Source organism: Squalius cephalus (genome assembly GCF_949319135.1).
Source record: "Squalius cephalus genome assembly, chromosome: 12".
Lineage (NCBI taxonomy): Eukaryota > Metazoa > Chordata > Actinopteri > Cypriniformes > Leuciscidae > Squalius > Squalius cephalus.
Genome location: NC_137133.1, coordinates 12,990,382 through 13,051,329, shown reverse-complemented (window position 1 = coordinate 13,051,329; position 60,948 = coordinate 12,990,382). Strand labels below are relative to the sequence as shown.

The following is a 60,948-nucleotide window of genomic DNA, read 5'->3' as shown; positions in this document are numbered from 1 at the left end:
ATACAGCTGGATATTAACTAACATTAATAAAGATGAATAAATACTGTAACAAATGTATTGCTCATTGTTATGTATATTAGGTCATTAAGTTTATAACATAAATAACAATAACAACTAGTATTTAGTTAATGTTTAGCCTATGCATTATTTTAGTATCAGATTATCAGTACATTATAAGGGACACTATACCAATTAAAAGTTTTGGGGCTGTAGGATTTTTTTTATGTTTTTGAAAAAAGTCTTGTGCTCATCAGGCTGCATTTATTTGATCAGAAATGCAGTAAAAACAGTAATATTGTAAAGTATTATTACAATTTAAAATAACTGTTTTGTAATGGAGTATTACAACCATTTACTCCAGTCACATGATCCTTCAGAAATCATTCTAATCCTGATTTGCTGCTCAAAAAACATTTCTTATTATAATAAATGTTGAAAACAGTTGTGCCGCTTAAAATTTTTGTGGAAACCGTGATACATTTTTTTCAGGATTCTCTGATGAGTTGCAGTTCTATAAAATTGAAATAGTACATAAAAAAGATGATTTCAAATTGTTATAAAAACTAAATTTGTGTGTATAGAGGCACTGAGAAAGAATCAGAAAATTGAAGACATTTTTTAAGACATTGATTAAGTGCTATGAGAGGCCGATTAGGGTGAAACCACTGACTCACTGTCTGACTGTCATCAAACAAATCTACCTATTACACATCTGCATATCTCACATGCATATGCGACATATACTGTATGTCACACCCAAAGTACAGTAAAAGTGACGTTTGATGATGACTTCCAATGCCCCCAAACAAATTTTAGCGGCCCAAAAACGTCATGTTTCAGTCAGAAAATATTGTAATACATTGAGAGACTGCAGAGTGGGGGAAAGGAAATAAGAGAGACCGTCACATACCTGAGCTCAGCAACTGAACAAACCGAGCACAGAGTGATCTCTCTTACCACACAGGTGTTGAATTACATGCATGCATCGGTACTCATGCAGGCAGAGCACATTACGTCAAACAAAGGAGTGCTACACAATACTGAAGGTTTTATAAAGCAACATTTGGGAGAAATCTGAAAATAACTCTGGGAGTGAAAGTGGTTTGTGGTTCATGCTTGGGGTTTGGAGGCATCTGGGACATGTTCTGTCAGTGTGTATCAATAGCAGCTGTACGTTCACAGTCAACAGTTATCACATCTCATCTCACACTTGGTTTAGTGACTGGTATCTCTTTCTCTTGCTTTCTCTGGTTCTCTCTCTCTCTCTCTCTCTCTCTCTCTCTCTCTCTCTCTCTCTCTTTTGTCTTTCTCTTTCACGCTGGTGTTGTGCATTCAGAATTGCAGAATTGCATCAATTTAAGTTCCTCAATTTCAATTAAGGCAGCAAACTGAATGCATAATTTTAAATCTTAATTGAATTTAAGGAAGTTAAAAAAGGGAATAAAACTGCTGTAAGTCTAATCTTTCTCAATATAATAATAAAAAATGATTAACATTTCTATATTAATTACAAATACTGTAAATACACAGCTAATGGAGCGTTTCCAAAACATGAATCAACAGTTTGTATTTATAGTTATTTATAACTTTCATTATCACTGTTAGACTTTTCTGTAATTTCTACAGTAGTTTACTTTAAATAAACCCCCAGTATTATACTGCTATTTCTCTTTACAGTAAATAACTGTGATTCCCATTGCATCATGGGAATTTTCTGTGACGTCTAACACCACATACAGAGACTTACTGTATTTTTTTTATTTGCTGTAACGTTATACTACTGTATTTGACGTAACGGCCTCTCTGGCTGGCACCATTCCATCGTGCTTTTTATTTCCTAATTTTTGCCTTACACCACATGTCTATAACGCTATAACAGTCAGAGCTGGACACATTGAAGCGACCGGGCCGGACCATTAATGCAAAATGTAAACCTGTTTGTCCCTTGCCAGAAATAGCGCGAGCGCTTGGACTCGGAGTAACGTTACCGTCCGTACGTCAGAAATATAACGGCGCATCACTATAACTACACTGTCTGGGATTTGTCGTGTAACGTTACAGTGTAATATCACTGGGACTGTCTTTTGCTGGACCGCGCCGTTCGTGTCTGGCCCGGGGAAGAGACGGAATTCACTTCACCGAGAGAGAGACCAGCAAGCAAGGTAAAAAAACATTCTGTGTGTGTTGACAGGAATGTGCCCAGTTTAACCTGTTATACTCGTCAACATGGCGGTAACTTAACGAACTTTACCACAGTAAACTGCGCTAACGTTTCATTTTACAAACTTTGTTGTCGAGTTAAAATACACCAACGAGCAACGCTTAGTTTACGTTAACAATAAATTAACTATGTGAAATTCTGTTTTGGTTGTAGATAATGTTGGCCTACTGATGAGAAAATAACATTGTATGTTAGCTAACGTTAAGTTTTATTTGGCTAGCTGCCACCTTTCTAGTTTTAGCATTAGTTTGCAAACTATAACATATTATAGTTTTTTTAATGGAATTTAATATACTTCCATTTTTGTATGTGTTTAAAGGCAACTGCAACAAAGCGCCAATTCGCGCCAGTGACTTTAGCAAGATTCCGGAGATAAGTTAACATTAGGCCATTTGTGATATATTTTGACATAAGTTTGCTGAAATGATTAGCCATATGTGATAAGTGCTTTGGAGCCACTGGTGCAGACTAGGTAGTAGCATACAATATCTTCATTCTTTATTCATTCATTCATAACTTTATATCAAATAAGTGACCTTTGCATCATGTCTAACTTTATATTTATTACACAGCAAATGAACCAATCAGAAGATGGACAATTTTCTATGTTCAGTCTCACCAGATTAAATGTATTCAGGTAAGCACTGCACTAAAACTCTCACTAATTCATTCATACCAAATCTAGCATTCTAAACAACTTAAGTTTATATTTTTGCATTATTTTGATATTTTATTAGGCAGAAGACTCTCTGCAGTCCCACCTGAACAGGAAGGTCCTAACATCAGCGCACAGGTGGGTTAACTACTGTAGGAAGAAGAACGGTCATCACTCAGTGATTTCTTGCATGTGTCTTAATGTATATTTGTCTCAGACAGGGAGGACCCCTTCACTGCAGATGAGCTGAAATGGGCTAAATCATCAATGTCAGTCTTTCTCTCTATGAATCTCAGCATTTTTGGACAGAATTTAGGATTTGTAAGTATTAAAATTTAATCTGAAATAATTTAATTTAGTTCAGTTGAAATGTTTGAATATGCTATTGCCAAAGCTGTTTACAAATACATATTCTTAAGTTATTGTAAACATAATAATAAAAATGTAAAAAAAGGAGGTTAAAAATATTTTGACACTAATATTTATTTCTCTCTCTCTCTCTCTCTCTCTCTCTCTCTTACAGTATATAGTGTTGGAACCGCCTCTCCTCTGATGGACTGAGTACATTTGTGTTTGTGGACACACATACAGATCAGGGAACATTCTGATGTTGTCAGTCAAGTTCTGAACAGGAACCAATCTTTGGAGAAGTTCATTTATTCGCAAAGGTGGACAAAAACATTGAGTTGACTTTTTAAAGATTATTTTGATGATGATTTTTACTCGTAGAAGTAGAAGTAGACTGAGGGGTAGACAGTCAGACATTGATAATAATAAGAAATGTTTCTTGATAATCAAATAGACTTCAAAAACATTAAGACACTTAAATACTTCTTTTGGCCACCAGTGTACATGAATCCAACACATTTTTGTAAATAAGTGAAATTATTTTGAAGGTGGGGTTATGTGTCATGTATTGTGAAAAGAACTGTGTTTTGTCCTGTGTTGGACATTTCCTTTTTGACTGCTTAAAAATGTATTTATATTCTGCAGTTTTATGAATGTAATGGTTGATATTTCATTATAATACTTGTATAAGCTAAAAAACCAATAACTCTACATTCATTTTGTCAAATGCTAACGTTTTGTTTATGATTTTATGTATGATTTTAATAATGTGTGCAGTGAAGGACATCACATAATGTGTTAATTTAACACGTTTACACATCTTTGTGCTAACCTTTCTGACATATTTACTTTGTTAAAATCATTAACACAATGAATGAGTTAAAATTAACACAAAAAACGTTGTCCCTAAACTCACCCATTAATGTGTAAAAATTTCACACATTTCCAGCATTGGCAGACTGTATATTTTGTGATATATATGAAATGTTTTAAATAAAAAAATGGTATTTTGTAATAACTTTGTCTAAATTGGTTTTTTATGTTAGTAGTATTTATGTAGGATAAAAATGAAATTAATTATATATCAAAATCATGAAATCTAATTTAGTACAAATAAAAAATAATTACAGTAGTGTACTGATCAGCTTCATTTTTACAGTAATGCACTGTATTACACAATTACAGTACCATACTGTAAAACGGTAATGTACTGTACATCTTAATTACAGTAACTTACTGGCAACACTGTTTTAAGTTACTGTAAAAAACCCTTGAAAAGTCTAACAGTGTTGTCCATATGGTGCAAGGACACTTTGTTCCCAGAATGCTCTAATTTATTTTTGTCAATATTTAGTTTTATTAAGACTTTTTGTGGTGCTGTATGGCAAAATAAAATCTGTATTAAAGACTGTAGACTGTATTATATTTAGTTCAAGAATAACGATATTAGAGAAATATGTCTAATCAGTTGACAAATTAAAGTTACAAATATTTTACATTACACTGGCAAAGTTAATAATGTAATTGGTAAAAAAAAAAAAAATAATAAAAAAAAAAAATCCTCTGATGTTCCACTTTGAATTTCTTGTGTTTCCAATTCCAATTCCATTCATCTCAATTTACAACTCCTACACTGATAGTGAGGAATTTCTTAAATTCAGATTTTTGCCCCACCTTGATTCGTACACACATTTTCTCATGATTCAGCTATAATGACAAAACTTTGTGTGATTTTCATCTGTCAGTCAGATTGCGCATCAGCAGGTGTGGCAGGTGCACACCCAGAGTCAAGAGAACCTTCAGGGCTTCAACATCACCCATCACACAATGTTCATGTCAATGTTCATGTTTACATCAAGAATATCAGGATCATTATTTCTTATCACATACAAAATGGGTGTTTTCATTACACAGTCACCCCACCGAATACAGAGTTTGCAGAAAGACTGAAAAAGTATTTTCATGAAAAACATACTCCAATAATCCTTGCTTTATTTACATCTTTGAAAAAAGTATGTTTTACAGTGTAGAACAGAATAGAACATTACTAAATGTACTTTCATGTGGAAATAAAGAGGGCATTATATGCCTCCCACTCCCACTCACCATGCCTATGCCATCCAGTTCTTTGGCCCCATCTATGCTGGCCCCCTTAGCCCTTCGGCTGCTCCTTCGTTGGTTCCACCAAGCAGTGTGGCTCCACCTTGGGTTTCCAGTTCACCAGCTCCACCCTGGTGTTTCGATCCCTAGCTCCACCTCAGGCCTCCGAGCCCTGGACTCCACCTCATGCTGTCGACCCGTCGGCTCCACTTTGACTCCACGCTCCCTCGGCTCCATCATGGCAAGTCATCCCTCAAGCTTCGCCGGGCTCCCTCACCCCTTCCAGCTCCATCTTAGTCAGTCATCACCCTGGATGCGCCACGGACATCCGGTCCTCTGGCTACGCCTATGGTCCCTCCACCCCTTCGGCTCCACCGGGCTCTTTCTTCCCTCCGGCTCCACCGTTGTCCTCGCTCACTCCGGCTCCGCCTCAGTCTGCCAAGTCCCCATCTCCTCCTTGGCCCCGTGAGCCTCCCATTCCGCTCCTGGGTCTTCGTCTCCTCAGATCCGCCTGGGTCTCTATCACCCTTGTCTCCACCTCAGTCGGTTGGGCTATTGTCCCTGGCTCCTCTCTCCTTTGGTTCTGCCATGTGCCTGCGTCCTGATGGCTCTGTTTGGGGTAACTCCCTGGCTCCTTCCACTGTCATGTCCACCCTGCCAGCTCGATGTCCTCCTCTTCAGCCCCCTCCCGCCCTCCTCTCTTAGACTTGCTTTTGTTTGTTGTTTTTTTGTTTCCTGTTCTGTTTCCGGTGTTAGTATTTGTTACCCAGGTTATTCATTGTTTGGTTAATGCACTGCACCTGTTTCTCATTTCCTTTCATTGGTCTACATTTGTAAATATAGCCCTCTGTTTGTAGTGTTCTTTGTCCAATAGTTATTTGCGGCTATTTTAAGTGGTTGCTCTGTTTTTGTATTTGGAGTGTGTTATTTTGAGTTAGTTTTCATTCAAATCTACTGTTGCATCTAGATCCAGCCTGTATTTCATCCTTGCTGCAACACCTTGCTGAGTGTTTGCAAATAAACAAAACAAACAAAAAAAAAATCTACTGCTATGATAATTTCATTTTCATGCTGTCATACAAATCTCTGCTGAGAAAAACATGTGCTGTTTTGAGCATGAGTGAAGGACAACATTTCGGAAAAGGATAAAATTTGGTCATGGGGTGGAGACTGATAACATGCAGTTCACCTGGGGCATGGGTGCTCCTCAGGACAGGTGTCGCAATAACATAATTATTCAGTCAACAGTGTTGGTGAACCAATGCTGAAACCATCCATCTTTGCTGTTTAAGTTGTACCTATGGAAACACTGTCTTCATTCTGAGAACATTCCCTTAATATTTTCTCCAAGCAATTTCTGTTGACTGACTTGAGCTGATATTATAGTTTTTTTTTTTTTAGAACTGCTTTACAGCAGAAATGTTAGTGTTCTCATATTTGAAGTTTGCATTGATTCTGTTATATGTATTGTATAAAGCACCAAGGTGACTTGACTTGATGTGTTTCAGAGGACACATTTGGCCTTGAAGGCTTGCTGTGAAGGCTATGTTGTCTTGTAGACAGGTTATACTAGTGTACAAATAATTAAAATGTATCAATTGATAATTCTTTTACATCAATTCCACTTACTTATTGACAAAAAGCGGTTCTTTACAATGGCAAATATGCCTTTGAAGACATTAAGACTTAATAAATTAACATTCACAGTGATTCAGAACTAAATAGGCCAATTATCCTTTGATAAGTTCTAATTCCCTTACAGTGCATGTGCATAATTTAGTCACCTAACAAGATGTCAACACCATGAGCACTAAAGGAGAAGACAATGGTTTCGCCCTCTCAGCAAACTCTCTCTTGATAGTGTCAGACATCTGTGTGTCCTGTAGTAAAATGAAGGTAGTAAATGTATAACAGTTCAGTGAGCTGTTTGGCTGCATGTGTGCACAATAGTACAGACTCAACACTACTGACAGGACTCTGCCAAATTCCTTTCCACCGAACCCGACCCATCCTCCACCTCCCCTTCACACAAACACCATCACAATTGCAACATGCTCATCTCCAGGCTGTCATGCTTCCACACACTCCAGTAAAAGGGTCTAAAAACACGATAAATGATCTCCAGGAACAAGAAATACAACTTTCTGTGAAAAACACTACCTGTCTTTGTCCATTGTTTGTTTCAGCTCATATCACTAGTCCCTTTCTGTTTTTCAGCAAAGAAAGTCTAGCCTAGTTTTTGAAAATGACACTATCATTAGGCTATAGCCTGAAATGTTATAAGAAATAATATTGCGTAAATAGTCACTTCAAAACAAAGTTCAAATAACGGTGCTTTACACAGAAACTTTCTTTTCTTTTCTTTTCTTTTCTTAACCTGAGAAAGAGGTGCTCAATCTTCAGAAATTATGATAATCAACCTCAGAAGGCCAGACTAAATATTATATGAGCTTATTAATTTCAATTCAGTTTATATTAGATCTGCCAATTTTGCAGCTTTATTATAAATGAATGAATGATGAATAAGTAAACAATAAACAAACAAACATAAATAAATAAATAAATGCATATATTAATATAAATTTGTGTCATATGGTAACATGGTTGTGCAAATTTTGGGACAGCTGTTTTTTTATTTTTGGTATTTTAATAAAATAATTTAGTTTTTTTCTTTTTTTTTAATTAATTGACATTTATTTCAACAGACTGGTGTGTGGATTTAAATTATTGGAAAAGGTCTGGAAGGTGCGACCCGGTTAAGTTAATTTTATGGCCAAATAATTATCTCACTTACAGTACCAGTTTGTTCAACAAAAGCATGGGATTTAAGTCTCATGTTAAATTACACCATATTGAAAGCACGTAATAGTATCATTATTTGTGTTTTATGATGTTTTTGTAGCTCTCATGAGTCTCGCTCAGTCATCTTTTTCAGTCTGAGTCACTCTCTTATCAGTGTTTCAAGAGTTTGGTTGAAGGGAAGCATGTATCCTGTCATTTTATTGTTCTAATTTTCTACTTGTTTTTCACCCCGTCCCCCGAATTCCTTAAAGACTCTGCATACTTCCACACAAGACTAAATGCATCCCAGTGTCAGACAGTGAAAATCTGAAGCCATGCAGTGACACAGAGCCACAAAAACATGAAAGGTAATAAATTAAAATGAATAAATCACGCCCCACGTGAAAAAGGCGTGCACATGTGAGTGGTTTCAAGCTGGGATTGCTTTTTTTTTAAGGTCTTAACGGGTGATTAAATGCAAAACCTAAAAAAAAGTTTCTTTTATTTGCTGCAATGATGACTGTATAATCACCCCCTGCACTCCACCCAAAAAGATGGAGATTGATTGTGTCATGCATTAATCATGTCTGGAAAGTCAGATGGTATAACAGGTGAAAGTCTACTCTGTTAAAGTATAACCTCCCTCTCTCTCTTTCTCTCTCTCCTACACACACAAACTCAGAGGGAGTTTTAAGGGGCAGTTTGGGGTGGAGTTTAAGCCTCCCAGAGCTTCCCAAGCTAAGGAAGTCAGGGACAAAGCGTAGTTTGACCTGTTTAGTGTACTCAAGACTCACATTCAGCCCTATTGATACATCAAGTGAGAGGTTGAGGCAATGCCACACCCATGATAAAGACTTCAATGACATGAGAGCTGTACCGCGCCCAGAGGACTTTATCCAAGCTCGTCTGTGAGATACACGCAGTGTGGTGGAGTCCAGAGAAATTCAACCACTGTAGATCACATACACACAAGCAGGATGTATGAGCGCGTGCTGTTCGCGGTCTGGCTGTTTACTTTGGTAAGTTGCATTTTGTTGCGTTGAAAGTTAATGTCGTCAATTGTTTTTTGCTTTGTACTTTTATTTTTTAGGTCGTATAAGTGTATTGTGTGGGCCTACCTGAATTCTTACCGTATCCTTGTCGATTTACCTTGGTAACCATAGTTTCCGTTAAAATGCTAGTTAGCTGCCCAAGTGCCCAATGCCCTGCCCTTCTAGGCTACACTGCAAATAAATATTTTCTTAAACAAATCTAAACGCTATTAAAATAAAATAGGCTATTATTAATTTAGAAACGCTATTAAAGTAAAATATGAATAATTTAGAAACACAATTATTTAAAATTGATAATTGTTTTCAAATGTTTGCATAAACGTCAATATTTTAATCGTTTTATAAGTAAAATAAACATAAAATGTATCATTAAAACAATATAAAACATTTTGACAACAAGTAAATATATCTTGTTGTAAGGATACATTTTCTGATCATTATAATTTTCATTCTCAAATAAATGTATATTTAGTTTTAAGCATGTTTATAAATCTTTACTTTATTTTACTTTCTTCTGATATTAGAATATTTCTTTCATTATAATTTCATTTTTATTCATGACAGTTGTGGTTAATACCATGTGATCACGTTTTATTGAAGTCAATAACTGTAGTATATGGTAATTTGGTTGAAACATTACCCAGATAGCAGACCACCACTGAATCAACATTGAATCAACATTAATGCATTAACCAAAATGAGGAGCATGAATGTGAATATGAAAAAAGTGTTGAATGAGGAAACAGATGGATTCAAGTTGTCTAAAATGAAGCTGACCAAAAATCAACAATGATTCAGTGTTTGTCTTTTTCAACACTGAAAATCTATTTGAAAAATGTATAAATAAATAAATAATAACGTTCTTGTAGCATAATAAAGTACTCACTAATTAGTTATCTGCAGTTGAATAGTCTGATTGATATTTTTCCCCCTTCACCAAATGGTTGGGATAATTGGTCTACTTAGTACCACCCATAAATTCAAATATTTACATTTAATTAATTTGCTTTGAAGACTCAGTGCTATTGTAAATGTCGTCATTCATTCATTCATTCATTCATTCATTGACCACTAATGTTGATTAATGAGAAAGGTGATATATGATTATCTAATGTTTCTCATTTATATAACAGAAACAATGTCCATGATGGGTCAGTTTTTGTTAATGATGATTCCACTAAATCCCAAATGCAGTGATTTCTTGATATTGTTATATACATTGTGGTAAACAACATTTTTATTTCCTGCATGTTTTAATGACATATTTTTTATTGCCTCTTTGTTTGGCATCAGTAAAAATCACATGAAGACACAGTCACAGTAAATCTTATCACAGTAAACATTCTACTAAAGCAACATTTTCAAGTCTGTAGATCTACAGGTTCCACTAGACAGTTGGGCTGATTTCAAGATAAGATAAAGCTGATATGTAGCCTATATCTGTCCGAAACCCATCACATTACACCATGAAATGAGACAGAATGCCCTTGAGCAGCATGTAGAGTACTTGATGTTGTTTACTTAAAGCTGGTTTTGTTGTCAATTGTTTAGCTATGTTCTTATTATATTTGTATTAGTCACCTGTCATTCTTGATTAATGTCAGTGATTGTTTCGGGTTATCACTGCTTGTTTGCCACACATGTAATGCCTTCATACTATGCAGCTGTAGGCATGAATGTAACAAGTAACCGATAATCAGAGGTGGTAATTCATATAATGTGGTGGACAAAGAGTGTAAAACAAGAAAATAAGACACTGATTAAGAACATGTTTTTTTTTTTTTTTGCAGTGTAAACCAATCACTCCAATACAGAATAGTATGTAGTAGGCCTATACTATTACAACAATGAGTAGCCTATATAATGTTTGAAATATTTGTATAATGCAAATGATTCTGATGTATTAGGATTGGAAGTCATGGTTTAAGCTTCATAATTGCCTTGTACACGTGAGACTTTTGCTCAATCGCACTGTGGAATGTGATTCTCCCCTTTATTCTTCCTCTCACTCACTTTCAATTCTTCCCTCAGGTGCTGTTTCAGAGCGCTGAGTCTTGTGAGTTGAGGCCTGTGCTTGCTCAGGTTCCTAAGAGACTGCCCTCCGGTTATGTCATCTCTGAGGGCAAAGAAGAATGTACGTTTTCTGGTTTCACTAATCCTTTTTGTCCGAATGACATGAATTGACCTAGTCTGACTTTCTACAGATTAAGCTTTTCCTTCAGTTGATGCAGTTAATTAAGCTACATAATATAACAGTAGCTAAGTTAATTGGTTAGTTATTGGTAAAAGAATTGCTCTCAATTTGCTCCCAAAAATGACATTTCTGTCATTATTTACTCACCTTCATGTCATTCCAAACCTGTGGGAATTTCTTTGTGACCTTCAAATGGACACAAAGCAGCATTAAAGTATCCCAAAAGTCACATGAAAATGAAAGGTCTTTTGTTTCTATTTCGCTTGAATTTATTTTTATTTCGGTTTTAGTTTAAGTAATTTTAGTACTTATTTTATTGCAATTAGTTGCTTTCAACTTATATTAATTGTATTGTATTTTAGCTTTATTTAAATTAACAAAAACATTTTTAGTTTTAGTTAACAGTAATAGTGATACTTTTATGGCGCAACCTTTTTGAAGCTTGAAAGCTTTAGTGCACACTCATAGGTAGACACATGCCCACAACAATAGATTCAAACTACTTATGGTTTTGGAAAGACATAAGGCTTAGCTGTGGAATAGTTACCTGATGTTACTATTTTTTTTTTTTTTTTCACAGTGACCCTCAAAGGCTGTGCGGCCAAGCCCGTGGCCTTTACTTCCAGCGACCCTGACTTCGCTGTAAATACAGATGGAACCATTATCACAGTTCGTGGTTTGGTGATTACAACAAAACGGTTTTCTGTACTGGTGCAGGATGAGAGCGGCTTGGATTGGAGGGTAGACATTATCTTGTCCTGTAAAGATGAGGTAAAACTACAGTCTGTATTTCTTTACCATAAACCATATGATCTGGATCAGTTGCATAAGTAATGTTTCTCTACATGTCCTGGCTTCAGGCATCTCAGAAGTCCAGCGGTGTGGCTCACAAGCGCATTAAGAGAAGATGGAGACCGTTGCCTTTCTCTATTATTGAGAATGACAGCCCTCCATTCCCAAAGGACCTGGAGATGGTGAGACCGAGTAACATTAGCTACATCTCTACTTAAGTCATTCTATTACTCCCTTCCAGTTTCATCCTCCCTTCCTTGATCTCAATTTGACCTTTTGTTATACTTCTTGTTTTTTTTTTTTTTGCTTACTGTACATTGCTGTGTGTCTCTTCACAGATTGCATCTGATTCCTCTGTAAATTACACAGTGTATTATCAGATCAGTGGACAGGGTGTTACGACAGATCCTGCGGGCCTATTCCTGCTGGACAAGACAAATGGCATGCTGAAGGTGACCAGGGCCGTCGACCGTGAGCAGTACCCACAATACAACGTGAGGCTCTATATTCCAGGCCTTATACAGCAGCAGCTAATGTTTTGGAGTATGATTACAGCATCAGTACAACTGAATATGTCTGCTTCTCTCGTCCCTCTTGTTGTAGTTTATAGCTCGTGTGTATGACCTAAGTGGCAGGGAAGTTGATGCATTTCTGCCCATCACTGTGAATGTGGAGGATAAGAATGACAATGCCCCTGTGTTTATTGGAGGTCACTTATTCTCTGTAGAAGAACGGTGCAGAGCAGGTAAAGAGACATTTTCACCTATCAAGTCCAGACCATACAGTATATCACACCAACATCTAAAGATCGAAATAAGAATTAATATTTTAGAAATTTATAAAGCCTGTTTTTAGGGCCATTTAAATTTTTACATTATTTTCATAACAATTCTTATCACCGTAATATAAAAAAGATGATTTTTCTTATATTCTTATTAATATATTCTCATAAACTCTATAGTACTTATACATCATGGTAATATTTGTTTTGCCACCTTTAATATATACTTTACTTTAAAAGTAAAGTATATATTAAAGGTGGTGAAACAAATACTAATTTACTACTACTTTAAAACAAATAAAACTACTTTAAAATGATTTTGATAAAAGTCATTTTAGTACTTTAGTTCAACTTAAACCTGTGTTATTTCAGTTAGTTGCCAAGTTTTTAAGTTTAAATAAGTTTAAACCTATGTTCAAATTTATATTTTATTTTAACTAATTAAAACAATTTTCACAAAATATATAAATGGTCCAAAATATAAACGTCATTATCTTTATACTGAATAAATTTTTTTCATACATATATATATATATATATATATATATATATATATATATATATATATATATAATTTCTTTTTTTTATTACTAATTTATTTCTTATTAATTTTTTAATGATATTTTGGGGTGAAATATGACCCAGCCTTTTTTGACAGGCTTTGCTAGATTTTTGTGAGATAACTCTTGTTCTAACTGAGAAATGCAGTAAATTATACTGAACCAAACCTGAATAAACTGACAGTGATTTTTTTTTTTTTTTTTTTTTTTTTGGTTGCATGTTTAAGTATATTTGTATTCTGTTTTTCAGGTACTCCTATTGGACAAGTGAATGCCACAGATAAAGATCAGGCAAACACCACACACACCTTGATCAAGTTTACTCTGCTCAATGCTACTGACATGTTCTCCATTGAACCTTTTACTGGAAAATTGACTGCTAAAACCAACACTTTAGACAGAGAGGTATTTTTCTATCCTTCAATAGATCCATGTGTTAGTGTGTTAGGGCTGGTGTTGCATCTACAATGTCTTTCTGTGTTGTATTTTCAGATGTATTCAGTCTGGGAATAATGTACTGTAAATGGTAATGTTTTTTGTTCCTCCCACTCAGGCTCAGGACAAAGTCTTTGTTAACATAGAGATCAGAGATATGGGTGGCAAACCTGATGGGCTCTTCAACACACGGACAGTTGTGATTACTCTCACAGACGTTAATGATAACCCTCCTACCTTTAAAGAGAAGTTGGTATGGCCCTTTTATTGTCTAAACAGCAATATAAGAAAACAAGTTAATAACTAAACAAATCAGAACAAGAATAGCACTGTAAAGCTAACATTTTGAGGTATTTTCATAATTAACATCTACAACTGGAAGGCTGTATGTCGTAAAGTGTGGTATCTATTGTTTAAATAATCAATCCAATTTTTTTTTTAAACAGTACAAAGCCAACGTCAAGGAGAACCAAGAAAATGTGCTAGTTACTAGGATCCCAGTGGAAGACAAGGATTTGGTGAACACCGTCAACTGGGCGGCCATCTTTGAGGTCACCAAAGGAAATGAGAGTGGACAATTCAGGATGGAGACGGACCCCAAAACCAACGATGGGCTTCTGTATGTCATGAAGGTGAAATAATTCAAATATTAGTCTGTAGAGAAAGTTACCAGCATCTGAAAATAACATTTTTGGCAAGAAATAAGCCCCATATGTCCTTGATGAGTCAGTTTTGCAGAATTTGCACTTTGCTAAGTTCGTTTTGCGATAGCTTCCGCAGAGGGTCATAGTCATTATCTTGAGAGCTCTTGTTCACTCTCTGACAGGGTTGTGTTGGTTTTATTTATAGCTGCTCTGCACGGTTAGCTCACCATTTTAGGGCTGTGTGTGAAAATGCTTTTCTGTTGGATATGCATGTGCAGTCCAACCACACCTTGTTATACAAAGTACATCCACCAGACAGGCAAACACAAGTTCTGCTCTTCAAGGCAGAGCTTTTGACAGCTCTTCACAGTATTTATGCTATTGAGAACAAGTTAGTTTTGTGTAGAGTAGGTTCTCAGTGTTCTCATTCCCCTTATGCTCCCCTTTCAGGGACTGGATTTTGAAAAAACTCCAGTGGTGAAGCTGGAAATAACTGCCCGTAATGCGGTTCCACTGGTTGGGACTGATGCCTCCTGGTTCTCTGTGCCATTAGAGCTCACTGTAGGAGATGAAGATGAAGGACCAGAGTTCAACCCTACCATTCTATATCTCAAAGTCAAGGAGAACGTTCCCAATGGAACTGTCATTGGAACCTATAAAGCTCTGGACCCAGAGACCAAGAACAGCAATGGAATAAAGTATGTTCTCTGATGATGTCGGTTTTGTTTTTAGTTAACAAAATCATTATCTTTAAAGCAACACCATACACATTCAGGTGGTCTTTTGATATTCTATTCTGTGTTGCGCTCTGACTAGCAAGAACATGCCTAATGTAAATGCTCCCAAAGACATGAATTTGAAAACTTTATGCCACATTTTGAATGTACTTTCTCACTTTTCTATTCTATGTGTAAGGTACTATAAGGTGACTGACCCAGGTAACTGGATCACTGTGGTGGAGAGCACTGGGGAACTGAGAACAGCCAACACTATAGACCGAGAATCACCATTGGTCCACCAGGACCAGTACAACATAACCATCAGAGCAGTGGATGATAGTGAGTCTGGACAGTCACATACTTGAATCAACCTTAAGCCATTAACTTAATAATCTGTGGACATTCAGCACAAAACACACCTATGCAGAACTGAAATCTTTGTGTATTTGTACACTCTGTACCCTTTTGTTCTATGAATAAGGGTGTGTGTTTTCTCTGACTGTTAATGAAAGACCATTTGGTTGGGTGTGGTTGGGTAGAAATAGCTCAAGGCCTCTGAGAAGTTTTCGTCAGAGTTTTGGCGTGATGTAACATTTCTTTCTTACTGATGATCAGCATGTCCTACCTGATAGTACATGTTCTAAACACTGACTGATGTTGAATGAGATTCCAGGAAGAGCTGGAGTACATTCGTCTCTCTTGAACTCTTAAGCGCCATTTATCTCTGGACGTCATCAGGTTGCTTTTCTGTAGGTTGCTAATGGCGTTCTTGCTGCTTGATGACCTAATTTTATTGGTGGGCTGTGAAACTAGTCACAGCTTTTTAGAAACGGATCACAAAAAATGATCCATGTATGTACGTATAACCTGTTAAAAAAAGGGTGATTTTGTCACATTGTGACACTTTAAAAAGTTACAACTAGTCATAATTGTGAGATGTGAAGCCATAATTGTAAGAAAGTCGCTATTTTGAAATATAAACTTGCATTTATTATAAGATTCAAAGTTGCAATTTTGAGATGTTGTCAGTTACAAGAAATAAGACTACAATTGTGAGATATAAAGTCACAATTAAGAGAAATTAAAGTCGCAATTACCTTATTTTTCATTAAGATTACATTTTCTCAGAATATTCCATGCCTTTAAAGACAAATAATCAAGTCTGCTATGGTGTGTGTCTTTACAGCATGGTCAACTAATTTCACATGGGACTCACTGAAATCTCTTTTTCCTCAGGTAAGAAGGCAGGAAAGGGGATGGTAATACTCCTGATCGAGGACGAGAATGACAACATGCCTGTGATTCCGGGTACTGACCTGGTCATCTGTAGTAAGGGTGATGCGCTGAGCTCAATTCTGGTTGAAGCTGTGGACCAGGACAAGCCACCGTTCTCCACTCCCTTCATTTTCGAATTTGGAGCAGAGCATGATGGGAAGTGGAAACTGAAGGATAAAACAGGTAAGGATAGAGGGTAGTGATGTTTCTTGGGGCTGGGGGTTACAGATTTAGAATTTGATTTATCAGCATTTTCTTTTTTATTATTTCTCAATATTGCTATAACTTGACAAACAAAGGCTGATAAACTGAAAGCATTAATGCTGCAGAATGATCACAGACATCATGTCCTCCTCTGATTTAGATTCCTCCGTGGTGCTGGAACAGGCAGTGCCCTTGCCAAATGGTCTTTACTCTGTCCCACTCATGGTGAAGGATCTGCAGGGATTCGGGAAAGAGCAGACCGTGAATGTGCGAGTGTGCTCCTGTGAGAGGGAGGAAAATGGAGCGGGAATATGTGGGGCTCGAAGTGCCTCTACCTCTTTGGGCAGTTTGGGCGTCCTTGCCTTAGTGCTCTCTAGCCTGCTGTTGCTACTGTTATGTGAGTGCCCCCTTCTGGCTATGACCACCATTTATTACATACATGCAGTATATTTGCATAGATTTACATAAACTTATATTTATATATAGATACAATTTTTAGGTAAGAATTTTGTAATGTTTTTTTATACAGTAAAAATAATTTGATAATTTGAAAATGTCATTTATTCCTGTGATTGCAATGCTGAATTTTCAGCATCATTACTCCAGTCTTCAGTGTCACATGATCCTTTAAAAATCTGATAAATCTGATCATATGTATGTGCGTATGTATGTGTGTGTGTGTGTGTATATATATATATATATATATATATATATATATATATATATATATATATATATATACATATACACATACACATACACATACACATACACATACACACACACACACACACACACACACACACACACACACACACACACACACACACACACACATTTGTTGAATTGGAATTTTATCATGGATTTCAGAATTTCTTGGTTTTCTGTCTTTCAAGATTGATGAACTTTTGGCTTCAGGATAAAATAAAAACAATTATCAGTTTACTAATGCAGTCTTAGACTTTTAGACTCTTAGACTGACTCTCTTTATCTCACTGCCCTCTGTTTTTTTTTTTTTTTTTTTGCCATTTCAGGTCTGTTAGTTATCTTCATATGCAGTACTAAGAGAGACAAGCTGTACCTCACTGATGATACTGGAACAGGAGGAATGCTGCTGAAATCCAACACCGAGGCTCCTGGTGAAGAAGTGGTAAGAAAAACACCTCCTTTTAAATGGTATAATTAATCAGAGAAACCACAAGGAAACTTTAACCATATTTGTGTGAATGCCTTTCTCTCTTTAGAAGGAGGGAGCTTTGATGATAATTCCTGGGACAGATGCCATGGACGGGTCACACCAGAGTGGCACCATTAAAAATGTGACTTCATCTGCAGGAAATATCGGGCAGCAGTTTTTCCAGGGAGGTGGCGTGTACAACACCACCACTCAAGATTTTGGGACAGAAAAGTACTACACATCCGGACGCTATGATAACAACCTGTATGGCAACGCCGGGTTCCAGAAATTCTCAAATATGAATATGAATACTCTCGACACATGGAATACTAATGGCCGCTACTTGGACAGAGTGAGCTTAACTTACATGACATTTTTAAACAAGTTAACAATAATATATGAAGAAATTTTCACCAACACCTGTACATATGTTTAATACAAATCTAACATAGTAATTATTAGGGCTACCCCTGACTAAAGATTTCAGGAAGAATGTTATAAGTAACATTGCTAACATTGTTGTACATTACAGAGAAATACTAAACCATTTTACTGAGCCTTTAAAATATGAATTAAGATCTAGCGCATGCATAAAGCTTGCCGCGATGAATAACAGAAAGGAGAATCTTTAAACATTTTAATAATGTATCAATAAACAAGTGTTTTCTGAGTCAGGGTTGGCTGCAAAGATGAAGTTGACAATGCTGACTGCAGTGGATGCACCTTTAGATAGAAGTGGACATTAAGTTAAAGGGTTAGTTCACCCAAAAATGACAATTATCCCATAATTTACTCACCCTGCATGCCATCCTCCTTGGTGTATATGACTTTCTTCTTTCAGATGAATACAATCTGAGTTATATAAAAAATATATATTGGCTCTTAAAAGCTATATAATGGGAGTGAATGGTATGATTACAGTTTATAAAGTGAAACATTTTTTCTTTTTACAAAAACGCATTGCTTCACTTCAGAGGGCCTTTATTAAACCCCTGGAGTCGTATGGATTACTTTTATGATGGATGGATGGATGCGCTTTTTTGAGCTTCAAAATCTAGCAACCATTAACTCCCATTTTAAAGCTTGGAAGAGCCAGAATATTTTTTAATATAACTGTGTTTGGCTGAAAGAAGAAAGTCATATACACCTAGGATGGCTTGAGGGTGAGTAAATTATGGGATAATTTTCATTTTTGGGTGAACTATCCCTTTAAGCATCATGCCGTAAGCTCAGTACTAATTTCTTCTACACTCCACACAAACACTTGGATATGCACCTTATATGTTATATAACGTTAGAGCGAGCGGCCACTTAAAGTGGCTAACATTACGCTACTACTTGCATGTTTCAAATGATAAGCCACCTTTGAAGTCAATGCATGATAGGCAAATGTTTGGATTTTCTTCACAACATAATTACCACATGGACCACATAAAATTTGGTCGACTAAGGCTCTTCTCGTCAACTATTCGACTGATCGACTATTATGAGGGCAGCTCTAGTAATATAATCTGACTAGCAAAGTAATGTTATTTACACATTCATTCACACAGGAAAGTCATATTTTACTTTTTCATGCCCCACTGAAGATGTTTTCATGTGACCTAATTTTGACCCTTGTTTTGTGACAGAAACTGGCTTACTTTGGAGGGGAGGAGGAGGGGAGGTATGCGGACGATCTTCTGAAGACTTATGGTAATGAAGGGGCAGGCTCTCCTGCAGGCTCTGTAGGATGTTGTAGCATCTTGGGTGAACCGGAATCACTGGAATTTTTGAACACTCTCGGTCCCAAATTCAGACCACTGGCTGACGTCTGCTACACGACAAATAAAAGCGGAATCTAAAACAAGAGGTGACTGAGACGAGAGAGCGCCGTTTGCTGTTTGCTAGGGGCCATCGAAACAGACTGCAAAAAAAAATCATATTCTTAATCTGTATTTTTATCTCATTTCCCAGTAATGTAAACATCCTCAAAACAAGATGAATTTTACGTGAGAAATAACATTTTCTAAGAACATTTTCTGAATATTAAGTCTAAATCTCCTTAAAATATGATTAGATTTATGTAAAAGAAAAAGCAAAAAAAGAGTGTTTGACTCCATAAGATATTTTCTCTAAATTAAGTCTATTTTAGAGAATTTTACTACTCAAGTAAATTTGTTTTAGAATGTTTAGTTATTATTACTGGAAAAAAATACTGATTTAGAAAATTACCATCACAGTACATGTATTTCTGCTGGATTTATCAAGTGTGTGTGTGTATCTGTTAAGTTTTTGAGTGTGTGAATGATGCAAATAAGCTTTTTTTTTTTTTTTTTTTTTGCTACATTTTGCTCTGCTTTGCAATCCTCTTCCTCACAGACCTGATGAGGGACAGTTTAAATATTAGTATACAGAAGAGACATTATTGTCTGCCCGATCAATTGCATTTCTCAGTCGTGTGAATTATCTGTGTCTATATTGACAATTCCATGATGAAGTCTGCTCATAAACATTTTTTGGGCATCGTGTGGAATTTCAAGCGCTCTTCAGCTCCAAAAAGCACTGACACCTGACATCAACTCTGGACGCTAAACTCATCCTTAGGCCATAATGTATTACTGGAGTTTTTGTGTTATTTTCTACATCCTGCTTAGGCAATTATTTTGAATTTCAAAGAAAAGAAACCAAATATGTTGTATGTAAGTCACTTTATACTTCAAATGAAGATGTAGGTTAAAGAATTGGTAAAAAAAAAAAAAAAAAAAAAAACTACACTTAGCAGTACCTTTTTTTTAGCTCTTTGATATTTCAGTTTTGTTCTGACAGCACATTTTAAGTTTTTTTGTTGTATTTGTGGTAAACACTATATTTAGAGGGTTGTTCTGATTGTAGATCTATTAAAGGGATGTTCTTTGTAAATATTTGAATAAAATTCATTACAGACATTTTATTATTGTCTAATGCTGTCTTTACACTGCTCAAGGCGGCACAGAAACTTCAACTGCAGCACATACGAAGAGGGCAAAAGTGTAGTTACAGAGAACTTACAATTGCAAAAATGATACAATGAAATGAATGTGTTAAATATAACATTTTGAATATAAACGATATGTTATACATACAAAAACATGAACATACTGTGTAGCTTCTACTTATGTAACCACCTTAAGTATTTGTATTTGCTTAATTTTGGGAAACTTTTGCTAAATTACTAAGAATAATATAATAAAGTATAATAAAAACATACTGTTCCTCACTATTTCGAACTGAAGAAATTGAAACCCATTCTGAGACGTGATGGCAATGTCTGGTTCTTGAACGAATAATTTTTATGATGAAACTGTTGAATCTGTTCACAAACCGCAATTAACTATTTATTTGCAAAATGGGCTAAAGCTGTTATTGAGTTAACAACTCGCTGAATCAATGATCCGGTCAGAGCCTCCAGTTAACAACTTAAGTGAATTGTTTTATGACTGATTCAAAATAAGTCCAGATTGAATGAATGATTGCATTAATATTAAGTAACTAATTCTAACTTTTAATCATGTTAATGATGTGTCATGTGCATTGTGTTTATTGTTTATTTTTGTCATACATGTATACATATGTCCACATTTGTGTTTCATTGCCTGTACAGGGTAGGTTACTTTACGTAAGAACTGTAAATAACAAACCTGTGCCCAATGAATCTTCCCACCAGTTTCAATATAGCCTATAAATATACTATGTTAGCATAAAGTTCTTAAACTGTTATCAAATGCGTTCAACTTAAAAAAAATAAATAAAAAAAAATAGAAAATACTTGTGTGTTGTCAAGTCTGCTGAAGTCATTTATTAGCTTTGTGTGTTGAGGAATAAACTGAAAGTTCACAATTCACTGATTGGGTATAGTAGTGAATGGAAACTTGTTTCCACCACGGAATAAAAAATACTTTTAAAAAAAAGTAATTTTTTATCTCACAAATCTGCCTTTTTATTCTTGCAACCGAGTTTAAATCTCACAATTCGGACTTTATAACTCGCAATTGCATGTTTATACCTCATAATTCAGAGTAAAAAGTTATAAATATGGTATTGCGAGAAAAAAATTCTGAATTGCAAGTTAGCCTATCTGTCAATTCTGATGTCTTTGTCTGAATTGTAAAATATAAGGAAAAAGGTCGCAATTACCTTTTAATTGCAAATTTATATCTCACAATTCCGATTTTTCCTTGTAGTTCTGAGTTTATATCTCAAAATTCTGAGGAAAAAAAAGGCAAATATTAAAACAGTAAAAAATAATAATAATAAAAAAATAAATAAAAATAATCGCAATTACTTTTTTTTCCTTTTTTTTATTCTGTGGCGGAAACAGGCTTCCATAGTAGTGCATTGCACCTAATTTTTATTCAGCAGTTAAAGGATATACAAATATTAAGTGTATTACTTTCACTTCTGCTCTGGGTTAAGTGAGATCAAAAGTCCAGGATTGGATTTTCTCCCACAGCTCTCTGATCTGAAGCCCTTTGCTTTGTGCGAGACAGGGCTGTTAACACGCGGTGACTGAGGTGGTGTTGCTGAGTGCGTATGTCTGTTGTTACTTAGTGTGTCATCCTCAGTGTCCCTGAAGTCCAAGCCTAATATCAGTGCCAGTGCCCTGAAGTATCTCGCCAAGGTCTCGGCCTCAGAAAATGGAAGAATTGATTCAACATTCAATGAAAAGTCTGAGTCAGGCAAATTGCCAAAGAATTTATTCTTTATTCAAGGAAACACACCGAGTCTGAATGCAAAGAGGCCTCCTTTAAACTGACAGAAAGAGTTTGAAGCAGAAAGGAATCATGTTAGTCTCAGATTTCATACAGCAGGTAACCAGAGAAGGAACTGAAGCGGCTTTGTGAGTCCCTCTTGCCTACTTCACTGTTGTTCAGCCGAACATACACCCGGTCTCCAGCTTTCAGCTGCAGTACTGCACTGTTGCTTGCAGTATCTGTATGCAGGACGTCCACTGCCGCTGCACTCGCCACAATCTGGAACACACAACCCCCGGAAATGATCAGATTTTTAAAGGATCTTGTGACACTGAAGACTGGAGTAATGATACTGAAAAATCATCTTTACCATCACAGGAATAAATTACATTTTAAAATGTATGAAAATAGAAAACATCTATTTGAAATTGTAGTAATATTTCACAATGTAACTATTTTTTACTGTATATTTTTATAAAAATAAATTCAGCCTGGTTGAGCATAAAATACTTATTTCAAAAACATTTTAAATCTTACTGACCCCAAACTTTTCAACTGTAGTGTATTTTATAATTGTACAACGCTTAAATATTTATGTATGCCTGTATGTATGTATTTATTTTGTCTTATGCATGAAAATATAAAGCAGCCTTTATATTGCTTATATTTTATCATCTTGGGTAATCTTTGATAGAAAATCGCTGCAAAATGGATAATGTTAATAAGATAACCTCACCGTTTGGTCATTAAGAACCAAGTCCACTCGTAGGTTTTGTCCAGACTTCATAATGTGAAAGCTGAAGTAGTATACTCCCGCTGTTTTACAGGTGAAAGCTCCGGTCGATGAGTCATAACCGGCTCCCAGATTAGTTATCACATCGTTAAACTTTAGCACATCATTCTTGCTGAAGGCTTCCTGCAGCGCAGCACTGAACGCTACACCTCCCTGACTTGAGGAACCTATACCTGAGGGTCCAGGTTGGCCAGGAGGACCTGCTTTACCTGGAGGTCCAGGTGGACCCGGAGGTCCTGCTGCAGATGAGGTGAGAGGGATGACAAACCCATTGCTCCGGTCATGTGAACGATCTGAGGAAGGGTCACACACGATCCTGCAGGATCCAGGGAGGGTCTCACAGATGCCTGCTTTGGTCAAAGACAGAAACGTGAGGAGAACCACTATGCAGTGCTTGACCATGATGAAGTACGAGAGAGAAGATGATGAGACTCCAATGTGAAGCCCATGGAAAAAAGTCATACAGATTTTAAGCTGTGATTGATTGGTTGAGTTAGCTGGTCTTATGATGAAGTTGAGAAATTGTTTGTCATTTGACATTTTTTAACATCAGCAAAAAACTATTTTATGCTGCATTAACTTCCCTACAAGTCTTACAAAACTGTTGTTGTGCAACAATGCTCTCAGAAGATGCAGACCACTGACATTTCTTATAGTTGCACAAGTGATGAACCAATATGAAAAATTTTGGTACCGAAATGCCAATAATTATTTTAATGTTGTGGCTGAGAACTAATAAATGGTAGATATTAAAATTATATACTATTTTGTCTTAATAAATGAGAAATAAAACACTAAAAACTAAAATCAATTTTAAATGCGACAAGTGAGTTTAGGTATCATTCACAACATTACAATGTACAGCTTGAAAATGAGAGATTATTTAGCAGTGCTATTAAATAAGTAGAGTTTTTAATGATTAACTTTAAGTGAGCATTAAAATATGACAAATGTAATCTAAGGCCCTGTTTACATCTGGTATTAAGATGCATTTTGGGTTCATCGGATCACAAGTAGACGAGAGAGACACATAGGCCTACCGTTTAATCTGTCTCTCTTATCCACTTTCAACCACTTCTATCCTGATTTCTTCAAGGGGAGGGTCTATGGGCGGGTAAATGTATGGGCTTTTTCATATCTTTCGATCTAATGCAAGAAATAAGCTCACGCAATTTACATATGGAACACATGGAAAGCAGCTTTTGTTTCTGCGCATTCTCATCCTAGGGCGTCATATACTGACGCTTTTGACATTTCGTCTACATCGAACGCACATGGCACCCTTTAGCGTCAATATGACACGCTCAGAGCTTTGTTCGGTTATGGGTAGGTTTAGGTCTGGGGTAGAAGGTCAGTCTCATATTGACGCTAAAGGGTGCCATGTGCGTTCGATGGAATGCTGTGAGTGAGTGTTAGAAATCAGGAATGGTGAGAGAACATTGTGCTTGGTATCTTTTTCAACTCCAAACCAAACTTGGGTCTCCTGCCAAAGTTTGCAAACAAATAATAATAATGATAATAATAATATAAAAAAAACTCTGTTTAATCATTATAGCATGGGGGGAAAAAAGAGATGGCTTTGGGTAGCTAGAGATGATTTACAATTGTCAGAATGTTGCAGGAATAATTTTGTTAGTGATGTAAATGTTGAGCATCCATATGCACAGATTCACAATATATACCCTCAGCACGTCTTTTAGAAAATGTCACTGAAAATAAAAATTCCCAAAATGTCAGCTTGAATGTCAAGATCTACAGCAAACATATTCAAACACATTCCACACACACATAAACCAACACAGTCACAACATATATTAGAGCAGCATGGATTATGTATATAAATGAAAGGAGCCTTATACCTCTCAGAGTGTATTTTCCAGTACCAGCAGCCATACACACAACCACCAGAGGTCTGACTCACCTCAGTACTCACACTCGCGCGCACACACACACACACACACACACACACACACACACACACACGTACAGTACATATCTCCTAATGAACAGTCTGTTGACAAACATTCAGAACAAAACTCATCTGTTAATGAGTGACATCATTTTGAGTATTTTTGCATAGTCCTTTTTACTACAGTAGGTTTACAATATTGAACTAGATTACATGGCTTGTCATTTTTATTACTCAATTTCTACAGTAAAACCCCACTGGATATTGTCAATTCACTCCCTGAAGCACATACCAATTATATATATATATTAGGGCTGTCAAACGATTAATCGCAATAAAAGTTTGTTTTTACATAATATATGTGTGTGTACGGTGTATAATTATTTTCTATATAAATACATACACATGCATGTATTAAGAAATATTTGCATGTATATACTGTGTATATATATTTATATTATATATAATTTATATTATATATAAATATTTTATATATAAATAACACATTTTTCTTAAATATATGCATGTGTGTGTATTTATATATAGAAAATAATTATACTCAATATACACACATATATTATGTAAACACAAATATATTATGTAAACACAAACTTTTATTTTGGATGCGATTAATCGCGATTAATCGTTTGAGTTCAGGAGATTGTCTTGACCAGGACCACACCCCTAAATGCATTGAAGCAACTGCCATGTGATTGGTTGATTAGATAATTGCATTAATGAGAAATTTAACAGGTGTTCCTAATAATCCTTTAGGGGAGTGTATATATATATATATATATATATATATATATATATATATATATATATATATATATATATATATATATATATATATATATATATATATATTAGCATTTGTCTTGTTTTAAGAATACATTTTAATCAATTTATGCATAAAACAGGAAAAAAATCATGGCAAGAAATTTTTGAAATATAAGAAATATAATATACTATAATACAATGATAATACAAATTCGGTTTATCAACTTACCTTGTTTAAGAATATGAAAAAAGACAAATATACTAATCAAGAAAATGTTTTGCCGTTTCAAAATATTGACTGTTACAAATAAGTTTATTTCCTTTCACAGAAACCCCTCAGGCTTTCAGTTCTGTAATGCTAAGGAATTTTTGACGTTAAGCAACTTCTCTTTGTGAGTGCTATATGTGATAACAGCTGTGAAAGGATCTGTAAGAGCATGCACAGTTAAATAGTGTCACAATTACTGGAATAAATACTGTTTAAACCCAGCACAGAGAATCTCTGTGTCTGCATATAACAATCACCACGATTCTTTTTTGTTTCAACAGAATTTCCCCATACGATTTAATTAGTTTCCATCAATTAAAGGCAGTTTGTAAAAATACTGCTTTAGGAAGGACGAATTAAACATGATCATTTTAACAAAACAGATCTTTAGTGAGGAAGAATTTTCTGCTCTTATAGATTCCCACAGGATCTCATTAAGCGCTTAAAAGGGTACTTTTAACATTCACTAAAGCATCCAGCGAGAATGTGGCAGGAGAGGGAAAGTAAAAGTATAGGGATCTGTAAAAAAAAGTCGCCCCATTTAATAAAATAAGTCTATCAATCAATCTTAAAGGAATAGCTTACCTGAAAATAAAAATTATGTCATAATTTACTCATTTATTCTCATGTTGTTCCAAACATGTATGACTTTCTTACTTCTGGGGAATATAGAAAATATTTTGAAGAGTATTGGTGACCAAACAGTTTTGGATCCATTGTTTGGACAAACAAACATTACAGAGAACCTATTACACCCTATTACAAAGTCTTGATTTCTGTTTGTGGTCTACTAGAATATGTTGTCAGAATTGAATGTTCAAAAACTAATTTATTTTCACATACCTTTACATTACTGCAGCACCTCTCTTCCCAGTCTGTCAGTAATGCTCTGTTTAGTTCTGGTCTTTATGAAGCCCCTCCTTCCGAAAAGTGCAATGTGCTCTGATTGGTCAGCTGGATCAGTGTCTTGTGATTGGTCAACCTCTTCGAGCGTGTTTCAGAAATGTCAAAGCCCTTAGCATAATCGCTGACTGCGTCTAAAATCGTAAATATGCTGTCTTCTGAGGATACATTCCAAGGTAAGAAAGTCATCAAGACACGTCCGAATCCAATGTTAGCTTCACTTCCTATCTCCTGAGCAGAGGTCGAGTTAACCGAAAATTTTCCATCATTGACAGAATTTTTTTTTAGCACTGAGGAAAAATCTGACCGAAAAATCACCTAGGGTGATCTGATTGTAACTTGTAACTCTCACTTTTACGAATTTTTACGACCCTGTTCGTCAAAATGACTAAAACAAAAGTCTAACCTCTGCTCCTGAGATACCTTTATCTAATCGATTTTTGAAGGCAGCATGTAGGCTATGTGTCTTTGATATCCCACAATCCTGTGCATTTCATTCTGTGACAGTTCAGCTAAAAAATGTGAGTAGTTTGAAATCTTTCTTTTTAGTAAACTCTGTGTACACAAACAATGTTCTCAATGCTTGAGTTCATGCGTAGAGCCCCTGGTGATACTTCGAGCAAAGTTTCATGTTGTGTCGAGCCTTCTTAGTGTTTTAAAAATAGCGATTTTTGAGCACTCCCATTCAATAGGCAATTTGACCGAAAACGAAAATAGGGTAGTGCTTCCATTCTAATTATGCTTTTAAACGAAAGTTTGCCTCGGGTAGATTAACAAAAAGACCCTAGGTTGCATTTTGGCGAGAGTTACGCTTAAAGTTTAAGACATTTAACAAAATAGGCTACCTTCTTTTATGTTCTTTTAAGTAGAATTAAGTCATTACACCTCAGTTTGTCATTGAAGTACATATCAAGTTGAAACGGTCCTGTAAATGTCCCCTCAGCAGGACGCTTTTAAATTCCTCAGTGGGACTTGCTTGATTTGTCTATAAATCTGATTTAATCACGTTCCTCTCTATCCACCCTTAGCACAGCGAGACACATCATTTTCTTTTTACTGCCATGTGCAAACATTCAAAACGTCTCCAATGGCTGCTGTTCATGCCAAAGAAATATCTGCTTCATTGAGATGATTTACGCAGACACTGGGAATAAAGCCGTGCGGGTTGGCAACTAACTAGCATTTTATTCTCAAAAGAAGATCTTTTTTTGTGGCCCATAATAAAAATGATGCAATCAATGAAACCCTTATTTAATGTGCTGTTTCCGCCCCTAATGTCTGAAGAGTCTTCACGACGGCGATGTGCCTTATTAAAACAGAAAAGTTAGCAGAAATCTTTATTGCTTTGAGACTGTGAGAGATGCTTCTCTGCATTGAAGCGAGCGAGAGAGAATGGTGTGAGATGTACGGGGGTCTCATCAGATGAAGATCAGATTATCTCTCTGCTAGTTTCTACAGTATGGATCAGCCTGCAGGCAAGCTTTGGATAAATGCAACTGTTTAACAAGATTTTGGAGTCTCAGGTGTAAGAAAGTCTTTATAAGCTCACATCTTGTTCTATATATTGCGCAATCTTTCATAAATGCTTTATTTGCAGCTGAGACTCTAAAATCTTATTGAACATTACAGTGAACACGAAGTACATTGGGTTTTCTATTGTGAACTAACAGACAAAAAAGTAGCATGGCATGTAACATGTAGGCCTATGTGTTATTTTAGTAGCACTGATATAATATGATAGGTTTTGTTAATGTTTTGAATTAGATTGAAATTTTTGTACAACATTTTTGTTATTAAAAATATCTATATAGTTTTGTATTAAGTTTTAGTTTGATTTATTTTAGTATTTCAATTTGAACTAAACAAAAAGTGATTTTAGTTTTAAGTTAACTGTAATGACATGTACTATGATATTCTTTGATGTTGTACCTTGAGGCGAATGGGCAGATTATACTGTGTGTTTTTGCTGTCAGATGTATACTGTTAAGGTTTTTCAGTGCAGCACCTTAAGAATAAAATAATTTTTCACTGTATAGGGCTTTTGGAACTGACTAGATGGTTCTTATTTCAAATGTTTTTGGTTAAATTATAGGTTCATCAGATCTGTGTATTTGGCTAATATGGGTTCCTTAAAGAAACAGCACATTGCTTCTAACTACAGAAAAAGAAAAAAAAAAAAACTGAATCTTTTAAACTTTAAATGTTTTTCAAAGGCGACAGCCCTGATTTTGGTTATAATGTCATGTAGGCCTACCAAATGTGTTTTTTATATACAGACATTTTATTTATGGCCACCAGGTGGCACTGTTGTTCCTTCATGCACACTTTATCAAAACAGGGACTGCTGTGAAACATTTTCATAAATAGGTGCTATACACTATTTATTTGATTGTGAACGAGGCTGACTTAGCAGCAGTGATGAAATCTAAAACCAAACCCTTCTTCCTAACATACACATCATCCCCAAGTTCCCCTATCATGCATTTCTTAATATACTGGGTAAAATATTAAACATATCCATTTTAAAGATTCATATCAGTTAACCTTCTTTTATCAGAACTTCACAATTAAAGGGATAGTTGACCCAAAAATACATTTCTGTCATCATTTTGACATCCTTATAAGATTATGCTAAATCCATCACTGACCAATGGCTAACTTTAGATCTTCTTTCCATCCTGTTATATGTTAATTGTTTTATTCCCATCCTGTTACATTCATCCAGTTAGGAATTCTGTTCATTTCCTTGTACAACTGTGAACAAAACTAAACAATACAAAATGAAAAAAAAAAAAAAAAACGAAACGAAACAAAAAGGTCTGCTACAGTTTATCCTTCATCTTCTTTAAATGATAACACAAACATTAATTTTTAAAGGTTACATAACAGTAATTCATAACAGGAATTATCGGTGTGACTTCCATCTACCTCATACACAAAAATTTCTCTGTCTCTGCCTCTCTCTTTTGCCAATTTTTTTTGATGGAGTATCACATTACAAAAGCCTTGACGAATCTCTACCAAAGATGTCTGTTTAAACAGCCATTTATTAAAATCAGTGGGACTGAATATGTTATTAAATGATATCAATCAACATGACACTAGTCTGAAACCAAGGTATGGTAAGGGCTTCCTCTGATGCTCTGTCAAGACTATGGGACGTTCTCTGCATGCGGTATTAGGATCGAGAAAGACAGTTAGCGGTATTTGGATTGCTGGGTGTTCACACGCCATCGTTGTTCATCAGATACAGCTTGAGAAACTCAGGGAGTTTATTACTCTCACTTGCTGTTCTTTTCTTTGTGTGTGTGACAGTGAGAGAGTGAAAGCTAGTGCTTGAAGTCACAGAACAGAATCTGTTTACTTGGATGTGTGTTTTCACAATGACACTCTATGGCAATAATCCACAGTCAGAAAGAAAAACAGACAAAGAAAAAGACCAGCTTCAGCTGCCTGTGAACACTGGCAACAAGGTCATGCGCAGAAATCAACACAGGCTCATTGGAAAAACGATAACTCTGGCTGGCAATATTTTTACAAAATGTAAAATACGTATCAATACATATCACTGCAGTTTCCAAAATAAATGAACACTAGAGGTAGTAAAACAGCTATCGTTTTCACACACAATTATGATTACAAGGGCATTTTATATATTAATAAAGACGTGTTCTCACGTGGCTCCTTGCACAATTATGTTATGACCTCAAAACACTTTTTACCAAGATTTGTAAACGAATATATTTTGGAGTTTGCATCATTAAGCAGCTCCATATGTTCGGTTTTACTGATGTACAGCTTGTTCTGTAGATTAGCTGGCACATAATTGTATTTATGATAAGGAGAGCTCGGGTACGAATCCCGTGAAAGACGATTCACGATAAAAGAGCTCAAAGACAAGAGTTCAAAAACAAGCTAAAATGCCATTGTTATGATTGTGTTTTTATGTCACATTTGCTTTTGTAAACATTATCAGGTAAGTTTAGGGTTTAGTGTAGGTGTACGGTATTTTAAAAAGGAACATTAGATAGCTTACCCAAAAATGAAAATTAGCCCATGATTTACTCACCCTGAAGTCATTCTAGGAGTATATGATATTCTTCTTTCAGACGAATACAATCGGAGACGCAAGTAGTATGGCCGTTTGGCCAGAAACTAATATTTTACTTTCTAACGTGGCAAATATAAATATTTTTCTTACAGAAATGCATCGCTTCGCTTCAGAAGGCCTTTATTAACTCCCCGGGGCCGTGTGGAGCACTTTTATGATGGATGGATGCACTTTTATGATGGATAGATGCACTTTTATGGACTTCAAAACAGAACAGCCAGGACATTTTTTTTTTTGATATAACTCCGATTGTATCCGTCCGAAATAAGAATATCATATACACCTAGGATGACTTGAGGGTGAGTAAATCATGAGCTAATTTTCATTTTTGGGTGAACTATCCCTTTAAGCTTTTGGCGCCACTCACCGGACATTTCAATTCAGAACTGTGGTGACACTTACAAACTCCAACGTAATAAAACTTAGCCATATTCACGTTAATCCTTTCCGAAAAAAAAAAAAAACTAAACACGCTTTTAGCGACACTCACTGGACATTTCACTTTGAAAATGTCGCAAAACGTGCACAACGCAACATATTTTGCATTTTGCAAAAACTTTGCCACAGGTAAGTCAGAAATGGCAGAAATGTTTACTAAACAAGTTATATATATATATATATATATATATATATATTATCTTATTACACTCACATATATTCCTATCCGAACCGCAGAAAATAAATAAATTCAAATTACATTATACAGCAAAGTAAATACATTTAAGATTTGCATCATGGTCTCAACTGCTGTGTCAGGGATTACTTTGTGATAATGGCTGGCTGACTTCACATAACCCTGAAGAAAAAAAACGCACATTTTCAGAATTAGTAAGTATTGTAATAGATTTGGGATCAATTGTAAGACATTATAAGTTCACACATAACCTAAACCCAAATCAGCCCCACTTCATTCTTGTAAAAGCTGTCTGGCACCAGGATAACACTAGACAGGTCTTCAGGGACACATCTCAGAAACTGCACTACAAACACTTAAGGGCATATTTATCCAGAGAATGCTTAAACTTGGAGATTCATTTGGAAGTAGCATAGGTTGAGTCTACTTTGGAAACAGTGTACGGTACGAGTCTATCTTTACATGTGCCAAGAAAATGTTAAATTAGAGCTGCACGTTTCTGGATACATTTAGTGTGTGTGAGGGGGGGATAATTTTAACTAGATCACTAAATAAGCACATTTGTGACAATAATCATATGACTATGTATAGACAGTCAAGTGTTTCTGCTTCCATTGCAAGATGCTCTTTATAGATCTCAAATCATAACATGATCAGGATCTCAAATGCTGCTGCCATTAAAGCAAAAGGAAGACATTAAACATTATTACATTATAATTGACATTATTTTCCAGTCCAGCTTAATATATTAAATCAATTTGTACAATTTTATATTTTCACTCAAAATGTTATGATGGTAGGCTACTACAATTCATCATGAAAAAAGAAAAAGAAAAAAAGAACTGTTCTGTGAAAAAGCATGTACACCCCAAGGAAAGTTTTGTCTTCGTTCAATATGGGGGAATATGGACAATGATCTTTATCTATTGATGAATGAAGGTGATAATAAAAAATAAATAAATCATGCTATAGACCTGAGTGTTAATTGACAGCTTAGTAGACATAGAAAAATAGTGCCCCCCCTTAAAAATTATGAATTGGGTAATGAAAATAAGGAAACTTTTGTGAAATTTGCTGAGTTGCGATGTATTTTTAAAAGACTATTTTTCTTGTTAAACTCAGCGTCACCAGTAGAGGGCACCCAAGGATTGGTCACTGACGCTACTAGAGTGGAAATAGCTAGCGTTCAGTAAGTGATGTGTGAGGTCAGGTAAACGCTACAGAGAGTGTTACCGATCTTAACCTGTGTTTATCATTTCTTACAGGTAAGCTAACGATAATTAATCATCTTGCAATGCACAGTATTATATATTTTTATAGAACTAGTTCGTGCCTGAGATATTAAGAGACGTTGAACTTGACGGTGATTGATTTGCTCCTAAAATGGCGGGCGGACGATAACGTTATAATAACATTAGGATTATAAATAATCCTGGTAAAAGATGTAACTTTCAGCATGAGCAAAAATGAGTAATAAGCGCTTAAAAATACCATGGTTTAGACGAAAATGTGAGAGTGACGGATGATGAACTGAATCGATGTTTAAGAACATGAATTAGCCATGTGTGGGGTAGCCTAAGGCTAAGTTTAAAAGCACCTGTGTGAATCCATTTAAAAAGCACCTGTGTTAAAAGTTCATCTAGTGCCAGTCCTCCTTAGCCATTTGGTTTAAAAGAGAACTTAGTGTTAAAATGCTTTTATTATATTGGCTATTTGGTGAGAATGTGATGTTAAAATACAGTAGGCTAACAAATATTGGGTTATAATCAAGTTTGTTAAATACATTCAGTTCATAAGCAGATTTCATATTGGGTTAAAACTGTGATTAAAATAATTAATTAAATTATGATAAAAGAGCAGTATGACAAAGTTTATACAGTTATAAATGCTGTAATATGGATACTGTTGATTCATGGTTATGTATAGAGTCACAGTGTAGACTATAGGCTACTTTTATAGCCACGGGAACGTATTTTTAAGCATAATTTGTATCCGCCCTCTTCTATTTGAACGTATAGCATAACAAATTACTTGAAGCTTTTGTAAAATAAAAATGAAACACCCAAAACTGTATATAATGGTACCATGACGAAGACGAACTGTATGTTGATACGTGATCGAAGTTCTTGAGGGAACGTCGGACGGCGTGCCATGGTGACGTAATGGCGTATGCCATTAATCGATCTATGTTCAATAACATGTAAAATTGGAACATGAAAGGAATATTCTAAAAGTAACTCATGTAAACACCTTAATCAGACTATTGTTTTATTCAGAATAAGGTCAATAATTAGATTACTGCTGTCAATGTAAATTTAGTTAGTGTCATCGTTGTGCAGATGCATGTCTGCCAATGCTGCAGTCTTTTCTCACTCAGCAGCATGTGTACATTACTTGTATTGTCTAATTTCTCTCCCATTACTCCCATTACTACAGGAGTAAAATCCTACCCATTTTCACCAACTGTTTAGGGTGAAAAGTTGCTTTACAAATGTATAGCAATATTCTTTTCAGCTGTTGCACAACAGCTTTATTGGCATTGGCTGTGCAACTTGTAAATTATCTGACTTGAGAGGGCTATGCCTTTTTCTTTGGTCTTCTTTTTTGGGGGGTTAATTAATGTATGTGCAACAGCAGCAGCAGTATGTCTTACATACTCACAGCAACGTCTGTGAATGTATTGGCAGTAAGTTAACAAGTCTCGGTACTTCTTCTGCAGCAGCGTAGCAGATCTATTCTGCCAAGACCAAATACATTGTATGTTATATATATATATATATATATTACTTGTGCACAAAATGAATTAACTAGTTTCATAGTGTAGAGGAGAGCGGGGCACAACCTAACACTTTTTGACTTTCTCAGTTCCACTTGGGGTTCAGATAACTTATTTTTTCCCACATTCATTTCACACGTCTAGTACAATAATATGGTTTTGTTTCATTAATATAGGCCTAGTGCATACGGTTTTTTTGATATACCCTGAAAGAATGGAAGTGAAATGTCCCATAGGTAGGGTACGTTGTAACGTGAGGGGTAGGGATGGTCGATATAGACTTAAAACTATATCACAATTTTTTTATGGTATTTATTGCGATAACAATATCAATGACGATATAAATATTCACCACTGTTTTTGGCAACTACAAGTGATAGCCTAGCTGCATGCATTCTTGAGAGCCTCAGAAGCACAAACATTGATCTAAAGTAAAACATACCCATCATCAAATAGGCACTTATAATATACCATTACATAAAAGAAAATAAAAAATCCAAACACCAGCCCTTGCAGAAATGGAAAAGTTGCAGATATACGTTTCTTCTGTAAAAGTGCTGTTTAAATAGTGCAACTGTACTGACTAACATAACACATTTACACACTAATACTAATTCAAATCAATTACAAGAAAACGAACAATAATACTGATAAGATAAAAATACTACTACGAATTCTACTACTAATAACAATAAACCACACTAAGGATTGATGAGATGCTGGGTTCATGAATATTAATCATGTCTGCGTTTGCCCATTAGTTTCTGCTTGCTCATAAAGGCTCAATAATTCCAAATGAACTCCATTATTTTTTTACAGGAAAATAGAACAAACAAAATCGTTTACATGTAGCATGTCTATTCTGCGTGGTATAGAGCTATAGACTCTCTCGCTCTCTCTTTGAGTGTGTGTGAAACACTGACGGCGAGTCGTGCGCCTGACGCTAGTGTTTAGGCTACTGTGCGTCAAATACACTGTCCGTTCATTGAGATGAACTGAAATGGTACACTTTATGTACCGCTTGAAGGAGAGCGAAACTCTCAAACGCTCAGTCGGTGTTCGTCAAGTGAAAATATATCTGTGTGTACCAGTTCCAGATTGTAGAGGTAGTTCCTCGTTTAGCTATAAACTCCGCCTCAGCTTCACGTCCGCCTTCCGCCATAGTTGTTTTCGCTCTGCATGTGAGCTACGTATAGGTTCCAAACAGAAGTACCTCATCAACTAGGCTTTATCGTTATTATCACGGGAAGATTAATTCTTATCGTGAGGAGAATTTTTACCGGTATATCGCAAACAATAATATATCGCACATCCCTAGTGAGGGGCACATTGTAACATGACCATGACAGCTTAAAATGTTGTCTGATCTAATCAAAAAATTATACAAGACAAACTAAAATATTTTCTCAATAAAATACAATTATTAACTTTTTCATATAAAATAATGGTATTTTTCAAAACACAGCTATACAGCATAGTTCACAACATAATAATAATGAATAATTTCTGAACATTGACTCTCTTTATTCACCTTTTTTCTCATGGTTTCTCAATAGAATTCATAAAATTATAGAATAGAATAGTGCAGTTCTAAAAGGGGCACATTGTAACGCAGTTTTACAACACCTGCGCAAATAGGATTTAAACCCGGCTAGTGTCTTCTGCTGGTTCAGCATTAAATAACTATCTTAGCTGTTAAATAACGGATATAAGATTAAAATAATATCAGATTTGTCTAATTTTAAATAAACATAAAAAAACAGAGATGAAATATTAAGTTCAGTTAGAAATGTACTTTTGCTATGGATAAATGGTCAATGATATCTTTCAAAGATGAACATTGTGCTAAATGTCACCTTTTGTGTTGCCCAGAAGAAAGAAATTTATGTTTGGAACAACATGAGGGTGATTAAATGATGTCAAACAGAAGCATTTTCATTTGTGGTCTCAGACTTTTGGACCTTACAGCGTGCATGCACACACAAACACAAGTACACCATGAAATCAAAATAATTTACTGTAAAAACCAGCAAACAAACACATCCTCGTATCCTGGGTCTACATTAAATTTGATCTTTCCACAATTTGTGAGCCCAATAAGCAATGTCCACACTAGCAATTGCAGCCACCTCTTTCCATTCCCACACCCACATGACAATAGGCTGACTAAATTGATTGCATTGTAAACAAGTGAACTTAATGAAAAATCTCTTATCAGGGCCAATGCACTTGCCAGCGGGGACCACACACCCTTAATATAGCAATTAAGTTTTTGCAAATGAATTATTCCCGGCAATATTTTCTCCCATTAACACATCACTACATCCATTATGTCTGATAGCAGCAATGCTGATGCTGAGACCACTACCTCTCTGTGTTGCAAAGTTAGAAAGAGCCCGCACAAATTAACACAATGTGAGATTAATTAGTTAAATGTAGTCCTAAACACACACAATGAAAAAGGTTTGTAACTGAAGCAAACATCCACAAGCTCAGATACCAGATATCAGTTTATCCAAACATGGGCCAGCAAAAATTGCAAAAAATATACACCGATGAGTCAAAACATTGACCAGTCACAGGTGAAGCGAATATCATTGATCATCTCCTAACAAGGCCACATATTAAGGTCTGGGCAGATTAGATGGTAAGCAAACAACCCTTTCACATAATCAACATGTTGGATACAGGAGAAATGGGCAGGAATAAAGATCTGAGGGACAAATTATTATGACAAGGGTGACTGGGTGAGAGTATCTCTGAAACTACAAGGCTTGTGGGTTGATCACGGTCAGCAGTGGTGAGAATTTACCAACCGTGGTCCGAGGAGGAACAAACCTGCGTCAGGGTGTTAGGCACTTAAGGTACATCAATGCACGAGGGCAACTAAGGGTGTATTCACACCAGGAAAGTACGCTAGTTCACTTGCTTTGATTTGGAAATACAATGTTGGTATTTTTTTTTTTTGGTGTGGTTCGCTTTCACACTACCCTTTTTGCAAGTGAACCAACATTTCTAAACAAAACTTCACGTGTGCTAAGGTCATCCATTCATTGGACAGAAATGAACTGTACCAGAATTCGTTTGGAACTGGACCAAGACCACCTCTTCAGCTGGGTCTCGGTACAGTTGCTTGGTCTGCATCCGAGTACGATTACTGTATTCACACCTGCCCAAAAGATCCACACCAAGGGGGGAAACAAACCAAACAAAACAGGTGTGAATACACTAGGGCTTGCACAGACTAGTCGAGTAGTCGAGAGATCGACTAGGCCTACTTCAACCACTATTCGGCGCTGTCGGAAACAATCGACTACTCGAGCGCCCATTAACCATAAATGAATTCAAAATGGCGAACGTCACCAACAGACACCACACATCAGATGTGTGGAAGTATTTCATCAAGGATGACATTACATGACATTTGGTCATACCGCCCAGCACAAGGAGGAATGTGTCAAAAAAACACTGCGTATGGGGCTGCGAAGCCACTGACCAATCAGAGATACCAATAATGACCCCGTCTACTGTCTAAAGTTCCCTTCAATGGGCATGCGAGTGTCAGAACGGGACCTTGGAGCAATGGAAGAAGGTCGTCTGGTCCAACGCGTTTTCTTTTACACGCACATGTGCGTGTGCACCGTTTACCTTGGGAAGTGATGGCACCATGATGCACTGTGGGACGAAGTCAAGCCTGGGCAATGCTTTGCCTGGAAACCCTGGGTCTGGCCATTCATGTGGTCGTACATTTGACACGTGCCACCTACATTGTTGCAGACCAGGTACACCCCTTCATGACAATGGTGTTCCCTGGTGGATGTGGCTTCTTTCAGCAGGATAATGCACCCTGCCGCACTGCACACATTGGTCAGGAATGGTTCTCGGCGGGTCGGCACTGTTTTGGCAGCACACAGATGGTCATAATGTTATGCACATCTGTGTATGTAAAATATTTTTTTATTTATTTCACTCGTTAGTACACAGAGGAGTAAATTACAAAGGCTGAGGTACTTCATAGCAAGTTACTAATATTTAATCATATTTTGGAGGAATAGAAATTCTGATTTAAAAGTCTAAAAACATTTTCCACTTTTTTGTTTGCGTTATCGTGCACATGTTGCTGTTGTGGTAATCTTAATTTCAAATAAACTTGTCTTTAGTACTTTTTAGTCACAATACATTTTTATTAGCACAGAAACGGGCATACAGGCTGCAGTAACAAAGGCTTCAGTTAGTTAAAATGTAATTATGCAAGTCAAAACAATGAAATATTTAGTGATTAGTATGGGTTTCTCATAATTATGACCAGTTATCTGGTCATTAGAAACTTTCTTGTAGTATCTCATAAAACTGAAACCTTTTCATTATGATGACTTACCATCTTATAATATTTAGAAATCTTATTAGTGGTCTTATTGTCTTCAATTGCATTGTAGTATGATATTGATCTCGCAAATAAAAAGTAGCTCTACTAAAACAGATAAATTGTTCCGAGATGAACAGAATCATCTAACTTTCTAAATTCTAACATATTTATTTATTTATTTTAAATAGAGATGTTTCCAAATCCATGTCATTTCCATTTTGACCAAACAGATTGCACAAGAATTGCTACAGAACAAAGTCACTTATTTGTAAACTGTCGTGAAGTGTAGACACCATCAATCAAGGTATTGATTTTTGCTGCTTGGTCCAAAATTGAGACAATTCGAGTTGTGACAGGTTCATTATGCAGAAATTTAAGCATGTCTGACATTAACATCTCTATTGCAAGATGCAATTTCAGTCTTTTTAGGCAATCCTTAAACTATATGACTGCTTTAAATAACGGCACATACAGTGTGTATTGGGCAGACATACAAAAGTCATAAGAGTTTCATATTATTATAAGATGATATGGGAAAGTATATCATTATTATGAAATTATTGAGTTTCTCGAAATTAATTGATAAATGAATAATCATTGAGCGCCTATGAGCAAAAATGGGAGAGTCCTGCGCCAGCTCAGTAGTGCCATTGAAATGAATGCGAATGCTAACGGATAGCTTTCTCGAGGTATTATAGAGCTCTTGGCACACACAGAAACACCGCTACAGAGAATAAAAGAGTGTGTCAGATGAATAGAAAGAGAGGACTGAAGCATTGCTTTCCATTTTCACCCTTCACACACAGTAAATGGTGGGCAAACCCTGAAAAATGTATGTAGAACGGCACAACTATCCAACTGAGCATGTAGTTGATTAAATATATCACAGCCCTTTACCCATGCTGACTCTCTATCCTTGAATGATTAGAAGTTCCTTAAGCTCCTATGGCAAGTAAAATGTATTTTTTGTTGTGACAAAAAGGTGAAATGAAAATCTCAAGGCTTCATTAGACAATAGAAACAGAGTGAAAGAATGTAATGGAATGTCTAAAAAATTGTCAATGTGACAACCAACCATGAGATCATATTCACTGGCCACATAAATGGCAGTTACCTTCAAGCGTTGAGAGTTGTGGTTAAGAATAAAGAAACAGTAGTTCATTCTCACCATTTTTTTTCTGCATGTTTAAAAACCAGAAAAGATGTAGAGAAAGCAGCCTTGACTCAAACATTTATATACACGGGTGTATCTTTAAACAGTAGCAAATAAAGCTCCAAATACACTTTTATGATATGGCAATACCAAAGTGTTGAATGATTACTATGTGCCATGCTTTTTTCATGGTACCCAAAGATGGCAAAAAAAACTAAAAAACTAGTCACTTATTTACAAATTAATAAATACATAATACAAAAAAACAAGCCAAGTAAAGTCACCTACATATATATATATATATTTTAAATGTGTTCTGTGAGTGTTTTGATTAATTTTTGTAGGTACATGTCTCAAACAATCTGCATTCATTCATAAGCTGCACATGTGTTTACCTTAATGAATTCAATGGCATACGATGGGACTCTTTTGCAAACCTTATGTTGAGAATGTTCAAATGATTTACAGTTCATACATCTGAATGAAAATACAGGTAACACTTTATTTTGATGGTCCCTTTTTTAACATTCTGTTGACTAAGTAACTTTGCAATTACATGTCAACTAATTCTCATTAGAATTAGTAGACTGTCTGCTTAATATCTGCTTACTCTTTTTTTTTTTTTTTTTTTGTGATGGTCCCCCAACGGACATTCTATTAACTATAAGTAACTTTGCAACTACATGTCAACTTATTCTAACCCTACCAGTCTATACTAATACTCTACTAACACTCTAATGAGAGAAGACATGTAGATGCAACGTTACTTATAGGCTAGTCAACAGATTGTGTTAAAGGGACCATCAAAATAAAGTGAAACTGAAATACGTAGCTGGTGTTCAGGTGTTGTTCACAAATGAACAAGTTTACAAAGGAGTCTTGTTTCCATGCATTGTTTCACAAGGCCTTTGAATCGCACATATTTTTATTTATGTTTTATTTCCATGTTTGTTTGTTTTTACATTGCACAACAGTGTTGTCCTTGTACGTTGTGTCCATTAATGTTAAATGTGATGGTTTAAATGTGGAACCTTTTCAAACAACAGCCTTGAGCAACAAAGAAAGTGTCTTCATTCTCTGTGTGCTTGGCTCAAAGAGAGAGCACTTATGCACTTAACACCGTGTAAACACACGCATACAAACAGATACCTTCCAAACCATGCTGTGTAACACATTCACACAGGCATTTGAAAAGACACACATATTCATGGTTCTAAAAGAGTTGTTCGATTTATAATTAATCAGTACGAGATTTCTTTTCACCAGTATGCAGATGACACTCTTTACTTAAAGGTTGTATCAGTGATTTCAGGCCCAAAAAAAAAAAAAAATTATCGCATTCATCTAATCTGTCCTAACGATCCGCTAGCTGCCCGCCCCATAAGCATGCTGTCAAAAAACCACGTCTCTGTAGGCAGCCTAGGCTCTGAGATCTGCACACAAAAACAATTGGTTTCACCAACCACTCAAAACCAAAACAAATAGTGTTCCAACCAATCACCGACAGGGGGTGGGTGTTGTGAGGTTTTGAGCCAGCTTCTTCTTCAGCTCCGACTTCGAGTGCAGCCGTGCACGAGCACAAAACCTCACAACACCCACCCCCTGTCTGTGATTGGTCGGAACACTATTTGTTTTGGTTTTGAGTGGTTGGTGAAACCAATTGTTTTTGTGTGCAGATCTCAGAGCCTAGGCTGCCTACAGAGACGCGTTTTTTTTTTGACGGCATGCTTATGGGGCGGGCAGCTAGCGGATCGTTAGGAAAGATTAGATGAATGTGAACCTTTTTTTTTTTTTTGGGCCTGAAATCACTGATACAACCTTTAAGCTTTGCAAGCTACACTGTGGAAATTGGGTTTTTTTTTTTACATTAATAAACTTTGCATTTACGTCATATTTGTAAATAAAGGTAAGGTCGAGCTACTAGTAAATGCAGTGAATGTGTCATTGTAGTTTTAAGTTACAACAAATTAACCTCAAAGAGCCAAAAGTCAGAATAGTGGAGTTGAAGCACAATTCCATGAGCATAATTACCAAAACATTGTTTCTCTGCAAGTAACTTGCAGTTGTTTTCCTCAACTCTTAGAGAGCCAAAAGTTGCATAGTTTCCAAAACCCATATACTTAGTCACTTTATCTGTTTTTACTGGTCGGACAACCATTTCCAATCATGATCAAATAAAATGCAAATGCAAATGCGCTCTGGAATTTCCCTCACTGGAACGGACTCGGGGAATTTTTCTCACTGGAAGGAACTCAGGAATTTCACACTCAGGAACAGACTCTGGAATTTCACTCACCAGAAGCAATGTGGCCATTTGTATAGACAATGCTGTAGTCCTTGGATTTTGATACACTGTGACCATTTGCATTGGCAGTGCTGTTAAATCCATCTGAAGTATTGGTCTTGCTTCTGTCATGGTCTGTGGCTGTAATGAAGCACACAATGAAGAAGATAAATCTTTAATCCAAAAATCAAAATAATAACCAGGAGAATAATTCGGAGCAAACACAACAATGCAAGACAACAAACAGACTGGAACTGAGGGCTTAAATGCATGCATGAGGGCAACCAAAGGAGCTAACGAGATAATTAACAGGACACACCTGAACAGACTACAAGATTAACAATGAGACTCCGACATGAACTGAAAAGAAAAACAGATAAAAAACAAACCCTAAACCCTAAAAAAAACTCAAAACGTGACACTGGACAGCTCCACTGAAACGAGTTTAGATGTTTTGGAACAACCCTTTAATTTTCATGCAATGTGTACAGAAGCATGTTGATGTGTGATTGGTGAGGTTTTGCGGATCTCCCACTGTGAGCTGCGATGAGTCTGTCGATCAGTCTGGCTGAGGGGAGTCTGATATTTTTGATATCATTCGTGTCTAAGCTCTGAACAAGAAGATGAAACATGCACAACAAAGACTCCATCAGTGACACCACCCTTTGAGTTGTTCACCAGTCACAGGAGAATCAAGCACCAAGACATGATCCTTGTCACTTTGCAGCTTTCTGTCATCTCGCTCTCTTTGTTTATCCTTAAGCCCCTTTAGGACAGTGTTGTTAGGTTTTTGAACACTCTACCAATATCTGCCTCTCTTTCGTTTTCACACTTATTGTTCTTATATTTCGCTCTTTCTGTCTCATATATAGCTGGAAGGCCTGGCTTTGTACTTGTGGCACAATATTTTGCCATGTTTACTTTTCCGTGGAATCACGGAAAGTAAAAATAAAAGTGGTGGAAAACTCCCAAATTCAGTTCCTGAATAGCAGAGAAAAGTTCACTGATTTAGAAAGGTTCATATTAAAACCTTTGTTTAAATTGTACATTTTGATTTTTGTTGCAGACAGTAGATTTCTTCTAAACTCCAGTGGAGGCATATTTGATATTACTGTGGTCTTTTTCTCAGGAAAAACAAAAAACAAATCTAAGCAGCAGGAGACTATAGACTATAGATGTCTAGGTGAAACAGTTGAGCTATTGAAGATATTTGTTTTTCCTATACGTATATGGCCCCATTAGTCAGGACTAAAATATAATTAAACTTCATTTAAATTAATTTAAATTAATTGTATTTATTTATTTATTTATAAAGCACTATTAAAAACAACAGAATGTTGACCAATGTTTGCTACAATCATACATTAAACAGAATTATCAACAATAGCATTATAACATGACACACAAAATCAACAACAGACAAGTTTCTATACAAAATAAGCTAATATTTAGTTAGCCTTTTGGACTAAATACTAATGCGAGTAGATGAAATTTCAAATTTCACAAAAAAAAAAAAAAAAACAAAGCGAGGGAGCTAGTCTTAGATGAAGCAGTAAGTTTTTCCAGTGCTTTGGAGCCACCACTGCAAATAAGCGGTCACCACTCAAATTCATTGTGGTCCTATTGTAATTTCTATCTTACTTGCTGACCATAAGGTCCAGTTTATCCACTCAAAGAAGGTTTGCTAAATATGGAGGTGCTGGGTTGTTTAATGCTATAGGCTATATAAAAGGATCAGAAGGAACGCAATTTCAACCGATGGGGCCCGTTAAAAATGTTTTGCTTATGGGACCAGGGCTGACTTGCTACACCACTGTTGATACTGCAAACCTGATTTATAATAGTCTTGATAGATGGCAGATTTTATATTTGACCCTCTGTATAATTTCCAACTATTATATTTATATAGACACTGATGAGCCAAAACATTATGACCAATCACAAATGAAGTGAATATCATTGATCATCTCCTAACAAGGCCACATATTAAGGTCTGGGCAGATTAGATGGTAAGCAAACAATCAGTTCTCATGAGCAACATGTTGGATGCAGGAGAAATGGGCAGGAATAAAGATCTGAAGGACTTTGACAAGGGCCAAATTGTTATAGCAAGGTGACTGGGTTAGAGTACCTCTGAAAGGGCAAGGCTTGTGGTTGATCCCGGTCAGCAGTGGTGAGAATTTACCAACGGTGGTCTGAGCAGAGACGAACCACAAGCCGGCGACAGGCTCACTTATACATGAGGGCAACAAAATTTTAATGATGGTTATGGGTGGAATGTTTTATAACACAGTGCATCACACTCTGCTGCGTATGGGGATGCAAAGCCTCTGACCAATCAGAGTGCCTATGAATGACCCCTGTCCACCATCAAAAGCACTTACAAATGGGCACATGAGCGTCAGTACTGGACAATGAAGCAATGGAAAAAGGTTGCCTGGTCTAATGAGTCCCGTTTTCTTTAACATCATGTGGACGGTCGTGTACATGTGTGCTGTTTACCTGGGAAAGTGATGGCACCAGGATGCACTTGAGTTAAGTTACGTGCCAGTCAGAATGTGTAACTCCTGTTATGTATGCTCTCTTCCCAAAACAACCTGCTGAAACACGGCAACTAAACCCAAAGAATTCACGTTTTAATTCAATAGTGTTCTCATTATCATGTTACGTAATATGACAGTCTCAATCACAGTCATAATTAATGCCGTTCATTGCTGTTTGAGCTCTATGCGCTGAAGCTAAAGATGATCGCTGGTAAACTGATACGCTTTACTGGGTCAATTAACTTAACCAAACGGACCCTATGTGAGATGAATCATTTACAACAAACATAATACAACTTACAATTGCACAAAACAAAATGCTTTAAATGCACAAGCGAACAGTTTTTATTCATTAAGTTCTAACTTTGTTTGTTGTGGGTGCTCTTATCCCGTAACAACGTGCTAAAACACAGGTGATCTAAGAATTCACAACATTCTTTTACTATAGTGTTTTCATTATAATCTTATGTAGACTATTGTCAGTGTTGTCACTTCAGTCTAGTTTATTCTTGGTTTTGTGACAGAGCCCTGACGCTCCTGTAGTGTCTTGACTTTGTGTCAATGAATGAGCTTTTGCTCGTTTTCATGCGCTGTCTTGTTGTGTAAGCGTGCAGTTTCGAGTTTGCTCGGGCAGTACACTGGTCTGTTTGCATGTGTTATTGTATTCTGTGTAGCACACAGTTCATGTTCATCGGCCGCATGCTTTCATGTTGTCATGTATTGTGTGAACATGCAGCTTATGATTGTTCTTATTTAATTGTGTGAGCTTTGTTTGAGCACATGGCTTGTGATTGTTTGCTGGTGTCGTAGAAATTTTAAACTCTATATTAAACTAACCATGTTTCTAACATCTAACCTTATTTAACATCTAACATGGGAACATGATGTATTGTACGAAATCAATGGAAACCTTGTGACTTTGAGTATGTGTGTAAAAATAACATAGTTTTGGGAAATGAAACTAGACAGTCTGTTAGAATCTTTTGATTAACAGATGAAGTAATCACAAGATCAGAGTTTGCTTTACCTAGTAACAGAGGGGTTTGCATATGAAGAACCAATCAAATCAAAATCACAAATCATTTTTATCATAAGTGGTTGCACACAATTGATTTTAGCTACATTTAAACAAATGCATTAAGTTGAACTTAATACATTTTAGTTAAACTTAATGCATTTGTTTAGCTAAAATCAATTGTGTGCAACCACTTACGATAATTTTTTTTTTAAATTCAACGAATCATTTTTTTTCAGTGTACTATAAAAACTGTTGTATATGTATTTTTCGGTGGGATTCTCAATGGAATTTGTCTGAGATCCTCCGGCCTTGCTTCTTGGGAGAGATTCCCTGAGAACTGCTCGGGAAGATCCACTGGCCGTGATTAAAGCATTTAAAGGACATTTGCAGGTCTGTTTGTCAATTTATTCCTGCGCAGGAAACTAGTTTAGGAAACTAATTTAGGAAGCTAGCCTAGTTTAGGAAGTAAGTTAGTTTAGGGGAACAAGTTAATACTGAGTTTAGGGAAAAATCTACCCGAGTGGGGACGTCAATTTGGAGACGAGACCCAGGTAGTTAGACTAGGTGAGATATCCAAGTGAGGACGTCGCCAGGAGACGAGACTCAGATATCAGGTGGGGACGTCGCCAGGAGACGAGACCCAGGTACAGCGTTGGGTGTCCATTTGGAGACACCCCAGATAGTTAGGTTTAGGGAAAAAATCCACTACACTGGCCATGTGCTATTTTTTTGTCATGTTTGGTGTGAGCACATGGCTTCCACATGGTTTCCTTGTGCCATGTGCTCTCCTGTCTATTGTCTAACTCTGCCCATCTTGTTACCTGTTTATTGGTGCATTTGCCCTACCTGTTCTTGGTCATTACCTGCCTTGTTTGCTCCCTATTTTTTTCTCCATGTGTTTGCCAGCTCCTTGTTGAATGGTCCCTCTGTGTGTAGTCAAGTCAAGTCATCGCCTCAATCCCTTAAACTCAACCCTGACAACTATGACAGAATTGCACTACACTTAAATGTATTTTCCTTTTCAAAGTGATTCCAATCATACTTCAAGCAATTCAAAACCATTATAGAGAACAGTGTGCATCTGAAGTGTCTCAGCTGAAGGAAATAATACATAATTTATCAGCTTTAATATATCTGCCTGATTTTCTTATTGTGCTGATAACGATAACATTAAAAATGAACATAGGCTATTGGCCTATACCGATATGGTGGCTGATATATCGTGCATCCCTAGTGGAAAAAATATATGAGGAAAATGTACAGTTATAATGTTTTAATAATATTAAACAAATAATAAATGTAAAAACTATGCTATATTAAACATTTAAAATCTTAAATATAAAATTTTACATTAGTAATTTCTTTGGGGCCAGTGAACACTACAGTAGTTTATTTATTTATTTATTTTTTTTAACCTTATTTTTTTTACATAAAAGTGGATGCCATTTATAACTTGAATGTGCGGGGCTTCCGGTGTCATCCGCTTCGTTATTTTACAAAAATGTTACTACAAGTGACTTTTATATTTCCATTTCTTCCTCATTTGATGTGATATTTCAGGATGATGAGTAGTACATCAGTCCAATGACATTTGCAGCTCAGATGATTGGCTCAAATACTGTCAAGAACTGAGCTCCCATGAGTAAAGATGGCATTTTTCAAATCGCATATAGATCGTGTTCATCAAACCGTGTTAGATCCTATATCAACTGCTATTGAGATTATTGTAAATGCTAACGAATAGCTTTCTAATCTATTGATCTATTAGTCAAGACCAGCAAAGCATTCATTTTGAACACACTGTATGCAACTTTTATACACGTGTTTGAGAAAAACAGTCCCTTCCAACACAGCTGAATGAAAGCAGAGCAAAATCAACCAATAAAGATGCAAAAGACTGCAGGCTCTTCATATCCTTTGTGTTTATATTTTTCATCTTTAAAAATACTTTCTTTGCCATGTGTCCTCTCTCTTTTAATATGCATTTCAAGCAGCTTCACTGTGTATAATGTTGTCAAACTCTTTCTCCTGAAATTCTGTTGAGTTCAAAGTAACTCTTTTGAAATATTTAGCTGTCTGTCCATGATTAGCTTTATTCAAAAATGTTTTTGAGTCTTTTCTTATGCCTGTGTTTCTTTGTACTCAGATAGTGTCTTTACATCTGTTGCTTTTGAAGGTGCATCGAAGATTTTATCAGCCACTTTGATTAAGCGATCTGACATTTTTTTTTTTACTTTATTTGAGTGACTTAGTTTTATTAGATTGTCATTTAGTTTGCAATCTGGAGTGTGTTAAAAAAGAAACAAAGAGGAGCTGGGACTCAGGAACAGCCCAGAGGTAGGTTGGCTGTTGTATCCAGCTTTTGGTTTAGCAGAGGTTCAAAAGGGAGTGTTTTAGTTGTTTCCAAAACTCAAACATTTTTTTTTTTAAAATAGTTCTGCCAGTAATGCTTTGTTCATAATGTTCCTATTGGGTGTTTTCAAGTTATGTGATGTACAGGATGCCAGTTGGATATTTGTCTTTCACAAAAATCTTGGAAAGAGAATAGACCCCAAACCCCACTGGTGTCTGTCATCTCTATCTTTGTTTCTGCATATCCTGGCGCTCTCCACCCGTGTTGTTTTGACAGGCATCTTTGTTACTTTAATTTATAGCTGCAGTTCTCCTCCTTCATTTGCTTTGTCACCTGTCAATCATTTTTCAATCTCTGAAGAGTCATTCGGTTAAATTACAGTGTGGCAAAACGCAATATAAGACAGCGAGGCATCTGTCTGCGGGGTCGCCGTGGAGTTGTCATCCCAGTAACCTCTGCACTAACGGATCCTCACTTCCTGTGCTATTGTCAGCAGACAATGTTTCTGGGAAGGAGAGCAACATTGTAGGATGAGTTCAGTCTTTCCCTGACAGCAAGCCAAGTTTGTCTTTGTCTCAGCGTCTGGCATCTGTCCACAATGGCCTTGTGATAGAGAAAGTGCCATCCTTTTCCTTGCTTCTGTTTCCATCCAATCAGCGAGTCTTTGCTAGTCTATCTGGCCTCCAGGCACATGTGCCCTCAAAGACACTCCAGTCTCTTGATGCAGCAGTCAGCATGTGTGTGTCCCTAGCACTCCATCAAACGGCTTGTTTCTGCCCCGAGAGCACTCAACAGTGCACAGACTATTAATGTGCGGCAAATACATGCACAATATGCCACGGACAGACAGAATGTGCTTGATTGAATGGATTCACTACCAAAAAAAAAAAAAAAAAAGAGAGAAGAAACCATAAGTCATTGCATTGTCTTACAAGTCAAGTCACATTTATTTATATAGCGCTTTTTACAATACAGATTGTTTCAAAGATGCTTTACAGAGATAACAGGAAAATAATGCCAAAAAAAATGTTTCCAGAAGAAAATAGCGTCACAGTCCAGGTGAAGTAAGTTCTTTTTAAAAAAAAGTTATTAATTTAGTAAATTTATTTTTAAATATATAAAAAATTATCAGGAATATTATTAATAAAGCAATCTTTAGTGGCAGAAGTGATAGTTCTAACATATTTGTAACATGGAGTTGGCTTTGCAACCTTGGCTAAATGGAGTATACACAAGACTAGATAATGAACTGAGATGTCATCACTCTGCTGCAGAATTTCAATGGCTTTAACATTTATTCCATGTGACAATATTAGATCTAAAGTATGATTATGACAATGAGTGGGTCCTGACACGTGTTGTCTAACTCCAATAGAGTTCAGAATGTCTCTAAATGGCAATTCCAATGCGTCTTTTTCGCTATCTATCTATCTATCTATCTATCTATCTATCTATATATATATATTTTTATATATATATATATATATATATATATATATATATATATATATATATATATATATATATATATATATATTAAAATCACCAACAATTAGGACTTTATCAGCAGCCAGTATTAATTAACTCCGAGAAAAAATCAGCAAATTCTTTGATAAAGTCTGTATGGTGCCCTGGTGGCCTGTATACAGTAGCCAGCACAAATGTCAAGCGCAATTTATCACTTACACTAGATAGTGTTTCATTAAGCACCAACACTTCAAAAGAATTATATTTGAAACTAGACTTCTCAGTAATTCTGAAGATATTACTATAGATTACAGCAACACCGCCCCCTTTTCCTTTCAGACGTGACTCGTTTTTTTATAACCGTAATCTTGGAATGTAGTTGTTTGGTTTTAGCCAGGTTTCTGTCAGACACAACATGTTATAATCTGTAATCATGTCATTAACAATAAGTGCTTTTGAAGTAAAGGAGTGAATATTCAGCAACCCGAGCTTTATCATTTGTTCATCTGTATTATAGAATTTTTGTTGTTGTTGAACATCGATTTAAATTTGTACCCTTAAATGGGTTTGGGAGTTTTTTGTATTTCCTAATTCGGGGAACAGACACAGTCTCTATGTGATGATATCTAGGTGAAAGAGTCTCTATGTGATGGGATTTATCTGACCTCAGTGAAGTGACGTGAGCCAGTCTGTCTGCTTCTTGACCTGAGCCCCAATTCATGTTTGAGCTCTGACTATGTCCCATATTACTAGAGAGAAGAGCGGCACCGTCCCAGGAGGGATGAATATCATCTCTTTTCAACAGGTCAGGTCTGCCCCAAAAACGTTTCTAATTGTCTATGAACCCTATATTATTCTGCCGACACCACTTAGACAGCCAACCATTGAGTGAGGACAGTCTACTAAGTATTTCATCACTCCTGCAAACAGGAAGGGGGCCAGAGCAGATTACAGTGCCTGACATCGTACTTGCGAGTTCACACACCTCTTTAACATTAATTTTAGTGATCTCCGACTGGCGGAGTCGAACATCTTTAGTGCTGACGTGAATAATAATCTTAGAGAATTTACGATTAGCATTAGCCAGCACTTTTAAATTTGCTTTGATGTAAGGCGCTCTGTCTCCCAGCAAACATGTGACTATGGTGGCTGGTGTCTCTATTTTCACGTTCTGTGTAATAGAATCACCAATAACTAGGGCACATTCAACAGGATTCACAGTGGGTGTATCACTGAGTGGGGAGAATCTATTTGTTATGGTAATTGGAACTGAAGAGCAGTGTTTGGTCCCGCGACTACACCGTCTTGCGGTCACCCAGTTGCCCTGCTGCTGCACAGGCTCTACTTCAGCCGGAACTGAACAATGTACAGAGTTCACTAAGCTAGTTGCATCCAAAGCAGTATCTAAAGCCCTTGCATTCTTACTATCCTCGATTAAAGTTTGGATGCGTGTCTCTAGTTCTGAAATCTTCTCCGTCAGCCTGACTACCTCCCTGCATTTATCACATGTGTAGTCCTCACCGCTGACAGAGAAGGCTATACTATACATGTGACACAAAGTGCAAGTGACAATAACAGGAGAAGACATTACTCACCGTGTTTGTTGACTGATCCTACTCACCACAGTTGTTTGATGAAGAGCGCGCACGAGACAGCAATCACGGATGGCAGGTTAACAGGCTAGCGAGATACTAGCGTGTTGTGCTAGTGATAACGATTTAGATAAAAGCTAGCGATGTCAGATTAATGTGATAGGCAATATTAGACAATATCTAATATATGTTGATGAGTAAGTTATATTTAGCAATATAAACAACAAGCAATGATAGTAAATAGAGATTCAAAGTAGAAAGCTATACGGAGCATACAAACGCAAACCAGCAGCAAGGCAGACAGGAGCAATCATTACATATGATTGAGCAATCAATTGTAATATAATCATTACACTGTATGATTATATTATAAAGTTTAGACTTTTTATTTTATTTTTATTATTTTACTTTCGTCAAAAAATTATGAAATGGTTTTATTTTTTTTGTGAAATACTGAATTGTGTATGAAATATATATATATGTATATATATATATATATATATATATATATATCATTTTGTTTTAATTTTGTTTTTATTTGTTGTGTTTTGCTATGTGTGTAAAAATGTCAAATAGCTTTCATTTTTGGATTTAAAATAGAGCATGACTGAATAGCCTAACTTTTTTTCAGCCTCTGGGTGAGTTTTCTTTTCCTCACCGTGTTGCAAATCAAATGATTAATTTGATTTTATCATTTTGCAACTCTTATAAACCTTCATATAGCAGGTTCAGATGTTGCGTTACGGTTAGACTTTAGCATTGTCTGTCATTTTGATGGACAGGGTCATAAAAAATTAAAGTTAAATATTCCACCACCTCAGAACAAAACTGAAAAATAACCTTACTGTCTTTATGCACCAGCATGGAGCAATGTTGACTGTATCACTGTGTAGATATCTGAATGTGCAGTTTGTCCACTTTATTTAACAAAGACTGAATGTTTGCAAACAGTATGATTGGGAGCATTAGTCTTCCTCTGTTAACCAATTGACGGAGCCCCAACTCGGCTCCTCCCCACCTGCCACGTTTCTACTTTGGGCTTTGGTTGTCAGGAAAGCCCCTGCTCAGGCCTGGCCTGGCATCGCACCGACATCACAAAGTAGTTATTCAGCGTACTCTGGTCAATTTGTCAATTTTGACTGTGTTCTCTTAGCTGTATCAGAGTCACCCGATCATACTAAATGTTTGCATTTACGGTTGCCTTAACATGATGAACAAAAACAAACGATAACAATAAATACTACAAAAAAACTTGAATCTGAGAGCTCCGCGATGTCTCACACAGGGAAGCGCCATCTTTCTTGTTTGATCAACAATTTAGCTTTTTTATTAGGCTACTGAGATACTTAAGGAAATTGATTGGACCCAATACCTTTTCCCCTCTGAAATTTAGAATTGTAAGGACTCAGATTAAGAACATCAAAAAATATATCTCTCTTCAGTAACAATTAGCTAATGCATGGCAGTGACCGAGTTATCTGACGAAAGCCAAGCCCTTTATTCAAGCCTAATGAGAACACCAGCTAAATTATCACGGCAGTAAGATTAATTACACCAACACAATAATTCACTGTTTACATGTGAGTATTTGCATCTGACTGTGTGATATCTCAATCATCTCTGATTGATCTTAAGCATGTTGTTGAATGTGATTCTGAATGTTGCTAATGCTCAAAGTGTCCCAAAGTGGGTTGAGAGACAAAAATGTAATGGACTCGCACACATTTACAACTAAATTAAGTACTCCCAATGTCTCCCATGAAATTGCAATGATTAAATTAATGAAGTTGCCACATGGACCTGTCAATCATGTTGTCCCCAGCTCTGAGACCTGCCTGTTGAGAGGCTTCTCTCACATAACACTGAGTTCTATAGTGGCCTGTCAGTTATTAACCCTTAAATGCTTGAATGTTTCGTCAAGCATTATTACAAATTCGTGTCTTTAGCGACCCGGATCTATATCTAGCACGGATGGATTAATAATACCTGTCGGGATGATATAAAACTCTCCTGATATTAGAATAACAATTACAGAAGAATAAAAGAGAGCATATTTTGTTACCTTTTGGAGCTTGGAAGGGTTAAGTTTGAGCAGATGTTTTATACCATCATCACTGTCCTCATCAGAGCTCATTTCCCAGTACATTCAGCATCTGGCTTAAATTCGCGATCTCAATTATATTCTCCAAACTGTCATTTTCAACATCTTCAAAATATATATTTTTTTTATCGCTGACAGCTTCTTCACCAGATCCACCAAGTGACAAGTGACACTAATATTTGATTGCTTTGCAGTAAATCACTGAGCCATTTCAAGTTTTGCTGATGATACTTCCTATTCTTTTGTTTTCTGCCTGCATTAACTGAGTGAAACGTCACTTCATCATTGTGTATTGGACATTGCCGCCATGTGGAATAAAGGTGAATTCCACTATCAAAGATTCAAATATTGTTGTGTAGAAAAAATATACTTACACTGTTACAAACCTCAGTTCGTTAACGACTCTATACACTTATTTTACAAAAAAAATGTTTGGGAAAACGCATTTTTTATGATTTTTTTTTTCTTGTTATGTTGCTTATAATGAGTTAAGGAATTCTAAGAAGGTGTCTAACATTAAAAAATGAATAAGGAGGGTAGTGAATGACGTCTCGGATGTATTGTCACTAAAGACCCGAAGTATGTGTTTAAGGGTTAACAGTAACAAATCTGTTTAATGTTAAAACGATTTCTAACCATGCCGTCAACAGCTCAACATGTCTGAACTGAAGTGTCTGACTGTCTTGCCATGTTTGCTGTTTTGATGTTCATTTTGTGTAGTTATGTTGTATTATTCAGATCCTCTTTGAAAAGTCCTTTAAAGGGGACCTATTATACCCCTTTTTACAAGATGTAATGTAAGTCTCGGGTGTCCCCAGAATGCGCAGAATGCGAATGTTTTAGCTCAAAATACACCACACATCATTTATTATACCATATTGTAAATGCCATTTTTGAGTGGAATAAAACGCATTCTGTTTTTGTGCATGTATCTTTAAATGCAAACTAGCTGCTGCTCCTCGCCCTCATATCCAAAATAGTGCTGTGCCTTTACAGCTTGTGCCTCAGATACTCTGCCAAAAACCAACAAAACTCATCTCTATCGCGGAAACGGTCACGTGACCTTGTGGTTCTTCATCATGAAATTTTAAATAACCTGCACTTTCTACAACCTTTTATTGTCCACCGGGTATAAGTTGGTTGTTATAGTTCTCTCCATCTTTTAAATAAATTTGTGAGCTTTCCATAGTATTTGCTTTCAAACTTGTATTGTTCCATATTCGTTATGCCTGATATTTCATACAACTTGTCTTATCGTAGTTGGATGACTTGGCACTCATCAGATGAGAGTGGAGAAGACCAGGAGACAGAGGAGAATGTGTCCGAGTCCTCCACCTCCCACTACACATCTAGACCATCAACTCCACAAACCTCACTTGAAGCTTCATTATCCCACCAGCATTGTCAGGTCACAATCAATAATCCTGAAAGAGCACATTGCAAGCCCAAGCAAAAGTCAAGAGACAAATCATCAGATGAACTTGAAATGGAGAAAGTAACTATTAGAAAAAAATGTGTCTGAAACACTTGTAGATGCCAGTAAGAATGTTGAACAAACATCAAACAGGTTGTAACCGAGATGAAGATAACCAAAATGAGACTGTCACAACATCCTTATGATGTTATATGATGCACATGAAAATGAGGTCAGATTACTAAGAAAACATCTTGTGCATTTTTAAAACACAAATAGTATTAAATTTGACCATTTCACATTCTGCTATGTTTTAATTACACATATAATTAAGTTAGTTTACAGTAACATTCAGTTCTAAATGTTCTGTTGGTTGTATTTTGTGCTAACATTTGTGCATTGTTAAAAAAAAAAGCAACAGGAAGTCCTTTATGTCTTGCTAAATGGTCTATATGAACAGATTTATCAGTTTTGTGTCCATGTTTAAATCATATTTTCCTGCCAGGAAACAGATCTAGCAGGTGAAAGAAAATATGCCTTCAAATTGTCTCGATTTTTGGTGGCGGTCGTGGCATTCCGTGCACTGCTTACTGCCACAGCAGTGGGAAGTTCTCCATTCCGTCTCCAAGCTCCAGGAACTATGTTGTGATTTTCATCTTCTACATATGCAAAGGCTGAAGGTACACATCTGATTGTTGAAGTTATTCACACAGAGTGCAGCTAGTGTTACTGTTGTCACTTTGTCAGGCTCTGGGGCAATGTTGGAGAGAAAAACACGGGAGTCTACTGGCCAAAATTCCAAATGCGTTTTCAGCTGTACACCTTGCCCTTGACAGCCTGTAGTTAAATATTCACTACCCATGGTCCAGATTTCGGAAGGAGTATGGCTTCATCAGGCCGATTCGGAGGGGGAATGCTTCATCACCAACAAGTGCGTAAGGCAAAGTTATGTTACTGCCTGGTAGTGGCTCTGGAGGTGGACATTCAGTAGATCTCTGTCCATGGCAGCTCAGAGGTCTGATTGGCCAAATATTCCTCCATCAGAAACTCTTCTTGTACACCAACATTGGCATAAATAAATTTGTAGTCGGCATCGACTACTGCCAAGAGTACAACATAAAATCTTGACTTGTAAATGTGGTAAGTACCTATGTAGGTGTGCTTTCCATCTATGGCAATTAGGAATTTGCCACCTCTCTCCACTCCGCCTCTGTTGTAGGAGTCTGAAGTCCGCTTGTAATGTTAGTAAAGACTCCCAATGGTTATAATTTAGAAACATGTCCATTATATACTCTGGTTTGACTCTCTGGTAAAAAAACACTTTGTTTTGGGACATCTCCTGTAAAAGCTTCTGTGTCCACCCACTGTTGTGTTATTTACATCAAATGACTTACCTTTAAATGATCATCCTTTAAGACGTCATACAGGTTTTAGTCTCCATTACTCCATTTCACTGATAGCACTATACGGCCGATACTGGCAGCTCAAAAAATTATGCCAAGGAAATGTCATTGTAATTTTTGTGTATTCAACTTGTAAATGTGATTAAGCCTATGATGGAATTATGAATCAAAGGCATTAAACCATTGGACTGATAAGGCTCTAAGTACCCCATGTGACTACATAACAAACAAAGTCTGTTTTGGAAACACATTGTGGTTGCAAGCTAGCTACATTTATTTTACTTTTACTACTGGCTAAAAATAAATATATAAAAAATGATATTTTACCTCAAGTTCTCTTTAGCGGATTGACATCCCATTCTGTCCTCTTCGAGCAAGTCAGGAACGTGGAAATGGTTGGGTTTTCTTTCTTTTTTTGCGCTTTTCTGAAGACAAAACATGCAGCTTTGTTTCCAAAAGTCATTCGCTAGTTCTGCCCTCTTGATGACATCACATGCACGCGTTGTTAAAGACGGAAAGCGATGATTGGTCGGGAAGTCAAAATCGTGTATTCTGATTTAGTAGCCCCTTTCACACAGCAATCCGGGTAAATTACCAGTAAATACACACATATGCTGTTCACACAAGCAACGACATTCTGGCTTTTTACTGGTAAGAGTCAATTTACACATCAGCACCAAAATACCGGTAAATTCTGTGATGTCAGTCATCGGAAGTGATCTTTAAACGCTGCGCCGTTGTCTTCAGAGTCTGAAAAGGCTTATGGGATGATCAAACAGAACGTGTTTTTGCTCTTAAAAACAAAAGACACGCATAATAGTACAATAGCATCCAACTGCAGTGCTGCAGATGCGACACATTGAAAAAGCTGCAAGACGCGGCGCAACTGTCAAAGATGATCATCTAGCGCAGGGTTCACCAATCTCGGTCCTGGAGGGCCGCTGTCCTGCAGAGTTTAGCTCCAACCAGCTCCAACCCCAATTAAACACACCTGAACCAGCTAATCAAGGTCTCACTAGGCATACTAGAAACTTTCAAACAGGTGTGTTGGAGCTGGTTGGAGCTAAACTCTGCAGGGACAGCGGCCCTCCAGGACCGAGATTGGTGAACCCTGATCTAGCGCATATTTACAAAGAAAAACTATTAAAAAGCTTACTGTCAACAGCACGGAGTAATCACGTCATCTCCATAAGATAAATAATACTGATCTCATACTGGTAATCTTCATTCTGCGTTCACACAGCACATCATACCGGTAATTTACTTTTACTACTTTAAACTTTTGTTCTGATGATACTCCATTTTTGTTTATCTTTGATAATAATGAAATTCTGCCATGCAGACCAAGGCTGCCTTTTCCATTTCATTGATACATACAGGTGCTGGTCATAAAATTAGAATATCATCAAAAAGTTGATTTATTTCAAGAATTCAACTTAACAGGTGAAACTAATATATTATATAGACTCATTACATGCAAAGTGAGATATTTCAAGCCTTTATTTGTTATAATTTTGATGATTATGGCTTACAGCTTATGAAAACCACAAAATCAAAATCTCAGAAAATTAGAATATTACATGAAATCACACAGTAATTACACAGTGATACCATGGTCATTGAACCAGGTTTTGGTTCTTTTAGCTGTGTGGGCAGGTGCAAATCCTGCTGGGAAATGAAGGAAGCATGAAGTGCTCTGGACATGTCCTGGTAGATGGCTGCGTTGACTCTGGATTTAATAAACCACAGTGGACCAAAGTCCTCTTTTATGATGAGAGCAAATTTTGCATCTCATTTGGAAACCAAGGTCCCAGAGTCTGGAGGAAGAATGGAGAGGCACACAATCCAAGATGCTTGAAGTCCAGTGTGAAGTTTCCACAGTCTGTGTTGGTTTGGGGAGCCATGTTATCGGCTGGTGTTGGTCCACTGTGCTGTCCACTCAACGCAGCCATCTACCAGGACATTTCCAGAGCACTTCATGCTTCCTTCAGCAGACAAGCTTTATGGAGATGCTGACTTCATTCTCCAGCAGGATTTGCACCTGCCCACAGTGCCAAAAGAACCAAAACCTGGTTCAATGACCATGGTATTACTGTGTAATTACTGTGTGATTTCATGTAATATTCTTATTTTCTGGGATTTTGATTTTGTGGCTGTAAGCCATAATCATCAAAATTATAACAAATAAAGGCTTGAAATATCTCACTTTGCATGTAATGAGTCTATATAATATATTAGTTTCACCTGTTAAGTTGAATTCTTGAAATAAATCAACTTTTTGATGATATTCTAATTTTATGACCAGCACCTGTATATTTGCCATTCAGAACATTTTTCTGAAAAAGTTTCTCCATATTGAACATCACGAAGGTTCAGACTGTTCTGAACAGGTTTTAAACTAGAACAGATCAAAATACACAACTGGTAGCAGTTTTAATATTGTCGTCACACTTTGTACTCCAGTGAATATTTCTTAGAGTGGGTATATTTTTGTAAGTCAATGTCTGTACACATACCTTAAAATCTTGGCTACAAAAGGGCTGTTGAACATTTTCACTATTATTGATTATCTCCCCTTCCTCATGAACATTCTAGAGAGTATTTTGATTGGCATTTGGTCAGCAGTGAACCAGGTACGCTGCTCTTGAGAGCCCATGTGACAGATGTTTGTGCTGAAGCTTTCTCTAAAAGAGCAACAAATAAATTATTTTTTTTTCAGAGCAATAAAGCAAATCAGAGAAGCAAAGTACTACAAACAACGCAAGTCTAAGGCAGTAGCAATTATAATATTTTAATGAATACCTGCGGGAGTTTTAAAACGGAACGTTTATCTTTGAAGACATATTCATGCAGTGTTAAACTCTTACCAGTTCATGAGAAATATTAATGCCTTATGTGTTGAATCATTAGCTTTCTGGTTTATTGTTATGAATGGATGTTTTGCAGTAACAGCTATAGAATTATAATGTGCATCATACCATGCAGTTGACTGACAACTTATGTTTTGCATTGAGCTTTCATTGTTAAAATTTCTGATAATTATATTTTGAAGAGACTTTGGCCTAGGCGAGTACTGCAAAATATGAAAAGTGCTATTCATTTGCATAATGTTCTTAAATTGATTGCCCAATTCTGTAGTAAATAGAAGTGTGGCTGGTAAAGACTTCTTTAGCTAGCTATAGTACTACTAGCTAATTTGTTATGAATGGAGATTAACATCGTTAAATAAACTACTGGACATGCACCAAGCAATACAGAGCTAAAACACGTCTTGAATACACATTAGAATGGTGTGGCAGGTGGGAATAGGCAATGCCTTTCCTACTTTATTTATTGACTGCTTACACTTAACCCCAGGCTAAGTTACAAACCCGCAGATGCTTCCTCAGGTTCGACACTGAAACCTCCGACGTAGCATTTTCATAGTGCAAACATATTTTGCACTGGACTGTTATATTTGCGGCCTTTTTCTTATTTCGGAATGAAATGACACTCACCATGTTGGCAACTCTCAGACAGGTTGTAGCCTAAAGCTTTCAGCGGAAACGTGGATTGATGTAATTGGCAGACGTGGGACGCTGCAAATTTAAACGAGAACCAATCAAAAGCATCAGAATAGCATTGCTTCAGTGAATGGCCTTTACAGGTGGTATCGTCCACATCAAAAACAGGCAAAGCAACATTATTCAACATATCCTAGCTTTTTACAGAAGATATATTTAGATGTAATCCTTAACATTTTCATAAGTACATGTAATAAAAAAACGGATAACGGATTACATTTAAATTTTTGTGTAATTAAATTACGTGATGCAGTTACATGCAACTTTTTACTATTACAGGACCTATTTCGCTTTTTTACATTTTTAACTGCAACATGTTGCTGTTTGCGCATGAAAAATGTCTGCAAAGTTACAAAGCACAAAGTCTCTCCAAAGGGAGTTATTCTCTATATCACTAAGCACTGTTTCTAAACTCCCTGAAACACCTCGAGTCTTGAGTTTTCTTCTAGGAATGTACACGTCACAATGTTACTCATTTGTTCCTGCCCAAGGCATAAACCAAATAAAGGGGACGAGGCTGAGTTGGGTAGTGTGTTGTCGCCATGCCAAGAGACCTGTCCAATCACAACACACCAATCCAGCCGACCAATCAGAGCTCATTGTGCTTTTCAGGGGCTTCATAGAGACTGTAACTAAACAGGGGTGCGTTTCTGGTACAACGATGTAACTCTCTGGTTAACTACCATACAAACACATGGTGGAGAAACTAACCAACTAGTCATGAATGTTTCCTGAAACCACATTTTACGCACATGCGCACTCTTCACAAACGACGTTGATTGTTGCCACGCCAAATTCATACTTTGAAATATGTGAATAATAATGTTTTTTGAACATTAAAGCATGAAAACCTATTCTAGTAGA

At 36.4% G+C, this 60,948-nt stretch overlaps 2 protein-coding genes across 2 annotated transcripts; one reads left to right on the top strand and one right to left on the bottom strand.

Moving 5' to 3' along the window:
• The first annotated feature begins 8,804 nt into the window (after positions 1-8,804).
• On the top strand, positions 8,805-20,404 carry dsc2l (desmocollin 2 like). Its single transcript, XM_079888281.1, has 16 exons — positions 8,805-9,124; positions 11,189-11,291; positions 11,932-12,122; positions 12,212-12,325; positions 12,482-12,637; positions 12,747-12,888; positions 13,735-13,889; positions 14,038-14,172; positions 14,366-14,551; positions 15,014-15,261; positions 15,479-15,621; positions 16,519-16,740; positions 16,922-17,158; positions 17,796-17,911; positions 18,006-18,290; positions 19,570-20,404. Exons 1-16 carry the CDS (start codon positions 9,083-9,085, stop codon positions 19,780-19,782), a joined length of 2,688 nt encoding a protein of 895 aa, XP_079744407.1. The 5' UTR covers positions 8,805-9,082; the 3' UTR covers positions 19,783-20,404.
• Positions 20,405-22,626: 2,222 nt separating this feature from the next.
• Positions 22,627-23,931, bottom strand: c1ql1 (complement C1q like 1). The gene is made up of 2 exons (XM_079889439.1): positions 23,387-23,931; positions 22,627-22,929 (listed from the first exon to the last, which is right to left on the bottom strand). The coding sequence occupies exons 1-2, from the start codon at positions 23,903-23,905 to the stop codon at positions 22,750-22,752; spliced, it is 699 nt and encodes a 232-aa protein (XP_079745565.1). The 5' UTR covers positions 23,906-23,931; the 3' UTR covers positions 22,627-22,749.
• Positions 23,932-60,948: the final 37,017 nt, after the last annotated feature.

What these genes read in the sequence shown, in the direction of transcription:
- dsc2l (XM_079888281.1), top strand. Translation starts at nt 9,083, where the DNA reads ATGTATGAGCGCGTGCTGTTCGCGGTCTGGCTGTTTACTTTG. An exon ending in CATCAGAGCAGTGGATGATA is followed by an intron (nt 15,622 to 16,518) that starts GTGAGTCTGGAC and finishes CTTTTTCCTCAG; the next exon opens with GTAAGAAGGCAGGAAAGGGG. An exon ending in ATGGCCGCTACTTGGACAGA is followed by an intron (nt 18,291 to 19,569) that starts GTGAGCTTAACT and finishes GTTTTGTGACAG; the next exon opens with AAACTGGCTTACTTTGGAGG.
- c1ql1 (XM_079889439.1), bottom strand. Translation starts at nt 23,905, where the DNA reads ATGACTTTTTTCCATGGGCTTCACATTGGAGTCTCATCATCTTCTCTC. An exon ending in TGGTTCTTAATGACCAAACG is followed by an intron (nt 22,930 to 23,386) that starts GTGAGGTTATCT and finishes TGTGTGTTCCAG; the next exon opens with ATTGTGGCGAGTGCAGCGGC.